We start from the raw sequence: 72,089 nt of genomic DNA, 5'->3' as shown, positions 1-72,089 counted from the left end.
TACCGCATACTAACACAGTAATCCCCGAAGGCCTGTTTTTGGCGGCGTGGTGTGGCTACCGCACCGCACTGCCAATCTGACTGCAGTGTGAAGCCAACCTAAACCTTTGCAAATTAGTGAAATTTCTTTTGCCCTAACATTCGTTAATCGATCATTAGGAGAAGAGCATTCGAAACGAGTGCTGCGCAGACATGCTGCTTGGCCACAGGCAAGCAATGTTTGCTGTGCTGTGGAGGTGGGGCATTGGGTGGAGAATAAGTTAGCGTTTTTTTATGCTGTGGGGTACAAAAGAGGACAATGCTACTCATACCTTGTGTGCCATATAGCAATCCTCCACAATGAATCACTAGACAATGTTGGACAGTGGTAGTCATTGTACATTCTCTACCCAGATGATGCATGGCATGGATTAGTGTGGCTCTATGCAGGGCCGGCGCTACCATTAAGGCAAAGGAGGCAGCTGCCCCAGGGCCCCAGAGCTTGTAGGGGCCCCCAGTGGCTACAAGAGGAAAACAAAAATTTTCAAATCGGCCTTATAGTTTTTGAGAAAATCGATTTTAAAGTTTCAAAGGAAAAAAAATACACATTTAAAAACCTGCCGACTTTAATGGTTAATAGCAAATCTACCTTAAATGCTAGAAACCCTAAATTTGCAGGATATGTTAAGGAGATCATTAGGAATAAGAGGAAAAAACAATTTTTCACAAAGACCTTATAGCTTTTGAGAAAATCGATTTTAAAGTTTAGAAGGAAAAAAGTATACTTTTAAATGCGGTAAATGTCACTTTTAGTAGCAAACCTAACGGTAGTGTAATTTTACATGCATCAAACGAAAGCGCAATAAATTTCCTGACGGGGTTTCCAGGGGGTCTACACGCAGCCGCAGCGCTTAGGCCAGGGATCGCTATACAGCCGCAATATGGCTGTATGAAGATCCCTGGCATTTTTTCCTATTTTCCCAATTTTTTTTTATGTTTAGAGTGTGGGAATTTAAAAAAAAAAAAAATTATGTGGGGTCCCCCCTCCTGAAACTTTTTAACCCCTTGTCCCCCATGCAGGCTGGGATAGCCAGAATGTGGAGCTCCGACCGATTGAGACTTCACACCCTGACTATACCAGCTGCAAAAAAGGTCCCCTAATGCCGATTTTTGTTCCGGGGTATATGTTGGGGGGGCCCCCCAGGTTTATTTTGCCCTGGGGCCCCATTGCTGCTTAAACCGGCCCTGGCTCTATGTGATATGACTTGAAATACCCGAGTTACAGACTGCCCAGCAAGCTCATGGTGAACCAGAACTTCTAGGAGTGTGTAAGGGGCTAAAAAGGACCAAAAAGCCCCCTTACTAAAATACTATGCAAAACAGAACATACCGTATGTGATGATGTAATCGATTTATTCCCAAATAGTAATGACTCCAAGTGCACAACCTTACTACCAGTTTTCCTCATTAGTTCTGTACACACAGCAAATGTAAATGTGTAGAAACGTCACTGAACATTTTCATAACCCTACATTTGTTATCGTCTTTCTGTAGGTCAAGGACACGCAGTATTTGCACTTTGTGGTTTGTTTTGCTTACAGAGTCCATGTAGCTTTTTACTGTGTGATTGGTAGTCTTGCTTATTAAAGGCACAGTATTGTAGGCACTCAATTTTGGTATTAAAGGACCACTATTGCGATAAAAGTAGGCAGTTCAAATCTGACAGAACCAACAGGTTTTGGGCCAGTCCATCTCCTCATGGGGGATTCTCAGGGTTTTCTTTGTTTTCAACAGCAACTCCTGAACAGCAGTTTAAGTGCCAAAATAGTAATATAGCAGCCAGCCTCCCTACTCACTTGCACACTATTTTGTCAGTTAGATTTTGTAACTGCTGTTCAGGAAATGCTGTTGAAAACAAGGAAAACCCAAAACCTGTTGGTTCTGTCAGGTTTTAACTGCCTACTTTTTTCATTTAATTACATACTAATTCATGTAAATAATTATTTATTGGTTGGATTTATATAGCGCCAACATATTACGCAGCGCTGTACAATACATAGGATTACAGACAATGGTAACAGGGGTGACCAACAGCACAATACAGGTAATAGACAATAGATACAACAATACAGGTAATAACAAAAGCAATAAGATACACAACACAATACAGGTAGTAAGACAATACCAGATCATACACTGGAGTGGTAGTGCTGATAATACAAGTTCACATATTCTGAGTAGAGTGTACTATCAAGTATGATACACAAGGGGAGAGGGCCCTGCCAAAGGCTTACAATCTAGAGGGAGGGGTGGTGACACGAAAGGAGGGGAGTGCATAAATAAGTTCTCGGCAGAGAGAGCTAGGGCAGCATCAAGGTGAGGTAGGCCTCCTTGAAGAAGTGAGTTTTGACTGATTTTTGGAAGTTGTTGAAGGAGGGGCCAAGCCTGATGGGCAGTGGGAGAGAGTTCCACAGGATGGGGGCAGCTCTAGTGAAGTCTTGTAGTCATGCATGGGAGTGCGAGATGCGTGGGGTAGTTAGGAGGAGGTTGTTGAAGGAGCGAAGTGGGCGGCCAGGTGTGTATCTGCTGAGCAGATCAGAGATGTAGGTCGGGCAGGACTTGTGTATAGATTTGTATGCCAAACATAGGCTCTTGAAGCTGATTCTGAAGCGAATTGGAAGCCAGTGAATGGATTTGCAAAGGGGGTAGTGGAAAAAAAACCTCTGCTAGCTTCCTCCAATCAGAAGCTAAGTCACAGCCCAGGAGTACTTCCTGGGTCGCGGCTTAGCTTCCTATTGGAGGAAGCTAGCAGAGGCGGGGAGCGGCGGGGAGAGCGTCATAAAATGGGAAAGGCGGAGGAGGACACTGATTTGACATTTGCAGGTAAACAGAAGGCTAGCAACAAGCAGATTGTCGCTAGCCTTGTGCTATTTATCAGGGAGGACAGCAGAGCCTAGGAGGGACAGGCGGCAGCAGCAGCAGGATACAGAGGCATGTTATTGTGCACAGAACATGCCTCTGTGTCCTATTAAGATTCAAAAAACCCACCTCGGATTCTCTTTAATATTGAGGGTACTTCTGGCTACCTAATACTAAGGAGCACCTGTAGCTACCTATGATGGGCAAGGGAAGTAAGGAAGAAGTAACAGCGTTGCCAGCCAGCACACTTGTGGTGCAGTTTGGTGGGGTTGTAGGTTCATGGAGGGAGAAGTCTAAGGTGCCAGGACACCTGTGCCTATAGGCTCCTTGTCACAAGCCTCCTAGTGGCCAGACCGCACAATGCCTTCCAATCGGTTTCAGCACACAGACCATGCAATCTGTGGTCGCAAACGGTGCAGACCGACTAGAAGGGAGCCTGTGAGTTATGGTAATACAAATTACACACTATTTCAGGGTATAACTGCCACCATCTTTGTTAACATGGGACACAGGAATCCACTGACTGGCTGACTCTAGACCTGCAAATAGAAAACGGTTAAACACACTCTATTTTATCTAGCTATCAACAATAGTAGCGACTCTTCAGAAGCCAGGGCTCAGTTTTGTGTTGCTGAATAATAGGTGTAGCCGAACAAATAAATGACGTTCGCGTCCTTTATTAAAAATGCAATATAAATAATTAATATATACAGAAAATCATTAACATCAACAATTATAGAGACATTAGTTGCGCAATAAAAAAATGAAAAGGGAGAAAATACATAAGTTCGTGGAAATATGTCCTTTCTGGGAAAACTCGTAAAGTTCCTTTGTTTTAGTTCGGGAGCAAAGTTCAGACAAAATGGTCGCTAACCACATGGTCCTCTGGCTATGCTCTCGTGAAGATGGGATTTGGTGGACTGCCCCTCCCTGTATGCACCCTGGTTTTATGGAAGCTAGTTTTGGGGTTGGAACAAAGCTAGCCCCCTCTGGTTCACAAACCAATTATTATTATTATTATTATTATTATTATTATTATTATTTAGTATTTATATAGCGCCGACATATTACGCAGCGCTGTACAATGTATATATATATATCTTGTCACTAACTGTCCCTCAAAGGAGCTCACAATCTAATCCCTACCATTGCCATATGTCTATATTATGTAGTGTACGTACTGTAGTCTAGGGCCAATTTTTAGGGGGAGCCAATTAACTTATCCGTATGTTTTTGGAATGTGGGAGGAAACCAGAGTGCCCGGAGGAAACCCACGCAGACTCGGAGAGAACATACAAACTCTTTGCAGATAGTGCCCTGGCTGGGATTCGAACCAGGGACCCAGCGCTGCAAGGCGAGAGAGCTAACCACTACGCCACCGTGCTGCCCACGTTCACCGTTCATTCCCTTCGAGAGAGATTTAGGTTTAACCTCCTTGGCGGTAACCCCGTGTGTGACACGGGGTAAGCCGCCGGAGGGTGCCGCTCAGGCCCTGCTGGGCCGATTTACTTCATTTTTTTTTTTGCTGGACGCAGCTAGCACTTTGCTAGCTGCGCCAGCACCCCGATCGCCGCCGCCGCGCGCCCGATCGCCGCTATCCGGTGTGGCGCGCGGCCCCCCCCCCCAGACCCCGAGCGCTGCCTGGCCAATCAGTGCCAGGCAGCGCCGAGGGGTGGATCGGGTCTCCCAATGACGTCCCGACGTCGGTGACGTCATTCCGCCCCGTCGCCATGGCGACGGGGGAAGCCCTCCAGGAAATCCCGTTCTTTGAACGGGATTTCCTGATCGCCTATCGCCGGAGGCGATCGGCGGGGCTGAGGGGATGCCGCTGAGCAGCGGCTATCATGTAGCGAGCCCTCGGCTCGCTACATGATTTAAAAAAATAATAATTAAAAAAAAACTGCTGCGCTGCCCCCTGGCGGTATTTTTCATACCGCCAAGGGGGTTAAACTTATAAAACGCTGTAATTCAAAACTAATGAATGCCACATTTGCGCTGATAACAGATTAATATTCCTCAGGTTATGCCAATTCCTATGACATCAGACTTGATTAGGGTAGAGGGTCCAGTTCCTGAGAAGTTTAATAACTTGGTTGTAGCGTACCCCTTGCCCCTTAAGACTGGTATCAAAAGGTTCAGCAAGACACTACAAACCTAATGATACAACTCTCATAACTATCCTAGATACGGTATTCCATAAATAGGCAAAAAATCATATACAGTATTCATTTTCTCTCTGCTTCTGATGGAGTCAGGCAGTCTGGTCTCATGCTGAGTTTATCCTGTCTCTTCAAAAGGCAGTAACAATTGTCATTTGCTTACTGCTGGAGAGCTTTCACACCTCGGTGTCACTGGCCCGGAAAGGGACTCTTTTGATCCAGTTAATTAACCACACATGCCTTATCAGAGAGCATACTTGGCTCTCATGAAAATAACTATGCTAACACCTATGAAGACAACAGAGACCCCCAAGCTTGACTGCCTGGTATCCATAGACATACAATCTAGATCTGGCAACACAACGACAATTGGTGCAGCAAACCGATTGCGATTGCGTTCTCTTTTCTCACGGCTCTTCCGTGAAACTACTGGGTTGTAAATCCAGGCCTGCTTGAAGGGCAACAAAGGGGAGGCATGGGAAGGGTGTGAACATTGAGGGCCCAATTAAAGTTTTACTGGGGGGGGGGCATGATTTGCAGTTACTCCACTAAAGCTGCCCCATGATACAAAGTAGCAAAAACCCATCATGCCGTCTCTTAGCTCAGTAATATACTCTTTGCTAAATATGAATTCCAAGAAACCACTTTCCTTCCCCATAAGCATGTTGTGCTCTAAGATGCCTGTGTTACCTGCAATTAGGCTCCATTCATGTTCTGCGAACAATCCATTATAAACGTACAAAGCCGAACTGAGCTCTCACAGCGTAAACAGACCCACACAAATGAGCTGAAGCTATATTCTACCAGCATATTAGAGAAAAAGATGTCTTCACCGAGTAAGAAATAGACTTGTGCCTTGATCATGTTTACAAGTGCAATCCGGCAAGCATGAGCTAAAACATGGACAATTAGACAATTACGCCTTTATGGCAGCCACAGGTATTCTGCGCTCTGTAGGAGTTGACGCGATGCCAAGTTCTGGGCCTGCATAAAGGCAGGCGTAGGGATGAGCTCTGTGGCAGAGAATGGCTGGTGTGTAGAGAGGGCACATAGCGTCCTCGGAGAAGTTCCGAAGTCTCTTCATTACTTGTGTTACCGTTACTAAGGCAAAGTCAAAACAAACATGTTTCCTGTGAGTGTTGATGGCCTTCAGCTGAATCATCTGACAACCTGCATAATAAAGCATGGAGCTACAGGAATCACAGATATTTATACACTTCTCACTTTGTCTTCGGAGTGCCAGAGAAGCCTTTTGTGAGTGACCGTTTTATCAAAGCTTGCTCGACAAATAGGAAGAGGGACACGGTCAACAAAGAACCAGCTAAGGTTTTAGCAGGATAATAAGCTAAAAAGGCTAATGGATTTGCTAGTTTAAATAGCAGTGAACGCTTTATTTTTAACCACCTGGAATGGAAAAAAAATAGAAATGAAAAAGTATTCCTGCATTACTTGGTGCTATTTGTGGTTTCAGGAGTGCAATAACCTCATTAAACGGAAGCAGATGCCTGCGTGCTAATGGATCTGGAATGTATTAGACACAGGCACACCTTAAGGTTGCCATTAAACAGCTCAGAATTATTGTAATTATTATTAATGGTTTGTATAGCGCCTACTGTTCATCTATTAAAGCACATCTAACTAAGAGAGAGACTCTGAAAGCTGCCATTGCTGATCATGTTTTATACATTATTAGTTGCCTGGTTGTCATCGTTATATTTTGACTCCAATAATGTCTCATGCAAATCCCTGCTACAATTTACCAAAAGGGGATCTCCATGTTTGCCAGAAGTAATACTGACCTGGGCAAGTGACTAAGACCTGCTGGGTATCCAAAGGCCTGATTTCCACCTATTCTGACCTCCCTCACCATGTCTCCTCACCAATAAGGCCATACCAAAATCAGGAGGAACCAAAGCCGTTACCCTGCCTACAGCGTCATTTTGCCTTAATCTGTCACTAGTCTCAAGTCATTTAACATCAAAGGCAGCTTATCAACACACCACAGGATGTGGGCCCACAAGATGGTTCTTTGTAGTATGAGGGTCTAACTAAAGAATTCCAACAAAGTACAATTAGTCTATATTAACTGCACATGGGAAGCTTAAACCAAAAAGTGGAGCTAACTTTGCTTCAGGGTGGTGCTAGGGGGGTAACACGAGTAAATAAGGCATGGCCACATGTAGCAAAGGTATTGTAAACAGTAACTACCGTGTTTCCCCAAAAATAAGACACTGTCTTATACTAATTTTTGCTCCAAAAGATGTGCTAGGGCTTATTTTCAGAGGATGTCTTATTTTTTTTGGGGGGAGGGGGGAACACTGGTAGTTTTCCTATACAAAATGTATATACTGCATGCCATGCTGAAACACAAGCAGCATGCACAGAGCTTGTGGTTTGCAGATATTGGCTCTCACTTACAAGAAATTGATTCTGCTGATCATGTGGGTTAGAGTTGATTTCTTGCAGGCAGAGAACTCTGTCAGGCTCCCCAGAGCTATGATAGCGTAAGCTGTGTGTCCTTAGAAAAGGTGAAGAGGTGAAGTAGTGCTGCTGATGTTTATCACGACAGATCAGGAGGGCTGGCTCCAACACAAATCGCCTGACACACATATACAGGACTGTAGAACTCACATTATACTGCTGCTCTCCTTTATCCAGACTTTGTATTGAGCGTGACTTGCTGGTGTCATGTGGGCTGCTACTAGGGCTTACATTTGGGGGATGTCTTATATTTCAAGCATGCTAGGAATTCCTGCTAGGGCCTATTCTCAGGGGATGTCTTACTTTAGGGCAGGGGTCTCCAAACCTTTACGGTCAAGGGCCGGAACATGCATAAAATGATGTTGAAAAACATTACATTGAATCTAGGTATTGATTCCTTCATGCCCGGAGGAGAACTCCCAGCAGCAGCCAGTCATGCGGTGCCCGAAGAACGTCTTTGTGCACCAGACAGTGAAGCATGCCCAGGTGACAATCTGCGGTCCAGTTGGACAGCAGTGTCACCTAATGCAGAATTGGATTGGAAGCCAGCAAATGGCTGCTCGTTGGCTTCGACAATATGTGGATGCCAGCACTGCTATTCTCTATGCGGGCTGCTGGTATTTAAAGGTGCAGTGGACCACATCTATAAGTTACACATTTTGTGTTTGGAGGCCAGTGAAGAAGCCTCAGGGGGCCGCATTCGGCCCGCGGGCCTTAGTTTGAGGACCACTGCTTTAGGGGAAACACGGTATATAAAAAGTCAGGGCCATTCTACCTAATACTTACATTTTATTGGGTTGTTTGAATCACAAAGTTGCTATTACAACACATACACCACAAAAGGTCTCAATATCCTAAAACCTTCCCATAAAAATCATATACAACATGTAAGGAACACTCCTGTATTGTGATGGATCAACACGTTCAGCAGCAAACCGCTCCCGGAAAAAATGTTGTACACCATTTGCGGTTCCCGACTGCCTGCAAACGTTACGTGGCTCCATTCTTTACCATGGAGCCATTTTTTGATCTTTCACCCCTTAAGTCAGGTAGGACAGGACAGCCAATCAGACATTTTACCACCCTGGCCACCCCCTATAAAGGAAATGATTCTGGTAGCCATTTTAAAGTCTGCCTGAGTCAGTGTAGGGAGATATGTGCTACTGTTGACTGAGGGAGAAAGAGATACGTTGCTCTGTGTGTTATCCAGTGCTGTCTAGCTGCCCTATAGGCCAGGGTTGCTCGAATGTATCAAAATTCGATTCGGGTACATTCGAATTCGGGCCCGTGGAAAATTCGGATTCGGATGCGATCGCCAAATTCGGTTCGGATTCAAATTCGGTTCAGGTTGCATAAAAAAATTCGGGAAAAATTCGTGTTTGCGAATTCGGATGGGTTTTTCTTTTTTTTTTTTTAAAGGGAAATCACATGTAAATAGGTCTAATATAAAAAAAAGAAAAAAAAAAAAAAGAAAAATGTGATGGAAAACTTTTTTTTTCAGCATTTTCTTGTTTATTCATCGTCACCGTCTTTTTTTTCTCTCCATCTTTTTCTTCACCATCTTCTTTTTCTGTTTTACCCTCTTTTTGTTTCTCATCATCAATCATTCATTACTATCATCTTCATCATCTTCTTCTTCACTGGCATCTGGTTCTTTAAGTTCTTCTTCTTCTTCACCTGGTTCATCTTCAATTGTTTTTTTAATCTTCTTCTTCACCTGGTTCTTCTTCGTCTTCTTATTCTCCTTCTTCATCATCATCATCTGGTTCTTCTTCACCTGGTTCTTCTCTTCTTCTTCTTCACCTGATTCTTCTCTTCTTTTTCTTCACCTGGTTCTTCTCTTCTTCATCTTCACCTGGTTCTTCTCTTCTTCATCTTCACCTGGTTCTTCTCTTCTTCTTCTTCACCTGGTTCTTCTCTTCTTCTTCTTCACCTGGTTCTTCTCTTCTTCTTCTTCACCTGGTTCTTCTCTTCTTCTTCTTCCTCACCTGGTTCTTCTCTTCTTCTTCTTCTTCACCTGGTTCTTCTCTTCTTCTTCTTCACCTGGTTCTTCTCTTCTTCATCTTCACCGGGTTCTTCTCTTCTTCATCTTCACCTGGTTCTTCTCTTCTTCACCTGGTTCTTCTCTTCTTCACCTGGTTCTTCTCTTCTTCTTGTTCACCTGGTTCTTCTTCATCTTCTTATTCTTCGTCAACATCATCTGGTTCTTCTTCACCTGTTTTTTTTCTTCTTCACCTGGTTCTTTTCTTCGTCACCTTATTCTTCTTCTTCACCTGGTTCTTCTTCCTCTTCTTCTTCTTCTTCTTCTTCTTCACATGGTTATTCTTCTTCTTTACCGTCCACCACCAACATTCTTTGTTTTTTTCCCTTACAGAACTGTACTGTTGTAAAATGTTATCTTTAACACCAGCATAGCTTTTGTAGTAGCGTAATAGCTAGTGGCGCATGGCAGCAGCGCATAATTCTGTGGACCCTGGTGGTGGGAACACAGACAGGCAGGAGGATAACTATAGCAGCAGCAGCAGGAGGAGGAGGAGTAGTGACGTATGGCAGCAGGCAATGTCACAGGCCAATGGTACCTAGCGTTGGTACCATGGCTGAAAATAAACAGCAAAGAGCAGGAGGAGGTTCCGGACAGCAGTCGTGCATCCCACATTGTGCCCAATGCACAACTGGGACAGCACAGTTTTCAACCCAGAAACCTCAGAATTTTTTTTTATACAACAGTATAGCTATTGTAGTGGCGTAATAGCTAGTGGTGGCGCATGGCAGCAGCGCATAATTCTGTGGACCCTGTCGGTGGGAACACAGACAGGCAGGAGGATAACTATAGCAGCAGCAGGAGGAGGAGTGGCGAATGGCAGCAGGCAATGTATTCTGTGGACCCTGGCGGTGGGAGCACAGACAGCAGAATAACTACAGCAGCAGGAAGAGGAGTGACGTGTGGCAGCAGCAGGCATGCATTGTGTGGTGAACAGCAGGAGGATGAAAATCAGCGCTTCGTAATATGTTGGCGCTGTATAAATACAATAAATAAATAAATACACAAATAAATAAATTCATAAATCAGTAAATTCATAAATATATAAATACATCAGCAACAGCAGCAGGAAGAGGAGTGACGTGTGGCAGCAGCAGGCATGTCACGGGCCATGGTAGCTAGCGTTACTACCACAGCAAGTAAAGAAACACCAGACCAAATTATCAGGACCCCGGGAATGAAGGTTTATGTTGTCAAAGAATGATTCCCAGGCACCTCATGTTCTCCTCTCGCCGACAGTAGGTGCCAGGAACGTGCCTTCAATCCAGGCCTGGTTGATCTTCTAAAATGTCAGTCTGTCCACTCCCTCTTTGGACAGACGAGAGCGCTTCTCCGTGACCGCGCCACCGGCCGCACTGAAGCACCTCTCGGACAGCACGCTGGAAGGGGGGCAAGACAGGACTTCCAAGGCGTACTGCGCCAGCTCACTCCAGATGTGCAACCGCTCCACCCAGTACTCCATGGGGTCCACGCTGCCGGTGTCAAGCCCACTGAAGAACCCCATGTACTCAGCCACCATCTGGGTCATGCGCTGGCTGTGGCTTTCAGGGGAGGTGGCTGCTGCACGCACCTCCTCTCTCGGCTGCTCTGCCGTCATGTAGAGCGCCTTTGTCAATGACAGCAGGTCTCCTGGGCGCCTGACGCTGCTGCTGCTGGCCGCAGGCACCGGCTGCTGTGCTGGCTGGACAGGGACAGAGGGGGTGGAAGCCTGGGGGGAAGGCTTCATCCAGTCGCCGAACAAGGAGCTGCTGCAACTCGCTTTTGCGCTGCTCACGTCCTCTAGCAGGCAGAAACTGAGCCCACTTCCCCCTCAGCCGTGGATCCAGGATCATGCTGATGCAGGCGTCCTCCCTCGCTTGCATCTGCTTCACCCTGGGGTCTGTGCGCAGGCAAAGCAGCATGTGCGCTGCCATGGGGAACAGGGTGGTCCATGATACAGAGACATCAGGGTCAGTGTTCTCCTCTGGCTCCTGAGCCTCTTTCTCCTCTCTCCACCCTTGCACCACTGCTGCAGCACTCCGCTGTTCCCCCTCAGCAGCGACGTCCAGCACCTCCAACTCATCCTCCTCCAGGGATTAAAATTCCTGCACAGCAATGGACTGCGCAGGCGGCTGCTGTTCCAGCTGGTTCCGGGCCTCCTCCCCCAAATCCACCAAATTGCCAAGTGCCCTGTCCAGCAGACAAACAAAGGGCACCCACTGGCAGAGGGATGCCCGCTCCTGGCTCACCAGGTTGGTTCCCTGCAGGAAGGGAGCCAACACCAAGCAGACCTGCTGCATCTGCCCCCACTGTGCGTTGGTGAGGAGCTGGAGTTTGGGGTTGCCTTCCAGAGTGGCCTCCACGATGTACTGGTTGACTGCCCTCCTGTGCTCAACCAGCCGCTCCAACATCGCCAGGGTGGAGTTCCATCGATGACAAGGCGGTGTGGTGGCAGGCCCTCGCGCTGCTGGATCTCTGCCAGCTTTGATGCAGCAGCAGCTGAGTGGCGGAAAGTGCGCACAATTTTCCGTCCCGCTTCCAACAGCTCCTCCGTCCCCTGGTAGGTGCGCAGGAACTTCTGCACCACCAGGTTCAGGACATGGGCCAAGCAGGGGTTGTGGGATAAGTGTCCCCTGCTGATGGCAGACAGCAGGGGACACTTATCCCACACCACCAATCCGACTCGGAGCGTGATCGAGTGCGCGGCCCACGTTCGCCATGGCAAACCGGTGCAGTGCTGGAATCGCCGTGCGGGAGAAGTAGTGAAGGCTGGGGACTTGCCACTCCGGGATCCCAAAATGCAGCAGCGCTCTCATGTCACTCCCCTCCTGCACAAAGGAATATGGCAGGAGCTGGGAGCACATGGTCCGGGCAAGCAACCCATTCAGCACCCGGATGTGCCTGTGAGCGGGAGGCAACACCTTGGTCACACTGGGAAAGGACTCGCTGAGCAGGGTGTGGCGGCGTTTGCCTGCGCGGGAGGATGAGGAGGCCACTGTGGAGGGAGCTGATGAGGCCACTGTGGAGGGAGCTGATGAGGCAACTGAGGACTGGCTGCCCGGGGGGAGGAGTGAGTTGCTGCTGCTGTGCTCCTGCTGCTGGGTGGGATGCTGCAGCTGCTGCTGCTGCTGAAATCTGTGCAGTGGCTCTCTGGCTCTGACCACTGCCTGCGCCACTTTGCATCAGCTTCTCATACTCACAAAAGTCCTCAAAACGCCTGGTCTGTAAGTGGGTCGACAGGCACGAGGTACTCAGCTTGAGGGGATTGCGACCTCTGCTGAGACTGACCTTGCAACTGTTGCAAATTGCAGGGTTCGGGTGCTCTGTGCACTTAGTGAAGAACCGCCAGACTGGGCACTTCAACCTGCCCTTTGAGCTTGAGGGCTGGGGTTTTTTGGTGCCCTTGGAGGCTTGTGCCTTTTTTGGTTTGGTTGGAGGTTTGCTGCGGGTGGTGGTAGCGGCTGAAGCAGCAGGCTGTGGCTCCTGCCTTCCACGACCTGTGCTTGCCGCCTTGCTGCTGCCATGCCTCTGCACCAGAGACACCTCCTCCTCCGATGACGAGCTGCCTTCAAGCAAGTGTGGTGGTGGTACTGGTGGTGGCACATAGGAAGGATCCAGCACATCATCATCATTCCCAAACATGTCCTCTGAGCACGCATCAACCACATCCAGTAGCCCAAAATCCCTTGCATCACGCCCCTCCTCATCAGCGCCAACAATAAACTGCTCCAACTCCTCCTCCTCCTCCTTGCATGATGATGTCCCCATTATCTCCTGTTCAAAATTCTCCACAACATCCCTGTACACAACTGCAGTCACTGGGGTGAAGACTGAGCTCAGTGAGGGCAGGCTGGTCAATGGGGTCACCATGACCTCAAGCGGTGGTGGAGGCCTGCTGCGGACCGGAGTGCTGGTGGTGGTGGCACTGGTCTAGTTGGTGCTGGAGGCCTGGCTGGAAATGGTGGCTTCCTGCTCCGCCATCATTTCCACCACAGCCTGCGCTTGACTCTCCATAATGGGCCGGGGGCGACAACCCATCTCAAAGATGGGCGCAACGCGCTGCTGTTGCACCTCTGCTCCCTCCTCCACAACTCTGCGGTCAGTGGCTGGCGGCGGACCAGTCACAGACCTGCTGCTGCTGCTGCTGGCAGTGGCTGCTGCAATGGCGCTGCCTCTCCTGGTGGTGCCTCGTCCTCTACCTCTGCCAGTCATTTTGCACTTATATACGAATACAGTAAAAAAATCCAAATGTGTAGAAAACGGGGGGAAAGGGTGTAAACTTTAATAAAGTCTGGTGGTGGTGGTGACTGACTGGTGGGAAGTGTCAACAAAAAATGAATTTTTTTTTAAGTAGTAGTAGAAGTAGTAGTAGTAGTAGTAGTAGTAGTAGTAATAGTAGTAGTAGTAGTAGTAGTATTAACAGTGAGTCTCTACAGTACTAACTCGTGTGACAGTGGGTGACAATTACGGTCAGACGCAATCAATAGGGTGCGCCGGCAAATGACAGTCACAGCAGGTGACAACAAGGGATGCTGGCCTGCGAATGTAACAATTTACTACAGAAAGGTAATAAATCACACAGTAACAAATGGAAAAAATTAAATGAAGGGGTGGGTGGTGGTAGTAGTGGAAGACTACCACCTACCTAGTAGTAGTACGGTTGTACGCGCAGGTAGTAACTATGAAACGCCTGCTGTACTAAACAGTAAACAATATAACTAACTGCCAGACAGTGGGTGATCAATTACAGTCGGTCAGTCACACACGGTCAGACGCAATCAATAGGGTGCGGCGGCAAATGACAGTCACACAGCAGGTGACAACAAGGGATGCTGGCCTGTACACAGTCAATCAGTAACTAACTAGTATTAACTAACAGTACTGAAGCTATAAACTAACAGACTACAGCAAACAGCAGCAGCACAATTTAACTAAACTACTATAGTACACAACTAACTAGAATCCCTAACATACCTAAGCTAGTAGGCTAAGGCTGCCCTAGGCTAGCAGGCCTAGCCTGCACACAGACTAACACTAGCCTAGCACAGTATACAGTACACAGCCTGCACACAGACTAACACTAGCCTAGCACAGTATACAGTACACAGCCTGCACACAGACTAACACTAGCCTAGCACAGTATACAGTACACAGCCTGCACACAGACTAACACTAGCCTAGGACAGTATACAGTACACACTAGCTGACTACAAACAATCAAATTACTATCTATCTACGTATAGAACAGTACAATGAATGTGTTTAGGAGGTGTTTAGGAAGCAAAACGCTAGGTTTAGCACAGAATACACTTGATCAGACACGCAGCACAGCATTGGAGATGCTCTCAGTACCAGCTCAGTCACACAAGTGCGTAGCTCCGCAAAATGGCCGTGGCCTTATATAGAGGAGAGGAGGGCCAGGCTCCCCTCCTCTGATTGGTTGCTACCATTGCCAGGGACTCGGCAGGAGGAATTCTGATTGGCCTGCGTCACTCCCGAATCCCGAAGCCGAACCCAACGCGTCATCCGGCCGAATTCAAATGCGCACATTTGCCCGCCTTCGGCTTAGGGTCCGGCGCATTCGGCTTCGGGAACGCTGAAATTTACCCGAATAATTCGGGTAAATTCGCATTTGGGAGTCCTGGAGAGCAACCGTGCTTATAGGTGTTCAGCTCCTTGCAGTTCACCAGATAGGGATGCCAAAAGTCCTTATTAAGACTGATCATGACCCCAATAGACCTTGTGAGGACTGATCGTGACCCCAGTAGTCCTTTCAGGACTGATCCTATTCCTATATGTATTGTTACTGCTGCAGTGTCTTATTTATATTACTATTTGGTGTTAGGCCCACGTAAGTATCCCACTTGTTTTGTGACAGTGACTGTTGATCCTCCACATATGTCACTCTGTGTGGCTGGCTTATTATTTCAGGCCTCTCATACAGTGGCTGGAGCCAAAAAATTTTAGGCAGGTAAATGCCAAACTTTCAAGCCTCTGCTCAAGTGGCTGCAACTAACAATTTATTAGGCAGGTAAATATTTTTCATTTTTCAGTCATCACACACAGTGGCTAAACATAACAATTTTTAGGCAGCCATTCTAAAGACCTTAATTAGAAAAATCGAGAAACTATTTGCAATTTTTTCGTATTTAAAAATGGAAAAAAGCATCTGTGTAAAGTACATATTTTTTGAACAATATTTTGCTATTGATCACCTATACCAAGCCACTGTCTTTGTTTCTGGACAATTTGTATACCTTTTTTGAAGATATTGTGGCTGCAGAGATGCTCTGAAGGTTTTTGCGGAAATGTTTGTGAACGGTCCAGAAATGTTTGTTCAGGATGTTCGTCCACGGATCAGTGAATAATGGCGCACAGCGCCTATGCATAAAAATGGCGCCGCATTAAAAAGATACGCTTACCTCTATTTACCGTTAGTACTGCACAAGGACAAAAGAAGGAAAACGGCACACAGTAACGTTATTTATCAATAGTGCCGTTCATATGCCAAACAGCAGACGTTATTGTGCACAGTATGGCTGAAAGAACTGACAGACTCCGGCACTCCTCATAGAATCTTCTTTTATTGAAGCCACAAAGCACAGGTACAAACGAAAGCCCCTATGTCTACAGCTGTTTCACGTGTAACCACGCCTCTTCAGGACACGTGGGGCCTGACACCTTCACTTCCTACCCCACCTATATCCAGGTATCCCCTCCCACCACCCACCTCTCTCTCACAAAGGGGGCGGGGGGGAGACAACCATGAACATATTACAGGTTAAGGTGACAGTGTAGTATAACTTGAAATCCTACCTAGAGCTTTTACTTAAAGAGGAGCTGTTAGGTATAGGGTCTCAGAGAAAATAAACACATATATCAGTAGCTAAAGATTGGCTGTACTTACATTACATATGCATTTCACTGTCCACGTTTGGATTTCACAGAATTTGTATATAGTATATGCAGAGATAGATGCTCCTGACAGCTCATGGCAGGCTCCATGTTTTTCTGTCAAATGTGTCGTCATGTCCTGCCTGCTTCCTGATCACAGATAAGCTTGTACTAAATAACACAGTGTGCAGTGAATATTAATGAGCCATGTGGCTAGGAACAATAGCTGACTCCTGCAGTGTACTCTGCCCGAGATTTATCAGTGCTACGCGATTACAAGCTGCTGTAACGTCTCATTAGCAGCCGAGGGGAGAGCCCCAGAATGCTTTGCAGTATGGTATGCGGCTTGCGTCTTCTTAAGAATAACAGACTTGCTGATAAGCACACATCAAAGGTAACTGAGATTTTTATCTTCACTAATTGCTTTTGGGCTTCCTTCTAAACTGTTTAACACAGGAGAATAGAGGTTTAAATTAGCTTCTGCAGCCTGACAGTTACTCTTTAAAAATGCATTAACCTCATCCCTCTCATTAAAACCCAGATTCCCCAGAGCCTCAGTATGTGAAATCATCCAGGCCTCCCTTTTAGAGAGTTGATCATCTCTCAAACCTCCCCTGCCGTCGCCTTGTACAATTTCCAAGCCTGCAAAGGAGAGACACTCCGCATTGCCACCATGGCTCTCATTTACATGCTCTATCAAACGGGTAGCACCTACCCCGTTTTTGATAGATCTTTTATGCTGGAGGAAACGTTCCTTTAGAGGCTGGACTGTTTTCCCGATGTAATAACGACCGCAGGGGCACCAAACACAGTACACAACATATTTTGTCCGACAATTGATGAATTCTCTAATTCTCCAGGTGACTGGTCCAATCTGGACTACCTTACCCTTTCTAACAGAGCGACACGCACTACAGTGTCCACATCCATAATTGCCTTCCCATTTTTTCTTTGACAACCAGGTAACCAGACGTTATTGTGCACAGTAACGTTATTTATCAATAGTGCCATTCATATGCCAAACAGCAGACGTTATTGTGCACAGTAACATTATTTATCAATAGCGCCCTACATAAGCCAAACTGCAGAAGAAATTTAACTGCAAAACAGTGAATGGATTTAATGTAGCACTGTCAAGGTTAGGGTTAGGCATCACCAGGGGAGATTTAGGGTTAGGCACCACCAGGGAGGTCTTAGGGTTAGGCACCACCAGGAGGGTGTTTAGGGTTAGGCACCACCAGGGAGGTGGTTAGGGTTAGGCACCACCAGGGCTTACATCTGAAAATGGCGCCTGCGAATAATGGCGCACGGTGTTGCCGCTAATCCGTTTGCCGCTTACCGCTATTTAACGTTAAAGCCTTATTGATATTTAGCGTTAACACACAGAACCCTCTCTGTACCTACCCCTAACCCCCCCCCCTGGTGGTGCCTAACCCTAACCACCCCCCCGGTGGTGCCTAACCCTAACCACCGCCTGGTGGTGCCTAACCCTAACCACCCCCCTTGGTGGTGCTTAACCCTAACTACCCCCCTGGTGGTGCCTAACCCTAACCACCCCCCTGGTGGTGTATATTGTACTGTAACTATACCTAACCCTACTCTCACACAGAACCCTCCCTTTACCTATCCCTAACCCTAAGACCCCCCTGGTGGTGCCTAACCCTAAGACCCCCCTGGTGGTGCCTAACCCTAAGACCCCCCTGGTGGTGTCTAACCCTAACCACCCCCCTGATGGTGCCTAACCCTAAGACCCCCCCCGCCCGGTGGTGCCTAACCCTAACCTTGACAGTGTTACATTAAATCCATTCACCGTTTTGCAGTTAAATAACGTCTGCAGTTTGGCTTATGTAGGGCGCTATTGATAAATAACGTTAGTGTGTGCCACTATTGATAAATAACGTTAGTGTGTGCCACTATTGATAAATAACGTTAGTGTGTGCCACTATTGATAAATAACGTTAGTGTGTGCCGTTTTTCTTGTTTTTTCCCTGTGCGCCATTATTATGCAGTACTAACGATAAATAGCGATAAGCGTATCTTTTTAATGTGGCGCCATTTTTATGCATAGGCGCTGTGCGCCATTATTCACTTATCCGCCATCGCGGGGGTGGTTAGGGTTAGGCACCACCAGGGCAGTGGTTAGGGTTAGGCACCACCAGGGGGGGTCTTAGGGTTAGGGAAAGGTACAGAGAGGGTTCTGTGTGTTAACGCTAAATAACAATAAGGCTTTAACGTTAAATAGTGATAAGGCCTTAACGTTAAATAGCGATAAGCGTCAAACGGATCAGCGGGAACACCGTGCGCCATTATTCGCAGGCGCCATTTTCAGATGGACCCGTTCGTCATCACTACTCCTGTCGTACTGATATGACAACCATGCAGTACTCATAATCACCTATCACTAATCCATCTGCATATCTGAACATCATCTGCAGATTTGAAGATACATCCTGGTGGATCTGATCTGCAGATGACTGTCTGTTAAACAAGGTGAGTATGAGAATCTGCAGATTTCATAGACTATGGGCTGGTGCACACCAAAACCCGCTAGCAGATCCGCAAAACGCTAGCAGATTTTTAAACGCTTTTTTTTATTTTTATGAGGCGTTTTGCTAGCGTTTTGCGGATTGCTGCTGCGGTTTTCAGTATAGTAGATTTCATATATTGTTACAGTAAAGCTGTTACTGAACAGCTTCTGTAACAAAAACGCCTGCAAAACCGCTCTGAAGTGCCGTTTTTCAGAGCGGTTTGCGTTTTTCCTATACTTAACATTGAGGCAGAAACGCATCCGCAATCCAAAAAATGCCTCACCCAGGCATTTTTCGTTTCTGCAAAACGCCTGCCGCTCTGGTGTGCACCACCCCATTGAGATACATTGACCAAGCAGATCCGCAGCCGCAAGCGGATCTGAAAACGCCCAAAAAGCCGCTCGGTGTGCACCAGCCCTATGAAGGCATTTTGCAGGAATGGATCTTTTGAATGTGTACAGCATCTTTGTGTGCAGAATCCTGCAAAGATTTCTGTCTGATGGGGAGTTCAGCTCCATAGAATAGGCGGTGTAGGTATGGCTCTCATACTACATGGAAGGGGGTAAGATTGGTCTGATATCTTTCATTAATCTTACAAGTGTGTACACACCATTAGATGAAGTCATTTTATTTATGACCAATTTGTGCAGAAATCCATATAATTCCAATGGGTTCACATACTTTTTATTGCTACTGTATATATGTATATGTATATATATATATATATATATATATATATATATATATATATATATATATATATATATATATATATATATATATATATATATATACTGTATATTTTCCCCAAAGTAAAATGCACTATAAATTACCATTTTACCTATGTTGCTGTCACTAACAGTAGTCATTAAAAATCGAATAGATCTGACAGGTTTTGGCATAGTCCAACTTTTCTTGGGAGATTCTCTCAGTATTACCTTTATTTTTTTTACAAAGGTAATCTCTGGAAAGGATCTATCCAAAGATGTCAGTCAGCCTCTTTACTCGTTTTCACACTATTTTGGCAGTCGGTTTGAACAACTGCTATTCAGTAAGTGCTTTTACACATAAATACCTGAGAATCTCCCATGATGAGATGGACTAGTCCAAAATATGTCAAATCTGTCAGATTTTTACCACCTACTGTAAGTGACGGCAACAGAGAAAAAAATGAATTCATAGTGCATGTTACGCTTGAATAAATGCACATTTTACTGTATATGTATACATCTCACTAATATCATAAATGCGAAAGTTTGGATGTTTGTTACTCAATCACGCAACAATGGCTGAACGGATTTGAATGACATTTGGCGCACACACAGTACATTACCTGGAATAACACATATAATACGTTTTATCCCCATAACCAAAAATTGGGCGGAGACAAATACAAATTTCACTGAGAAAATGCAAAATGCAGCCATTCTTACACTGTTAATGGCAGGGTTCTCAAACTTTGCACAGTTGGTCACTGGGTCACTGGGATTAATATTCAGAAAAGTGGGTGGAGCCTACAGAAGCCAATCAAAATTCACCTATTGATTTTCAAGGGGATTATTTCATTGCTGCCATTCCTGCACTGTTGATGGCACAAGCCTTAAACCTGGTACCTGGTCATTGGGTGACTGGGGCTCAAATTCAGAAAAGCGGGTGGAGCCACAGCCAATCAGATTTATTTCATTTCAATGCAAATTATTGATGCCAAAGACCGCAAAGCTCACAAACTATGTCATTGAGTAATTGAGTGTTTTATGGTTATAAAAAGTGGGCAGAGTCAACACTAGCCAAATACATACCCGGGCAATGCTGGGCCATCAGCTAGTTGTAAAGAACAATCAGATGACTTTTATGATAAAGTCACAGTATTTGTTGCTCCATCTAGCAGACATGACCAAGACTTTATCAACAATTGATTAAATGATTGCAAGGGGAAAAAACTGCCTCTCTGTTGTAATCAGGGTAGACTCCAGATGCACATGAAGTTGGAAACTAACAGAGGGAAAATGTGTGAATGTGAAATTATTAGTGTCTACATTTTAGGTGCAGTGTGACTCATAGGTGCTAATGATTCATGTTGAAGAAATTTTATGTTTATAAAAGCTGGTTATTAAAAATAGATAAGACTCTAGGATTTGTGTCAGTGTTAGATGCCAAGGTGGAGAAATTCAAGATTTTCATGGAAATCAGCTTCTTAGTGTGTGGAATTTTCATGAGCATTTTACATAAATAATCTCTTAAGACTTGTAGCTACCTGTATGATCACCAAAAAGAAGATGCCCTTTCCGATCTCAGCATCTGTACTTGGATGGAATAGCTTCTTTAGAGGCCTTAATTCATATCAACTAGTGCATAGCACTACCAGGGGTATAATTGGGGCACCAGTGGTCAGCTAGTAAAATGGGCACCACATAGACTGGAATGTTTATTGCAGCTATGGCAGTGCCTACCTGGTAATTTGGGCACCGGTGTTCAGCTGTTGCAGCCAAACTGCAGTGGGATAGCGGCGGTGACAGCAGCTATGGTTATGGCCTACAAAGTAATTTGGGCGCCAGAGTTCAATCAGCTGTTATAGCCAAATTCCGGCAGGATTGTGGCGGTAACAGTGACTATGGTTAGTTGCGGGTGGGATTTCAGCAATAGGCGCTGGAGTTCGGTTACATTAGCTGTGGGGCTTAGTGTTAGGCATAGATAGGGAGGAGGTTAGTGTTAGGAGTAGGTGGTGGTATATTAGTGTAAGGGGTAGATAGGGGGATGGTAAGTGTGAGTATAGGGGTACAGTGAGGGATAGTATAATATGTGTAACCTTACCAATATTCTACTACTGGGAATCAGGTTATAGTAGAATAACAGGAAAATTAATGATACTCTACTATTGGGATTTACTCGTTGCCATCAATAAAGAGACAAACAAACTCCTTAAAGGACAACTGAAGTGAGAGGGATATGGAGGCTGCCATATTTATTTCCATCTAAGCAATGCCAATTGCCAGGCCCTCCTGCTGATCCTCTGCCTCTAATACTATTAGCCATAGCCCCTGAACAGGCATGCAGCAGATCAGGTGTTTCTGACATTAATGTCAGATCTGACAAGACTAGCTGCATGCTTGTTTCTGGTGTTATTCAGATACTACTGCAGAAAAATAGACCAGCTGGGATGCCCGGCAACTAGTATTGATTAAAAGGAAATAAATATGTCAGCCTCCGTATACCTCTTACTTCAGTTCCCCTTTAAATGTACATAGCTCCACCTCTAACAATGTGACTGGGCACAAATGTAGGGCCCACTACCACTGGCTGTATTGCCGGTGTGCGGTGCGATCACCACACCGCATACACCCGCATGTACTTCCGGTCCCTATGGGACCCGCATGTGAACTGCAGAAAACCTCAGCATGCTATCCATAAATTTAGCTGCACCGCAAATTATTGCAACCAGAAATTTGTGTCAATGGAAACGCCCCATTGACTAAGACTGACTGCAGTTTGCATGCTGTGTGGTGTGGCGATCCCACAACACCACGGGTAGTGGAAACGGGCCATTAAAGGATACCCGAAGTGACATGCGACATGATGAGATAGACATGTCTATGTACAGTGCCTAGCACACAAATAACTATGCTGTGTTCCTTTTTTTTCTTTCTCTGTCTGAAAGAGTTAAATATCAGGTATGTAAGTGGCTGACTCAGCCCTGACTCAGACAGGAAGTGATTACAGTGTGACCCTCACTGATAAGAAATTCCCCCCTACCCGGAATTATTTTTGGCACATACAGGGTCGGTGATGGTACAGCAAAACGCACTATACATACACATGTCTATCTCATCGTGTCACATGTCACTTCGGGTATCCTTTAAAGAGAAAAGCAGTAAACGACAATATAAAATTTTACTCTTAGTACATGCAGTGAGAAAGCACAAGAAGCCCCATATTGCAAAAGATAAGAAATACATAAAAGGAGTGTAATACGAAAAATTGTATTGCGCATACCAGGCAAACACAGGTTTTGAGCTGCAAGTTTCCTTATCACAATTGTATAATTACAGTAAAGTAATGTACTGTAGATATACAATACAATAATTATTATTACAATATTACATTTGTAAAGCGCTTTTCTCCCATAGGACTCAAAGTGCATGTACACACACACACACATACAGTATATATATATATATATATATATATATATATATATATATATATATATATATATGTATGTATGTATGTATGTATGTATGTATGTATGTATGTATGTATGTATGTATGTATGTATAGGGTAGCATGGTGGCATAGTGGTTAGTGCTCTTGCCTTGCAGTGCTGGGTTCCAGGTTCAAATCCCAGCCAGGTCAACATCTGCACAGTTTGTATGTTCTGCCCGTGTGTGCGTGGGTTTCCTCCGGGCACTCTGATTTCCTTCAACATCCCAAAAACATACAGATAAGTTAACTGGCTTCCGCCTAAATTGCCCTAGACTACAATACATACACTACATGATACATACATAGACATATGACTATGGTAAGGATTAGATTGTGAACCCCTCTGAGGGAAAGTTAAGTGACAAGACTATATACTCTGTACAGCACTGTGGAAGATGATGGCGCTATATAAATACTAAATAATAATAATTGTGAGTATTGCAATGATCATGTTGGACAGTCAGTGCAAGTGGCAGGGATGTCTCCTAGGCTTCCCATACAGCTCTCAAAGTGACATTGCATGTAATGTGACGCAGAGCTGCAGGAGAAGCTTAGGTATATTTCCGTTCCCTGCTGTGGAATGAGATTTATGTGTGTGCTCTAACATTCAGATAGCATTAACAGGTATGTGAAGGTCACTACTAACCTCAAATAGTTATACTACAGATACTACTTGGATTAGTCTGCAGGATATCTGATGTCTGGTGTACCTGCTGACACGGCAATACCTGTTAAGGGGCCCATACACCTAACGATTTTCCCGCCGATATACAGCCTATCCGATCACAGTGATCGAATCGGCTGTGAAATCGCCACGCACACCGCTGACAGAACGATCGATTTCCGTCGGGAGTGCGTCGATAGCGGCATTCGAATGCCCGACGACCGACGCAATACAGCGGGTATACATTACCTGTTCCGGCCGGCGCGAATCCCCTGGTCTCTGCTGTCTTCTCCGCTCTGGTCTGGTCTGGTCTCCGGCATGCTTCACTTCTTCCTGCCCGGCAGGAAGTTTAAACAGTAAAGGGTGGCAGCAGCGGCAGCTCCACAGATTGTGATCGGTTTCAGGCTTAAATCGATTCACAATCTGTTTGCAGTAAGGTGGCCATACGATCCCTCTCTGATCAGAGAGGGATCTATCTGTTGGTCGAATCTGATGGCAAATCGACCAGTGTATGGCCACCTTAAGTGGGAAAAGCAGACATCACATTGGAAAGCAGTTTTATTATGCTGTCCTAATAAGCAGGAAACCCCAAAAGCTTGCGTTTCTCATAATATAGGACTGCCTGGCCCACCAGGAAGCAGGAAAGGAACAGGAAAGGTGAGTGCCCGTGGCTAATAGACAATTTGGGTGCACCATAGATGCTAATGCATAGGTGCTAGTGTTAATGCCGATAAATAGCGGGTGCCAGCCAATCTAATCGAAATTTGAAAAATTGGAATAGTTTTTCAAATTTTTTTTGTCTTTTTGTATTTATTCATTCTTTGTTTTTGAAAACTATCATTTTGGAATGTATCATTTTGAAATCTATGAGGTTAGAAAGGTGGTTTTAGAGTTAGGCATCAGGAAGCAGGGTTTTAGGCTAGGCTTCAGGAAGGAAGGGGGGTAGGGAATGGGATAGGCATCTGGAATGGGGGTTTTAGGGTAAGGTGTCAAGAAGGGATGCTTTAGGGTTAGACATCTGGAAAGGGGGGGGGGGGGGTAGGTTAAGCATCAGGAAGGGGGTTTAGGGTTAGGTGCGAGGAAAGGGGGGGGGGTTAGGGTTAGGCTACAGGAAGGGGGGAGGGGTTAGAGTTAGGCCTCAGGAAGGGGATTTAGGGTTAGGCTACAGAATTGGGGGTTTAAGGTTAGGCATCAGAGGGGGAGGGGTTATGTTTAGTACCAGAGCCGGGACAAGGTCCTCCAGCACCCAAGGCTGAGACACCAAAGTGCGCCCCTCCATCCCTGCCACCCCAGCCGTCACACACTGATTGCTATTAGACTAAGAGGCGCCACAGGGCCCACAACCTCCCCAACACTTTAATCTCTAGTTATCTGGCTTGCAGTCACTGCCATGTATCCCCTTTTCTTATTTCTTTCTGCTTCAAACACGATTAGGAATGACAACTGAATGAATTCTGCGCCCGCTCCTACACTGCGCCCTGAGGCTGGAGCCTCTCCAGCCTATGCCTCGGCCCAGCCCTGTTTAGTAGTAAAATATCACTAACATTTACCAATGTTTTACTATCGTCATTACCATTGTATGTATTTTTTTTGTTTTCATTTGGTGCCCAATTCACAATGGTATTTATTGTGTAGACTTATATCAGCTTCACCCCGCACCAATTTTTCCTTGCGCCTCCATTTCATGCATGCGGTTCACCAATATAGGCAGTGGCACCTTAGCTTGTGTACATTATTCTACCGTATTCAATAATTCCCGCTACTGGTTTCATGGGCCAAAATAATTATTACTCACTTCCACCATATTCATAGTATTTCCATTTGTAATCTTAAAATGACTACGGTAATTTCATGATGAAATCTATTGGAAATTGCTGCGCAGGCCGGCAATAGATCCCTCTCTGATCAGATTCTATCAGTGCGGGAACTATCTAATGGGCAATCTGGCCATACATTAAATGATGTGTTGCTACCTCAAAGAGACTCTGAAGCGAGTCTTAAAGTATGTCATTACTGTAAAGCACTATAGATAGTGCTAAACCGCCGCATCCCTGCGGCAAAACGAGGGGTTTATACCCACCAAATCCGCTCTGCAAACTTGGGGAGCGCTTCCTGATGAGGCAGAGCTTAGCGCTGTAGCTCTGCCTCTTTGTGTGTCAATCCCCGCCTCTCCCCGCCCCTCTCAATTTGCCTTCACAGAGAGGGGCTAGGGAGAGGCGGAGATCCGTGGGCAGATTGACGAGCATGGAGGCAGAGCTGCAGCTCAGAGCTCTGCCTCCATGAGCAGCAAAATCCACGACCAAGAAAGTCGTGGATTTTGCAGAGGGGATTTGGGGGGTATAAACCCGTCGTTTTGCCACGGGGATGCGGTGGATTAGCACTATCTATAGTGCTTTACAGTAATAACATGATTTAAGACTCGCTTCAGAGTCTCTTTAAAGTGTACCCGAGGCGACATGTGACATGATGAGATAAACATGTCTGTACAGTGCAAAACATACTAATAACCAGGCTGTTTTACTTGTTTTATTTTGCTGCCTGAAAGTATTATTTTTTAGGCATGGAAGTGACAGCTTCTGTCTTGTGAGTAACTTGTCAAGAATATTAGTGTAATGAATAGTGATAGGTCAGCTGCGGTGAATGGCGTTACCACCGCAGCTGCTTCTGGTTCTCTGCCTGCCAGTCTCCTCGCACCCCGGGCATCTAGCACGCCGAGGACGGGTGTCTCTGTTCACAGGGTTTCATTAGCGTGTGCGCACGCTCACTGTCAGGATCTTTTTGCCAGGAGGGGGCGCGTCAGCTGACCGGCTGGTCGGCTGCCGTCAGAGGGCACGCTCGCCGCTTCTTATTGGTTGAGTGTGGTGGGCGTGTCTCGGGGGTCTCCTCCGCTTCTTAAGCACGGCAGATTCAGTAGCAACTTGTCTGCTGTTGCGAATTGCGATCACTTCGTGTTAGCGCTCAGACCTTAGTTAGTTCTGGTGTGCTTTGATCCGGGAGGAAACCGGGAATTTCACACAGTGATAGGATTGTGCATTGTACTGTTTATTATTTGTGTATGACTCTGGCTCGCTTCTGACTCTCAGTGATTCTGTACCTTTGCCCATCTGATCTTGTTGCCAACCCTGCCTGTATACCGTCCTGTCTCTGTCTCCTGATTCTGTACCTTTGCCCATCTGATCTTGTTGCCAACTCTGCCTGGATATCTTTCTGCCTACGCCTTCTGTATTTGTTCCTGATCTGCCTGTCTGTTGCCGAATCGATTAGTCTGACCACTCTACTCTCACCAGGGAGCACTTGTCTCTGGTGAGGAGCTCTGTACTGTTAGTACACACCAGCTCCTCTGGTGAGGTGTTGTTAAACCTATCAGTACTTACTGTTTGCACCAACCACTACACTCTGTACAATAAAGTGTGACTAAGGACACAGTCTTCCTTAGTGTTGCTATATTTGTATTTTTGGTGATTCTGCAGATCACCATATAATCAGATATAATATCTGCATTATTTGGTTATACTGCAGATCACCAAAAATCAGATCTTTGTACTTGCTGACACTTATTGTGACAATTAGTAACTATCACTGATAAGGAAACTACAGCCATAAAAGTTTTCCTGGCAGGATACAACTTCTGACAGCAAAAGGAGAGTAAAAAAGGTGAATTTTCATTAAGAGACACTTAACCACTTCCCGACCGCCTAACGCACAGAGGCGGCTGGAAAGTGCACCCCGCATAGACCAGCTCATGCCCAAAGGCGGCGGTCCTTGTAGGGGCATGGGCGGAGCGTTCGCGTCATCCGTGACGCGATCCTCCGCCGGCGCCTGTCACAGCTCGCCCCCAGCAACATCCCGCCGGCTATACGGAAGCGCCGGCAGGATGTTAACCCCGCGATCGCCGCATACAAAGTGTATTATACACTTTGTAATGTTTACAAAGTGTATTATACAGGCTGCCTCCTGCCCTGGTGGTCCCAGTGTCCGAGGGACCACCAGGGCAGGCTGCAGCCACCCTAGTCTGCACCAAGCACACTGATTTCCCCCCCCCTGCCCCAGATCGCCCACAGCACCCCTCAGACCCCCCCCCTGCCCACCCCTTAGACCCCTGTTTGCACCCAATCACCCCCCTAATCAGCCATCAATCACTTCCTGTCACTATCTGTCAACGCTATTTTTTTTATCTCCCCCCCTGCCCACTGCCCCCTCCTGATCACCCCCCCACCCCTCAGATTCTCCCCAGACCCCCCCCCACCCCCCTGTGTACTGTATGCATCTATCCCCCCTGATCACCTGTCAATCACCTGTCAATCACCTGTCAATCACCCATCAATCACCCCCTGTCACTGCCACCCATCAATCAGCCCCTAACCTGCCCCTTGCGGGCAATCTGATCACCCACCCACACCAATAGATCGCCCGCAGATCCGACATCAGATCACCACCCAAACGCAGTGTTTACATCTATTCTCTCCTCTAAACACCCACTAATTACCCATCAATCACCCATCAATCACCCCCTATCACCACCTGTCACTGTTACCCATCAGATCAGACCCTAATCTGCCCCTTGCGGGCACCCAATCACCCGCCTACACGCTCAGATTGCCCTCAGACCCCCCCTTATCAATTCGCCAGTGCAATATTTACATCTGTTCTTCCCTGTAATAACCCACTGATCACCTGTCAATCACCTGTCAATCACCCATCAATCACCCCCTGTCACTGCCACCCATCAATAACCCCCTGGCACTGCCACCCATCAATCACCCCCTGTCACTGCCACTCATCAATCAGCCCCTAACCTGCCCCTTGCGGGCAATCTGATCACCCACCCACACCAATAGTTCGCCCGCAGATCCGACGTCAGATCACCTCCCAAGGGCAGTGTTTATATCTGTTCTCTACCCTAAACACCCACTAATTACCCATCAATCACCCCCTGTCACTGCTACCTATCAGATTAGACCCCTATCTGCCCCTAGGGCACTCAATCACCCGCCCACACCCTCAGAATGCCCTCAGGCCCCAGCCCTGATCACCTCGCCAGTGCATTGCTTGCATCTATTCCCCCCTCTAATCACACCTTGAGACACCCATCAATCACCTCCTGTCATCCCCTAGCACACCTACCCATCAGATCAGGCCCTAATTTGCCCCGTGTGGGCTCCTGATCACTCGGCCAAACCCTCAGATCCCTCTTAGACCCCCTTCCGATCACCTCCCCAGTGCATTGATTGCATCTATTTTCCCCTCTAACCACCCCCTGAGACACCCATCAATCACCTCCTGTCACCCCCCTAGCACTCCTATCCATCAGATCAGGCCCAATACAACCTGTCATCTAAAAGGCCACCCTGCATATGACCGGTTCCACAAAATTTGCCCCCTCATAGACCACCTGTCATCAAAATTTGCAGATGCCTATACCCCTGAACAGTCATTTTGAGACATTTGGTTTCCAGACTACTCACGGTTTTGAGCCCGTAAAATGCCAGGGCGGTATAGGAACCCCACAAGTGACCCCATTTTAGAAAAAAGACACCCCAAGGTATTCTGTTAGGTGTATGACTAGTTCATAGAAGATTTTATTTTTTGTCAAAATTTGGCGGAAATTGATTTTTGTTTTTTTTTCACAAAGTGTCATTTTTCACTAACTTGTGACAAAAAATAAAATCTTCTATGAACTCGCCATACACCTAACGGAATACCTTGGGGTGTCTTCTTTCTAAAATGGGGTCACTTGTGGGGTTCCTATACTGCCCTGGCATTTTAGGGGCCCTAAACCGTGAGGAGTAGTCTAGAAAACAAATGCCTCAAAATGACCTGTGATTAGGACGTTGGGCCCCTTAGCGCACCTAGGCTGCAAAAAAGTGTCACACATGTGGTATCGCCGTACTCAGGAGAAGTAGTATAATGTGTTTTGGGGTGTATTTTTACACATACCCATGCTGGGTGGGAGAAATCTCTCTGTAAATGGACAATTGTGTGTAAAAAAAAATCAAACAATTGTCATTTACAGAGGTATTTCTCCCACCCAGCATGGGTATGTGTAAAAATACACCCCAAAACACATTATACTACATCTCCCGAGTACGGCGATACCACATGATTGGCACTTTTTTGCAGCCTAACTGCGCTAAGGGGGCCAAAGTCCAATGAGTACCTTTAGGATTTCACAGGTCATTTTTGTTTCAAGACTACTCCTCACGGTTTAGGGCCCCTAAAATGCCAGGGCAGTATAGGAACCCCACAAATGACCCCATTCTAGAAAGAAGACACCCAAACGTTTTCCGTTAGGAGTATGGTGAGTTCATAGAAGATTTTTTTTATGTCACAAGTTAGCGGAAATTGACACTTTGTGAAAAAAACAATTAAAATCAATTTCCGCTAACTTGTGACAAAAAAATAAAAACTTTTATGAACTCACCATACTCCTAACGGAATACCTTGGGGTGTCTTCTTTCTAAAATGGGGTCATTAGTGGGGTTCCTATACTGCCCTGGCATTTTAGGGGCCCTAAACCGTGAGGAGTAGTCTTGAAACAAAAATGACCTGTGAAATCCTAAAGGTACTCATTGGACTTTGGGCCCCTTAGCGCAGTTAGGGTGCAAAAAAAGTGCCACACATGTGGTATCGCCGTACTCGGGAGAAGTAGTACAATGTGTTTTGGGGTGTATTTTTACACATACCCATGCTGGGTGGGAGAAATACCGCTGTAAATGGACAATTGTGTGTAAAAAATTCAAAAGATTGTCATTTACAGAGGTGTTTCTCCCACCCAGCATGGGTATGTGTAAAAATACACCCCAAAACACATTGTACTACTTCTCCCGAGTACGGCGATACCACATGTGGTACTTTTTTGCACCCTAACTGCGCTAAAGGGCCCAAAGTCCAATGAGTACCTTTAGGATTTCACAGGTCATTTTGAGAAATTTCGTTTCAAGACTACTCCTCACGGTTTAGGGCCCCTAAAATGCCAGGGCAGTATGGGAACCCCACAAATGACCCCATTTTAGAAAGAAGACACCCCAAGGTATTCCGTTAGTAGTATGGCGAGTTCATAGAAGATTTTATTTTTTGTCACAAGTTAGCGGAAATTGATTTTAATTGTGTTTTTTCACAAAGTGTAATTTTCCGCTAACTTGTGACAAAAAATAAAATCTTCTATGAACTCACCATACTCCTAACGGAATACCTTGGGGTGTCTTCTTTCTAAAATGGGATCATTTGTGGGGTTCCTATACTGCCCTGGCATTTTAGGGGCCCTAAACCGTGAGGAGTAGTCTTGAAACGAAATTTCTCAAAATGACCTGTGAAATCCTAAAGGTACTCATTGAACTTTGGGCCCTTTAGCGCAGTTAGGGTGCAAAAAAGTGCCACACATGTGGTATCGCCGTACTCAGGAGAAGTAGTATAATGTGTTTTGGGGTGTATTTTTACACATACCCATGCTGAGTGGGAGAAAGATCTCTGTAAATGGACAATTGTGTGTAAAAATTTTTTACAAATTGTCATTTACAGAGATATTTCTCCCACCCAGCATGGGTATGTGTAAAAATACACCCCAAAACACATTATACTACTTCTCCTGAGTACGGCAATACCACATGTGTGGCACTTTTTTGCAGCCTAACTGCGCTAAGGGGTCCAAAGTCCAATGAGCACCTTTAGGCTTTACAGGGGTGCTTACAATTTAGCACCCCCCAAAATGTCAGGACAGTAAACACACCCCACAAATGACCCCATTTTGGAAAGTAGACCCTTCAAGGTATTCAGAGAGGGGCATGGTGAGTCCGTGGCAGATTTCATTTTTTTTTTGTCGCAAGTTAGAAGAAATGGAAACTTTTTTTTTTTTTTAGTCACAAAGGCTATCATTCATAAAGCATTCCCGCATGCGGAAATGCGTAATACCGCTGACTTTACCGAGCACTGAGCAAGTTGTGCATTCATAAAGCCTCTTTCCGCATGCGGAGCTGACATTCCCATGCAGAGTGATAACTTACCGCCTTGTGCAGTGTGGATACGCAGGTATCCAGAAAAAGTAGCAAAATGTTCATTCATAAACATTTCCGCATAGCGGTATGCGGAAGGGGATTACCGATCCCCTGGATGTAGCGGGAAGCTTGCGGAGTACATGTAAGTGAATGGGACGGACCTCCCGCACATCAGCAGAGAGAGCACCGCATGGAGGGACTCGGCCAGCTTTTCTGTTTCCGCATGCCTACCGCCCGCCTGCCGACACCATTCTCCAGAAAACCTCCGCACTGCTACCGCCCCAGGCACAAACTTTATGAATGACCACCCAGAAGGATAAACTACCGACGGCGGTATTCTCCCGCACGGGTTCCCCTTACCGACAGCCTGTTCATGAATGATAGCCAAAGTGTCATTTTCCGCTTACTTGTGACAAAAAATAATATCTTCTATGAACTCACTATGCCTCTCAGTGAATACTTTGGGATGTCTTCTTTCCAAAATGGGGTCATTTGGGGGGTATTTATACTATCCTGGAATTCTAGCCCCTCATGAAACATGACAGGGGGGTCAGAAAAGTCATAGATGCTTGAAAATGGGAAAATTCACTTTTTGCACCATAGTTTGTAAACGCTATAACTTTTACCCAAACCAATAAATATACACTGAATGGGTTTTTTTTTTTATCAAAAACATGTTTGTCCACATTTTTCACGCTGCATGTATACAGAAATTTTACTTTATTTGAAAAATGTCAGCACAGAAAGTTAAAAAAATCATTTTTTTGCCAAAATTCATGTCTTTTTTGATGAATATAATAAAAAGTAAAAATCGCAGGAGCAATCAAATAGCACCAAAAGAAAGCTTTATTCGTGACAAGAAAAGGAGCTAAAATTCATTTAGGTGGTAGGTTGTATGAGCGAGCAATAAACCGTGAAAGCTGCAGTGGTCTGAATGGAAAAAAAGTGGCCGGTCCTTAAGGGGTAGAAAGCCCTAGGTCCTCAAGTGGTTAATAGGTTGCCACTGAGCAGAGACAACTAAACATTCATTCGACTTTGTAATGTTTAAATATAAAATAAAACCATGGGATATCTAAAAAAGTAATTTTTAGGAGTAGGAGGATAAAAAACAGTTGTTTTGTAACGATTGTGGGATTCTCTCCGTGATCAGCGCACAAGACGCGCGCTGACACTGCGGAAATCCTCCACAAGCATATAATTTGCGGGAACCCAGCAAAAGGTGCAATGCACCTGTAGAGGGAAATTCCTGTCGGCAGATGGAGCTGTGGAGTGCAGAGGAACAGCTCCTCTGCCCTGCCACACACGCCAGACAGGAATTGCACGAAGGGAAGAAACGCAGGGCAAGATAGCCCTGAAGGAGAGAGAGCAAAGCGACAGATTGTATGTGTGTGCACCAAACTAGTCGCCAACCCACGACGGTGCATACACAACAGCAGATATGAAGTAGGAACGCAATCGCGGGAGAAACGATTGCCAGAGGTGACACAAGGCTACAGCAAGGCAGAGCACGAGAGTAGCAAAGGCACAGCAAAACATACAATGAGGAGATAAGGAAAATAACAAACGCTAGCTAAACGCGAACACCGCACTCATTCGCAACAGTGCACGCGTTTGTGCGCGGACCCCGCGTGATAAGCACAACAGGGACAAGCTCGCCTAACTAACCACCGACAGACAAACATAAAACAGAGGACGCGAGCGCTTGTTTAACAGTTACCTCACCGAGCCTCCAGCAAGCGTTCGTAGCAGACAAAACAGATACACGGAAACAGGAATACGTAAGAGATACGATCCACTGCTCTTACCGTCAGAGCGAGTGCGATCCAAGTAAGGCAACAACAGAACAGAGGGGCCTACCAGTAACAACCGCTGCTCTGGTTAGCACCCCACCGACAGACAGAACAGGCAATACAAATAATGCAATCCTAACTGCACTAGGGAAACTGCCTAGTGCAGTTCCAGGAATTACTCTAGGCTAATCTTCAACAAAGAGCAAGGCTGACACTCCAGGCGAGTGTTACACAGGAACTAACTCTTATGACCAGCAACTTACTGTGGGAAACATAGCTCTTTATAGAGCAAGCCCACAAGGGATGTGGCTAGGCAATCTGCATGACAAACATATGCAAATTCCTCAGCAGCAGCAAGCTGCACAACTGACAAAAGGTCTCTCTTCCAGAGACCTGCAGAATGCAGACCTGAACAGTGGTCAAAAGGCTGCCTGCCTGCGCAGGCAGCCACGCGGATCCTCACATGTTTATTTCATCTGTTTATTTTCACTTGGGGTTCACTTTTTTATCTACGGTTTTTGGCTGGTATTGAAAAATTATTACAGGGCAATCCCACAGGGACATAAAATGTGCACCAGTGAAAAAGGGGCATTGCGATTACCATGTTAATTGTGGTGCCATTGCGATCGGCAAAACACGAAGGTTCCAGTTATGAAATAGAAACACAGCCAGTGGAAAAGAGCCCTTAGTTTGCCACACACTTATCTATTTTGCAGTTCGATTCTGTTCTGCAACATGCCTGATCAAAGATGCTAAAATCTCTGTGCAGTGCGTGGAAGGAATAAGAATAAAGAGGGGGTTGATCAATTTATCCCATCAATTTGATCAATTTGCCACATCGTGTGGAAATGCACTAGTATGTGGCTAGCTTAAAGCCCTGTACACACCAGGGGATTTCTGTCACCCATCAGGAATCAATACACTATGCTTTGGACGACAGTGCACCTCAACGCTGTACAGATGCGTCACAAATCCCCAACCTAGCGACGTGTCTGTTGCTGTGGAGAGGGTGAAGGGAGAAGGGGTGGGTCAGGTGTGCTGCAGTAGCAGTGGTATATTTGTGGTCAATCTATGAACTTTGGCATTAACCCTCCTGGCGGTATGAACAATTCCGCCAGGAGGCAGCGCAGCAGTTTTTTTTTTTTTTTTTTTTTTTTAAATCATGTAGCGAGCCCAGGGCCTTGGGCGATCTCCGATCAGGAAATCCCGTTCAAAGAACGGGATTTCCTGGAGGGCTTCCCCCGTCGCCATGGCAATGGGGCGGGATGACGTCACCGACGTCATTAGGAGTCCCGATCCACCCCTCGGCGCTGCCTGGCACTGAATGGCCAGGCAGCGCACGGGGTCTGGGGGGGGCCCGCGCGCTGCGACGGATAGCGGCGATCGGGCGCGGGGCGGCGGCGATCAGTGTGCTGGCGCAGCTAGCAAAGTTCTAGCTGCGTCCAGCAAGAAAAAAAGTAAGCAAATCGGCCGAGCAGGGCCGGAGAAAACCTCCTGCGCGGCTTACCCCGGAAGGTTAACAGCAGAGGACAACTTAAAAAATTGTTCCACTAATTTAAGCTTAAACCACTTAACGACCGCCTAACTCCGATAGGCGTCGGCAGGTCGTTAGTGGTTTCGTTCGAGCGGCCTTTCCATGTCAATTCACGGAGGGTGTCTCCGTGACCTGCCTGCGAGCCTCCGATCGCGGCTCGCAGGCTAATTGTAAACACGCGGGCAAGAAATCCCCGCTGTTTACATCATACGGCATACAGCAGCGGCATAAAGGAGAGCAGCGATCCCTGGCCTCTGATTGGCCAGGGATCGCCGCAGTCTGATAGGCTGAAGCCTATCCTAGGCGGCGCAGGACGGATATCCGGCCTGCGCTGCCCATAGCGAGAGGGAGAGGGAGGGAAGGGCAGAGAGGGCGGAAATCGCTGCGGAGGAGGGCTTTGAGGAGCACCCCCCTCGGCCACACAGAGCGGCAGCGATCGGGTCAGCAGGTCATCCCCCTAGTGGGGAAAAAAAGGGGGAAGTCTGGTCGCCCTGCGTGGTTCCCGATCTGTGCTGTGGGCTGGAGAGCCCACGCAGCACAGAATGCTCCAAAATAGCCCGGTCCTTAAAGAGAACCCGAGGTGGGATTTCATTATGTTAGTGGGGCACAGAGGCTGGTTGTGCACACTAACACCAGCCTCTGTTGCCCCATGGTGTGCCTCCAGGACCCCCCTGCGCGCTGCTATTCCCCCCGCAGTGCTAGCGTCACACAGCGTGTCGCCAGCACAATGTTTACCTTCTCCTGTCTGTTAGCGCCGCTCCCCCGCCTCCTCTGTATCGGCGCTACCCGCCCGCGTCCCTTCCCTCCCGCTGATTGGAGGGAAGGGACGCGGGCGGGTAGCACCGATACGGGGGAGGGGAGGTTGGATGCGCATGCTCACAAGTTTGCCTCCGGCACCAAAAAGTCTAGAATCGCCCCGAGTATAGGTCTGAAGAATAAGTCATGATTTACATCAGACTTACATTACTGGTGCTTGTACTGCTGCTTTCTCAGCTTACCACAGTTCATTCATTGACATGTGACCTGATGGAAGCCTTCATCTCTCACTCAGGATCATTGCCCAATGCCCAGCATTTGATCTGTTAAACACAGAAACGTATGAGATATCATAACTCTTGTTTGGGATAGATATCATATCCCTAGCCCTGGTGCTTCCATGTAGGGAAACTGGGCAATTGTCCAAGGGCCCCAGGGCCGCCTTCAGGGCATCACAAAGGGGGCTACTGTATGGGGCCTGAGTGAATCTGGGGCCCAGCAAACAGTGCCACATATGGGCTGCCCACTAATGTGATGAGTGGTGCTGGGAGACTCATCCAGGAGTTACCTTACTCAGTTAGTGATTAAAGTAAACCTGAGATGAATGGGGGAAAAGGACTTTGACATACCTGGGGCTCCTTCCAGCCCCCTGTAGTCTGTCACCTCTCTTAACCTGCTGAGCGGTCTGGACGAGCTCAGCTCGTCCAACACCGCCAGAGGCTGCCGCTCAGGCCCTGCTGGGCCGATTTTAATGAAATAAAAAGCAGCACACGCAGCCGGCACTTTGCCAGCCGCGTGTGCTGCCTGATCGCCGCTGCAGCGCGGCGATCCGCCACGTGCAGCGGCGAAAGAGGGTCCCCCCAGCCGCCCGAGCCCAGCGTAGCCGGAACAAACAGTTCCGGCCAGCGCTAAGGGCTGGATCGGAGGCGGCTGACGTCAGGACGTCGGCTGACGTCCATGACGTCACTCCGCTCGTCGCCATGGCGACGAGGTAAGCGAAACACGGAAGGCCGCTTATTGCGGCCTTCCGTGTTACTTCTGGCCGCCGGAGGCGATCGGAAGAACGCCTCCGGAGCGCCCTCTAGTGGGCTTTCATGCAGCCAACTTTCAGTTGGCTGCATGAAATAGTTTTTTTTTTTATTTAAAAAAAACCCTCCCGCAGCCACCCTGGCGATTTAATCAGAACGCCAGGGTGGTTAATACCCTTCCGGTCTGATCCGTTGTGCTTCTGTGAAGTCTACACAATTCAGCTGGGTTGCGGGGCACTGCGCATGCACTGTTCTGGGCCGCGTGCCTTCTCCAACGTACTCCTATAGCTGGGAGCTTTCTGTGCAAGTGCAGTTACAGTCCTAATGCACTGAGCATACTCAGAACGCTCTCAGGCATGAGAGATTGTTAAAAGTGGACACACAAACATTAGTGTGTTCAGGCCTTCAAAGATTGTGATTTGCCATGTGGGGGCAGAGGGGAGTAAGGGGAACCCAGTAGGTTTGCCCAGTATGGGGCCCAATAATGTCTGATGGTGGCCCTGATGGGCCCCAAGATCCTTAGGGCCCTTACAAGTCAAGGACTGTATAAGTTGCTGTCAGTGCAGTATGACAATTAAAAATAACCCTGAGACGAGGGAAAACAAAAATTTTATCCATGCTTGGGGATTTCTCCAGCCCCCTCCGTGCAGATCGCTCCCACGCCTCCATAAGCTCCCAGTAGCCGCTCTGTTCTCCGCGGTCAGCCGGACGTCTGCTCACAGCCGCCATTGCTGGGAGCGTTATGTGCCTGCGCAGTACTACTGTGCAGAATGCTTCCAGCCATGGGAGTGAGATGCAGCGAGACAGGGGAACGCGCTCGGCTGCACTGCATCTGCACCGACTGACCACGACTGGCCGCATGGACTGCTATTGGAGGTTTTGGACCGCGGTGTGGGAGCAATCTGCGGGAGGGGGCTGGAGGAAGTCCCAAGTATGTATAATACCTTTATTTCCTCTTGTCTCAGGTACACTTCAAGGGGCCCCATGTTCATTTTTGTCGAGGGACCCATTTACCTAAAATTATCCCTGCATAACCCTTTGAGATGCTTGTAGGAAAAAGTAATCCAAGCATAAATAAGAAGGTAACTATTTTCCACATTTCACTCTGCACAGCAGTGTTCTGATGGCCTCGAGTTAACTTGCCTGTAAACTCAGCCGTGTGCCCTTTGCACAGTTTACTTTTGTGGAAGTTTATTGGTTCTTGGACATCGCTGGGAGACTTTATCCAGCAGTTTGATCTAAGAGCAGTAACATTTTCACAACCAGGCTGATAATGATTTACTCCGTCTTTAATTATTTGTGTGCAGTGTAATGGAAATACATTTTACTAGCTTATGCTCATGAACAGCTTTATATTACTGTAGTTGGAGTGTGACTAATAAACTGTGAATACTTCACACTGGTTTTCAGTACATACAGGAGATTAAAGTGTACCCGAGACTACATGTGACATGATGAGATAAACATATGTATGTACAATACAAAGTATATTAATAACCAGGCTCTTTTACTTGCTGTATTTTGCTGCCTGAAAGAGTTCATTTTGAGGCATGGAAATGACAACTTCTGTCTTGTCGGTACCGAGTTGGCAATATAATAAACATCACTGATAAGGAAATTACAGCCATACAAGTTTTCCTGGCAGAATACAACTTCTGAGAGCAGAAGGAGATAAAAAAAAAGGCCAATAGTTCATGCATTTTAACTCTGGGACACTTAATAGACTGACACTGAGCAGAGACAACAAAACATTCAATCTACTTTGTAAATGTTTAAATATCAAATAAAAGCTTGGGATATCTAAAAACAAAATCATTTTTAGGAGTAAGAAGATAAATACAATTGTTTATCTGTTTATTTCACCTCGGGTTCACTTTAAAAAAATGAACACTCATCTCTATTCAAAATGGCCCCATACGAATTTCATCTGGTGTGAGTGGATATTTGGGGGCGCCATATTAGAGCGGTTTAAAACCCTGACATAATATTCAATAAAAATATGTTTTGCTACTTTTTATATGCCATACGGTTATCATATTTGCATTTGTGCAAAGGTGTTATTATTCATTTAGAAGTCATCGGTTCCCAAAAGTACAGTTTTTTGCTTTGTGAGCCGACTTTGCATTTTATTAAAGAGACTCGGAAGTGAGAATAAATCTCACTTCAGAGCTCATAGATAGCAGGGGCAGGTGTGCCCCTGCTAAAACGCCGCTATCGCGCGGCTAAACGGGGGTCCCTTACCTTGAAAATCCCCTCCGTACAGCGGGGGAGCGCTTCCGCATTGGGGCAGGGCTAACCGCCGCAGCCCTGCCCCACGCGCGTCTGTCAGCGCGTATCTCCGCCTCTCCCCTGCCCCTCTCAGTCTTCCTTCACTGAGAGGGGCGGGGGAGAGGCGGCGATGCGCCGCTGATAGATGCGCTGTGAGGTAGGGCTGCAGCCGTTAGCCCTGCCTCCAGCAGCAGCAAAATCTACGACCAATTTGGTCATTGATTTTGCGGGGGGGGGGTGTTTGGGGGTGAAGGGACCCCCGTTTAGCCGCGGGATAGCGGCGTTTTAGCAGGGGCACACATGCCCCTGCTGAATATAAGCACTGAAGCGAGATTTATTCTCGCTTCAGTGTCTCTTTAATAACTGGTTTTATTCATTGCTGTATTGCAGACAGATATGCTTTCAGTGTCTCTCTGTCTCCAGCAGCTTCTCTGCAGTCAGAGAATGTGTCACATTCCAAACTTGATACATTTAAGTAAACACAAGATAACATAATCTACAACTTCTGATGCGTCCACATTTCACTGCACTGAACTTTAAAGCTCTGTGTGTAACCCTTCGAATGCTGGTCTAGTAAAATAAAAAATGCAGGTTGCATATAATATGTTGTAAATAATGTTTTAGAGCAAAGCTGAAATGCTGGGTTATATTCCGCTTTAAAGGGGGCTTGAAAATTATATCATAAGTCAGCCCACAAGACTTAGCCTCACATGTGTGGGATAACTGCCCCACCTTTTCAGGGGTACACAAAGGTGGGATGAGCCGTTGTACTAATATTGTACAACAGAGTTGTACTAAAAGGAGGGGATTCATCACCCCAACTTTTTAAGCTATCCCCTAATGCATTAAAGAGACTCTGTAACAAAATTTTGAGCCTTATTTCTTCTATGCTATAAGCTCCTATTACTGTTCTAATGTGGTCTGTCTTACTGCAGCCTTTCCTACTTGCACTGTCTCTGTAATAAATCTTATCTCCTTCCCTCTGTCGTGTCTGTCGGGCTGAGGCTGGAATGTGTGGAATGTGCAGCACTGCTTGTCATTGGCAGAAGCTTTACACACCCCCTACAAGCTCTGCATGAGTCACACAGTAAGCTAGTTCTCAGCCTATGATACTCTGGTTAGAAGCCAGTCTTTTGTTTGTAAACACTGCCTAAAACTGTTAATTACAAACCAGGATTGCAGCAGGGAGTGGCAGAAACAGCACAGAGGGGCCCAGGAGAACATAAGGAATAAAATGGTATGATTTTTATTCTAAGAATTTTAGAGTACAGATTCTCTTTAAGAGATGCAGACGTTGGAACCACATCAGAGCCCCTAGACCAGAGGGACCCACCTTCAACTGCTGTATTAGCTCTTCATCAGTGGCGTAGCAATAGGGGGTGCAGAGGTAGCGACCGCATTGGGGCCCTTGGGCTAGAGGGGCCCAAGTGGCCCACCCCTCGAACACAGTATTAGCTCTTTATTGGTCCTGTGCTGATAATAATAACTTCTATTGTTGATTTGAATAGTAGTGATCATTAACACACAGTTTCACATGCCCTTCTTGCACCTCTGACACTGTGGTTGTCCTTGATTGGTTTTAGTGTGTTGTATCAATTGTTATCTATAGCATGCTTGGGGGGGGGGGGGGGGGGCCCAATGCTGAACTTGCATCGGGGCCCACGGCTTCTTAGCTACGCCACTGCTCTTCATGGAGCTATGCTGGTGATGATCCCCTGTACATGTTCAAGTAATTTATGGCTCATTTTACTCTGGAAGAAACATACCGTATATTCCGGCGTATAAGACGACCCCCCAACTGTTCCAGTTACAATATAGAGTTTGGGATATACTCGCTGTATAAGACTACCCCTCTTCCAACGCACAACAAATAAAAATTAAAAAAACCTCATATACTGGTGCTATGTATGAACAGATACTGGTGCTGTACTGTATGTGGTACCCAGTTTATAGGCGATTGACTGGTTGGATTGTTGAACTCTCCCTCTCCCTAAGTGAATTGGTCAGCTCTCCTGGTATGGAAGAATAGATTGCGATGTGCCCATAAAACACGCCTCTATCACCCTTCTGGCCCACCCTTGTATCCTATTTACCTCCTTCTCTGCCTCTCAGATCTCACACATGTGCGCCTGCGCCGCTTCACTACAGTCCTCAGCAGCGAGGTCTGAGAGGCGGTAACAGGATAGGGCGTATCACCCAGCATCAATGACACCCGGTGTATAAGACGACCCCTGACTTTTCAGAAGATTTTCAAGGGTTAAAAAGTAGTCTTATACGCCAGAATATAAGTACTTTGTAAAAATCGCATAGTGGGTATGGCCCTTTACGCCATCAGGAGATAAATCTATCAGATCTTTAAAACTGATGGTGTTATTTGCAACATTTTTTTTTCTTATCATTCATGCCTGTAGAAACAGATCTGGGAAATAGGTCTGCGGGGTCATTTCCTGTTTAATTGAATCAGGTGACTGCACGTTTGTCTATGTTAAGCTAGTGCTATCCCTTACCGCTATAGGTAGTTATAATTGAATGAAAGCCAAGGCTTATTTTTCCGAGCAAAGGACACAGAGAGAGCACACAGACCTCTGATAGAAATATCAGTTTATAAGCTCCCTTCTCCATAGTGTTGTCATACAATACAGGGAACATTACTTGCCCTGCTGACATGTAAGAATTCTGAGATGTCGGAAGGTTACAGAATATAACCTGCAAGAGTATTTACACATTTTACTTCATGTTTTGCCCCTGCAGGTGATTCTGTATGGGAAAGACCATGTATTTGCAGTAAGACTGTATATGCAGCAACATTTGCGATATCTCAACCTGCTCAGAATCTTTCACATTTTGTGATCTGCAGTGGACCTACAGTAGTTAAAATCTGTGGCGAAATGGACCTCAAACAACTTTTGCTGCAGGCAGGTTAAAACTAATGGGAAAAATGAGTGGGGTGCCCTATTAGGGTATATCTAATTTTGGTTTGGAGTTAGGAATCCTCTCATTTTTCCCTGAGGCTAGGTATACAGTGGGAGTTGCATTGCATTTCCTGTAACAGCAAGAATGCAGCGCAATGGAACGGGAAAGCGGCGCCCCACCTTATCTCCTTGTTGTTGTATACAGTGAAGTACAGTGAAGCATGCAGTCCATAACAATTATGTTTTATAGTCACTGTTAACATGCATGTTTTGCGGTAGCGCACTGCCTGCGTTATATTGCACAGCAGCTGCCGCACTGTGAATGTCACATAGGTGGGTGCATTGCAGCGTGGCAAGCCGCTTATGAATGTGACCTTACGCAGTACGCGCACCGCAACTCACCACTGTGAACGTAGCTTTAAAGAGAACTTGAGACAAAGGATGTAAAAGAATTCTCACTTGGGCTCTTCTGCCCATGCACCAGTCGTGTACACATCGGCGGGGGCATTCTGTGTCTGTGAGCGGGACGGTCACACGTGGCCGGGCCGCAGAACAGCCCCACTGTTATTACTGAAACAAGATTACCAGGGCCGATAGCGGATGAACTGGGCGACCATGCAGTATGGTGAAGGAGGCAACAGTGGTCATGAGGCTGGAGGAAGCCCCAGGTAAGTATCAAATCTTTTATCGGTTTTCTTTAAGGTAAGGAGAGGGAGGTCCTCCCACTTGTGTGATTTTCAGTGGAGTTATGGCCTTGTGTTATGTATCCCTTTTGTAAGGCTTGACAGGTTTTTTCCACAATCAGTCCCTATGCCCCAATCTAGTGCCGTGGCTCTGAGCCCGGCCCACAGTCTTCACCTATAGACAAGCCCCCGCGTGAACAGGACACTTTATGTATCTCCTGACTACGGTTACCCCCAGGTCTTTAACGTGCAAGGCATACAGACTGAAGTAGAGTGGACAATAACCCGCCAGAACCCCACTGAGGCTAGTATAGCACAGTTCAACAATTCATAAGTATCACACAGGACAAGTACCTTTAATTTAGGAGAATGAGGCCCTCAGCGACGACTGCCAGCAAGGACAGATAGTTCAGGGAACAGGCAATGGTTAATCTAGGCAGCAAGCAAGAGAGTTCAAGCAAGGTCAGCATGCGAGAGTATCCAAGTAACAAACAATAATTGGTCCAGGTAGCATGCAAGAGTATCCAGGTAACAAGTAAGGGTCGATCTAGGCAGCAAGCAAGAATGTCCAGGTAACAAGCAAGGGTCGGTCCATGCAGCAGGCAAGAATAATCAGGTAACAAGCAAGGGTTGGTCCAGGCAGCAGGCAAGAATATCCAGGTAACAGGCAAGGTCGGTCCAGGCAGCAGGCAAGAGTATCTAGGTAACAAGCAGAGGTCGGTCCAGGCAGCAGACAAGAGTATCCAGGTAACAAGCAAGAGTTAGTAAACAGCAGACAAAAATGGTCACATACAAGCCAAAGTCAGTTCCAGATAATTCAGACAGTATGAGTGCGCAACTAGCCACAGCTATGCTTATCACAGGCAATGACTGGGAGCACTCTGCTCGTTTAAATATACCTTTCATCCAACCAGTGGCTGGCCACACTCCGCACATCCAATCACAGCAGACGCACCTGCCTAAATGTCAGCCGCACAATCAGCTGATGCTTGTGCTGTGTCAGCTGACTATTGTTTACCTTTGCGCAGGGTGTACTGAGAACGCGCCCTCCGCCTATCAGGAAGTGTAGCCTATGTCCCAGCCTGCACGTCATCATTGGGGAACAAGCAATGAGACCCGGAAGAGGCGGATTCCGCACGGTTCTCGGCACAAACATCAGTATTCACAGGCAAGTTCCTTATACCTGTACTTTAATGAAATGCAATAGCTGCGTGACACAGCTGTCAGCAAAGGCTGTTTCTGATTGTTGCTTGCTTTATGGACTGCTTGTCCTTCTGAATACAATTTCAGCATCAGTTTAGTGAGGGGAGCTTTATCTGCATTAGCTTCATTCTGGGGCAGTGCACTGGGCCATGTGTGGGACATTGCTTGCTCGGGCAAATCTGTCTACAGCTGTGACAGCCCCTTTTCCTCCTGCGGAGGTGAGAAGTGAGTACAATTCTAACTATGGTGGATTCACAGGGCTTATCCTGTTCTGAGCTTTTCTACTTCTAGCGACTCAGTGGGCAGAGCATACATCAGTTCAATACTCCTGGGCCCAGGGGCGTTGCTAGGATTCTAAGAGATCCGGGGCATTCCAGATGGAAAATGGGTGCGGCCAAGTACCAGAATGTGGGTGTGGTCATGGGTGGAGCCAAATTTACATGAACTTAACAGCGGTCTAAGTAAGCCTGCCCAGCAAAATGTTGGATTCTCCATTAATTAAAAAAAAAACATTTCACTAAAAAAAACATTTCACTAAAAAACAAAAAAAAAAAATTCTGCATATCACATGAGTAGACAGTGTTAATTAAAAATAACTAGTCTCCTGTGCTGGCTGGTCTGGCTTTCAGCTGGGCAGACTGGCCTGCTGTCAGGTTGTCTGGTAGTCATATCCCATAGCATTCCCTGACCTTCTAGTGGATCCCCTCCTATGCTCCCATGGGCCTCCAATTGAGGCACCACAACTCTCAGCATGCCCCCATAGGAGAACCACATCTTCCTGCATGCCCCCATAAAGGCACCACAGCACCTAGCATGGCACCACATAACCCAGCATACCCCTGATTGATGCACCACAGCTCCCAGCATGCCACAGCTGACTGCCTGGGGGACATCTGGGGCACTCCAGAATAGATCCAGGGCACGTGCCACTGATATTTGGGGCTAGCAACTCCTCTGCCTGGGCCCCTCTTCAATTAAAGGAGAACTAAAACTAAAATCTGATGATTGCACAATAATTAACATTACATTTTAGCTCCTTGGATTGGATATAGGCCCTGGTGGCTACATTTAAGGTGCCCATACACTCGTCAGATTGGCAGCAGATAGATAAGAAATGCATCTGATGATCTATCTGATGCATTTTTAGAACATTTTTTACCAGGATAGAATTCCAATAGATTTCAGTTTGAAATCTATTGAAATTCGATCTGATGGCATTTTTTTCCCATCAGATTTCCATTAAGGCCAATGCAAACTGATAAGCAATCTCATCAGATCGACCTAAATTTTCCACCCTGCCAGTTCGATGGAAATCCATCGAAATCGGCCCTCGATCGGTCGATTGGCCAACCGATTTGCAATCGATCTATCGATCGATCGGGATCGATCGGTCGGCCAGAAAATCGGCTGAGTGTATGGGCCCCTATACAGTATGCACATATCCATTTGTGCATACATCCAGCACCTAGTCCTATAGTCCTAATGGAATAGTGTAATGATATAACTTTAAAAAAAAAGTTATTTTGAAGTGTCTAGAGAACAATTATATACATAAAGACTATAGCAACATTTTAAAACACAGCTTACCTTTCTGTTGCTGTCTCTGTGCCTTGCCTGGTTACACAGGTAACTCAGAGAAGAAATGATAACTAGTTGTCATGCTTTGCCAAGGATTTGAATTGCATTCTTTGGGTCATTGGTAGTAATTGAAGAGGAGGAGAGATGAATGAGGTGAGCAGCTCACTTCAGAACGAACTGTCTACAGAAAAGGATGTTGCAGAAGTCAAGATGGAATATGCCCGAGGTGACCATAAGCAGTGGCGTAGCAGAGGTCTCGACCGCCCTTGGGTCCTTAGGTCAAAGGGCCCTCCCTCAATTGCAGAATTAGCACTTTATTGGTCCTAATTAGCACTTTATTGGTCCTGTGCTTCTAATGATCACTTCTACAAATGTTTTTAATGATAATAATCATTAACAATCTGTCCCCATCCCCTTCTTGCACCTCTGACACTGTGGTTGACCTTGGCAGGCTTTGGTGCGCCGTATCAATTGCTATGTATAGAGTGCTTGGGGGGCCCCATGTAAAACTTGCACCGGGGCCCATAGCTCCTTAGCTACGCCACTGGCTATTAGCTTGTTAGTAGCATCATGTGCAGGGGTGTAACTACAATGGGACTTGCGAAATGAACAGAAAGTGAAGAGGACCTGTATCGCCACCAGGACCAGGTAATGTAAAAGCTCAGCTGCCAACTTCCCCACCCAGTTCCTGCACTTGCCCTGCCCACGGGCACCCTCGGAGGTCACAGGGGCTATTATTATGCCCCTGATCATATGTAAGAAAGGGAATTTTCCAAACATCAGATTGGGCAAAAAAAAATAAAAAATTATATATATTCAGCCCACTACTGCCATTGGCCAATCCCAAGCCCAAAATGTATCCCTTTCTCGATCGGAAGCATATTGGTCATGCTGGGAGAATATAGACATTTTGCTCCATCATGTGTGGGGGCTGGTGCCGACCTAGAGCGCTTTTTAAAACGCTAGCACTTTGAGAAGCGCTTGGCTAATGTTTTCCTGTGGGTTGGATCACACAAGAGAAACGCAAACGCAGGTCCTGCAGCATTTTTTAGGCGATTCAGCCTCAAAGTGAAGTATAGAAAAATTGGAAAATTGCTCTAAAAAGCACTTAACAGAGGGATATGCCAAGCGCTTTTTTGGTACAGTTGGTAAGTGTAAAATTGTAAAAAAATAAAGAAATCGCTACACCAAAATGCTCCCAAAATTGCTAGGCATACCTAGAAAATCGCTAGGCACGTGCCTGAAATCACAAAAAACGCTTCAGAAAACACCCAGCGTTTGTGAATACGCTAGCGCTTTTAGGTGTGTACCCAGAGTCGGGACAAGATTCTTCAGCACCCAAGGCTGACGCACCAAAGTGCGCCCCTCCATCCCTCTCACCCCAGCCGTCTCACACACACATACACACACACAAACGCGCTACATGCAGCAGTTTGGGGGCGATTGCGTTGTGATTCTCTGATCACACAGGCGACCACTAAAATGGCAAGTGGGGAGAATTATCACGTGACCCCACTCAGGTTTAAAAAGTCGCTCTCTATAGACAGGAAAAAAATTGGGGATACACCCCTCCACCAAGGGTGGACTAAGTATATAAGTAAACAAGAATAATAGAGGCGCCAAAATAGGATAAAAATATTAAAATCCGTCTAAAAGGAGGGACATGGGTGGATTCACCTCCCTCAAGTACATAAATGACCAGGCCAAATTCAGCCGTTAATTTACAACTGTATTTATTTCAAAAGCAATCTCCAAAATATGATGCAACGCGTTTCATATAGCTATAGAGGCGCTCTGGCTTTACATTGATCTACAATTGTGTTCTCCTTTCTCGATTGCCTGATGAAGTGGGATGTTGGCCGGTGAAACGCGTTGCATCATATTTTGGAGATTGCTTTTGAAATAAATACAGTTGTAAATTAACGGCTGAATTTGGCCTGGTCATTTATGTACTTGAGGGAGGTGAATCCACCCATGTCCCTCCTTTTAGACGGATTTTAATATTTTTATCCTATTTTGGCGCCTCTATTATTCTTGTTTACTTATAATTTTAACTTTGGTCTGTTTTGGGAATGCTTATCTGGCTGGAAACTGAAATTAAATGCAAAAAAAAAAATATAAATAATTCAATAACATTACATTAGAAACAGTATTACAGTTTGGAGCAAATCTCAGTAAAGGTAGAGTATCCCTTAAAGGGCCTTGTTCATAGCAGGTCCTGGATTTCCTCAATGTCATTTCCGAGTGCTTGATTTAGAATTATAGTGCCTGTTATTGTGCCATCAGGAGATGGTTTCTGCAATTAAAACAGCGAAATCATATTTCACAATGGCCGTAAGCTTTGTGCAAATGCTGCTGCGACTCTTCTGCCATTTTCTTAGATGGTATTTGGTGTCTTGTTAATTCCTTTAGTTCTAGATAATCATAGATGCACTAAATGCACTTATGGCAAAATCCATCATCAGAGGGACTTCCTATGATACATTCATGTTTCAATGGAAGGGATTAAGTATATTTATTGTGCGTGTTCATCCCAAAGACAGCTATTATTGAGGAGAAGATTAGCAAAGGTCAAGCTGCCTGCTGCCAATGGAATAAGATGGGCTCCAAACAAAGCTGTGCTGCTAGCTTAATTAACAAACGGAGCAAAATCAACAAAAGAACAGAACAGCAATACAACCTGTGTATTTACATAATTAAGTCTTGATCACCAGCCATCTCATTTTATAAAAAAAAAAAAAAAACAACAACTGTCCTACAAAAGCTACGCGTAATAATTTTGTTTTCATATACAAAGGTTAACTAGTTCACCACCAAACGGTTTTCCCCTTATGGACCAGAACAATTTTCACCTTACAGAACTCCTCCGATTCATTCACCAATAATTATATCACTACTTATCACACCTAAATGGTCTTTACATTGTTAAGTTCGCCACAAATTGAAATTTCTTTGGGTGGAACTTTTTGCTAAGAATTATTTTATTTTATATGCATTTTAAAGGGAATAAGAAGAAAACAGAGGAAACAATTATTATTTCTCCATTTTCAACCATTATAGTTTTAAAATATCTGCTACTGTAAATGAAACCCACACATTTTATTTGCTCATTTGCCATAGTAAAATACAATATGTAAAATATGACCCTAGTACAATGTATGGTGACAATATCTTATTTGGAAATAAAGGTGTATTTTTTCCATTTCATGGTTTTAGTTTTCTTATTGTACTCTATAAATAATTATAAGCCCTAATTTGCAAAAATGACAATAATATACTCTCATCGTATACATATACAGTATATAATAGGTTAAGTCTCTAATGTAGTAATTTGTGCATTTTCTTTAAAATGCTGTCACTTTGGCTGTATTTATTTTACAGGTTTTAGAGTTTGGTAACTGTGGGGTTAATAGGATTGAGAAAGGGGATCATGGGAATTGTATTAATGTTTAGTTTTTGTTTTAGTGTACTATTGAATTTTGGCCACTAGTTGGCATATTCCTGCAAATATAGCTTTAATCACACCAGGTATAGAAAGATGCAGACGAATATCTATGCACCTGAGACTTTAGATGAAGTCCTTTGGGGCGTAGATATATTGCCCCCTAAGCAACAAGTAGTTAATGTTGTGGTCAAAAGGTGGTCATACATCAGGCGACTTGGCAGACCATCGACCATCCAATTCGATCATTATCCACTTCGCATCCAGACCTTGTTTTCAACTTATTGACCAGAGCAGTTTTGACAGTTTAGCTATGTCCCTATTTAATCAGAAATAACGTTATCCCTACTTATGACACAGAAATGAAATATATATTGTTTTTTTCAAGACAAACTAGGCTTTCATTGTATGCCATTTTTTCCCTCAAACAATTTTGTTTTCTATGAATTTTAATGGGAAAACAAAGAAAAAAATAGAAAAAACATGTATTTCTCAGTTTTACCAATTCCACTTTAAAAATAAAAAGTGCTACTGTCGATAAAAAACACACATTTTGTTTGGCTATTCTTACCGCTTATCACAAAACTTAGATTATGTTCCTGTCACAATTTATGGTGAAGATATTTGATTCTGAAATAGTGCTACAAAGTGTGTTTTTCACTATAAAATGAGAAAATACAAGTATTTTTAATAGTAAAAATCAATCTCATTAGCTCAGGAAACTTATATTCCCATTCACCAATTAGTCCTGCATCAAATAGTGCCAAAAATATGCACAGGAGCAAGACCAATCCTGCACAACACTGCTTCTGCTACAAGACGTATATCTACTGACCTGTGGCTTAGATGAAGTCCCAGAGGACGTATATCTACTGACCTGTGGACAAAGTGGTTATAATCGCATCGGATGAAAATCGGTGCCGCCAAGAGCGTGCCCGATTGACGATGCAACCTATTTCTGACCAGAAAGATGACTGTTTTTAACACTACAAAAGATGTCAAAAGATCAGTTTCTCTCACTGGAAAATACTTATTGCTTTCAGTAGAAAGTAGCAAGAATGCTATTTTCAGAAGTATTTCAGAACATAATATACATAGAGGAAAAACCCAATTTAAGAATGTATCGTGATAACTGATATAACAGGTTAATTTTACTATCATACAAAAGAGTTCTCCATAAATAGAACATACGGCCATGATCCTTAGAAGTAAGGACGGTCACTGTGGAGGATCCATGGTAGCCTGTGTGACAAAGACGAGACCAGGAGCCAAATGGTGCAGTATGGTTGGATAAAATTAGCTCAATATTACAAGAGTAGTTATACTCACAAAGATGGGTTGCAGAACCTGCAACCGCTGTATATATTGGTACTCCAGAACCTGCCGGAACCAGGTGGTCACTCTCCTGGGGTCCTTACTAGCTGTGGATGGCACCACATCAGTGGGAAGGACACCTCCAAAGGAGGTGCAGGCCCACTACACCTCCTAGGCCTAGCAAAGCTGAAGGGAGAATATTTTGGGCGTCCAGACTGCAAACTGAATTCCCTAAGGCACTTTATTGAGGTGGGGAAGCGGGCAGAGAACCAAGAAACGCGTTGTCTTTTTAAATTGTGCTCGAATAAAACTTACCTGATCTAAACTCTTGTTTTTCTGGTTTGGTTCATCTAGAGAGGTAAGATACCTCATGTGTTTATTTATGTCTTAATAATGTATACTCTGAGAGGTATTGATTTTTATGCGCCTCCACCCTTTCTCATAGCTATGATACTTATTTTTCAAAGTATTCTGCAGTAAAAAAGAGTGACCTCGCTGAATAACTGAGATTAAAGTACCCCTGACCCGGTCCCCCCACCCTTAAACTTTTAATAGTGTTTTATTATTGGTGATGTGACTAAGTCACAGCACCATCCTCTCCCCTCCAGTGCCCCCTGTTCTGCTCAGTTGGGTAGGGAGGAAGTGGCAGTTCTTCCTCCTCTCTGTGCGTCCATAATTCTGCCCCCTCCACCTGACTCTTTAGTTCCGCTTCATGATTCAATGCACACAGCGCGCAGAGGAGTTACACTGTGTGCGGGCTTGTGATAATTGCGGTCAGATATCCTTCCAACCTCAATTAAGACAAGCCCCCACACAGCGCAGCTACCCTTCGTGCTGTTTGTAGTGAATCGTATACGGACCTAACGCTGTGTGCAGAGGGGGCAGAGTTAAAGAGAACCCGAGGTGTGTTTAAAGAATGTTATCTGCATACAGAGGCTGGATCTGCCTATACAGCCCAGCCTCTGTTGCTATCCCAAACCCCCCTAAGGTCCCCCTGCACTCTGCAATCCCTCATAAATCACAGCCATGCTGTGAGGCTGTGTTTACATCTGTAGTGTCAGTCTCAGCTGCTCCCCCGCCTCCTGCATAGCTCCGGTCCCTGCCCCCGTCCCTTCCCTCCAATCAGCAGGGAGGGAAGAGATGCAGGCGGGGACTGGAGTTCTGCAGGAGGCGGGGAGAGCAGCAGACTGACACTATAGAGATAAACACAGCCAGCTCTGACAAGCTGTTTGTCAGCAGCGTGGCTGTGATTTATGAGGGATTGCAGACTGCAGGGGAACCTTAGGGGGGTTTGGGATAGCAACAGAGGCTGGGCTGTATAGGCAGTCCCAGCCTCTGTATGCAGATAATATTCTTCAAACCCACCTCGGGTTCGCTTTAAAGAGAACCTGTACTGAGTAAAATTATTTAAAATAAACACTCGAGGTAACTTCAAATGAACATTACATAGTTACCTTGCCATCAGTTCCTCTCAGAAGCTCACCATTTTCTTCTGACAATAATCCCTTCCAGTTCTGACAACATTTTGTCAAAACTGAAATATATCAGTTGCTCTCAGTTATATATCAGTTGCTGTCAGTTACAGCTGAGAGGAGAACTGATGTGTCCATGTTTCCCTATGGCTCAAGTGGGCGATGTTACAGTTTAACTGTGTGCTGACCAGGAAGCTGTTATGGGGTAATGGCTATTTTCAAAATGGAGGACAGAGAATTCCCTTGATCACAGTGGCCAAACAGGACGCAGGAGAGGAGAAAGAGATTGATGAGTAGACTACACAGGAGGTAAGTATGATGTGTGTATGTTTATTTAGACTTTTATTTTCAGTTCAGGTTTTCTTTAAGGACATGCAGAGGGGAGAATAACTGCCACTGCCTACCTGCTCATAATTGACACCAGAACGGGGCCACAGACTGTGCTAGAGGGGGGAGGATGGTGTGGGGCTGTCTGCTGTGACTTTGTCACAGCACCAGTAATAAAACCATTTTTTAAGTATCTGGGACCAGGTCAGGAGTACTTTAAGCCTTGTTCACATGTAGGAAGGTTCTGGGCCGTTTGTGCTGCCTCTGCTGAGATGTAGCCTGTGTACAGAGGCTCCATTGGTGAGAGATCTGGATTGCCAATACATCTTGTCCAAGCACTGGCCGAGACCATTGTTCTCATCCTTACCCACCTGCTCTGCTGCGCAGTGCTGTTGTCCCTCCGCCGCCCTCCATATAGCAACAGAACACTTCTGTACACAACTCAATCCCAGTGGGCGACAGCAGTTGTGTGTTTGGTTTTCTTTGCTGGGAGAGAGGAGTGAAGGTAGCTCCACCGGCGTACCTACCGGGGATGCGACCCCATCAGCCGCAGGGGAGCCGCTCTAGGGCCCGCTCACTGTGCGCGGGGGAGCGCCGCCGCCGCCCGCCCGATTCTGGACCCCACACAAGGTGCTCAACTGGCCGCAGCCAGTTCATTCCACGCAGCCCCGCTCCAGCAGCCTGCATATTCCTCCTGGCAGGCAGAGCAGGGCTACGGCAAGATGGCTGCCGAAGAAGCCCTGCACTGGAGACTATTTGTGTCTCCAGTACAGGGCTTCGGCAGCCATCTTGCCGTAGCCCTGCACTCTGTCTGTCAGCGCGGGAGATGTGCTGCAGTGCACAGGAGGATCATCGGGGAGCTGCACACCAGAGGCCAGGAGAGACTCCTGACAGGTAAGTGAATTGTTTTTCTTTTTACAGGGGCATTTTTTTTTCTGGTGCCTGCTGCCCACATTACAATTTTCTAGTGCCTGCTGCCCACATTACGATTTTCTAGTGCCTGCTGCCCACATTACGATTTTCTAGTGCCTGCTGCCCACATTACGATTTTCTGGTGACTGCTGCCCACATTGCGATTTTCTGGTGTCTGCTGCCCACATTGCGATTTTCTGGTGACTGCTGCTAGAGTGACCAGATTTTTGTGGGTCCAACCTGGGACGGGGAGGGGGGAGCGGGGCGGGGGGGGGGGGGGCGAAAAGTGGGTAGGACTGAGGAGCGTGCGGCGACGAAGACCGGGGGAAAAATGGGCATGGCCATGACATTGTATGGGCGGAGCTAACGTAATGATGTAACAGAGAGGCATAAGAAAGTAGTGTTTACGCCATGATGTGGACAGGGATGCTCGGATGTGCCTCATCCACGAATTCGGCAATCCGCGTGGTTGCAAAAAAAATCCGCATTCGGCCCCGCCGCATGCGGATTTTCGTCCGCGTCCACGCAACCACGCGGATTTTTTCCCGTGAATGGCGTAATGACGCGTGGATTCACGCCCGGAGGCGGATTTTCTTTTAACGTTAATAACAAAGCCCCCATACATGCTACAGTCCCCCAAATGGCATGGATTATCGAGGTGATAAGGGGCAACATAACTTCAACATAAAAAATTCCCCAAATTTTTTTTTTTCTAGAGAAAATGGATTTTAAAGCGAAATCAACACTTTAAATGGGGCTATTAATTGGTAATAAGTGGTTTTAAAAAGGGATATACGCGTTAAGCAGTCAAAGAGGTGAAGGCGAGTTCCAGTGGCACTTGGCGGCGAAGGTACCGCTGGAGGAGGATGAGTGGCTGACGGCAAAAAGGCTCCAGAGAGGTTTTTGTAATTTTTTTTTTTTGTTTTTTTTGCAGCAATTAGCAATGACATCGCAGCAGAGTTGTCAGTGGACACGGGCAGTGTGAACGCAGAGTGCAGTGGTGGTAGCGACTGAGTCAGCAGAAGGACTATGCGGGCGGTCAGTTCAGCAGCACAGAAGGACCACGGCAACATACTGGTGGTAGTAGTAGCAGCACAGCGTCATAGTGCTGGCCAAAAAATTAAATGCACCCGGTGACCCGGGCAGTGTGAACGCAGAGTGTAGTAGCGACTGAGTCAGGAGGACAAAGCGGGCGGTCAGTTCAGCAGCAGCAGCACAGTAGTAGTAGCACAGTGTCATAGTGCTGGCCAAAAAATTAAATGCACCCGGTAACCCGGGCAGTGTGAACGCAGAGTGTAGTAGCGACTGAGTCAGGAGGACAAAGCGGGCGGTCAGTTCAGCAGCAGCAGCACAGTAGTAGTAGCACAGCGTCATAGTGCTGGCCAAAAAATTAAATGCACCCGGCGACCCGGGCAGTGTGAACGCAGAGTGTAGTAGCGACTGAGTCAGGAGGACAAAGTGGGCGGTCAGTTCAGCAGCAGCAGCACAGTAGTAGTAGCACAGCGTCATAGTGCTGGCCAAAAAATTAAATGCACCCGGCGACCCGGGCAGTGTGAACGCAGAGTGTAGTAGCGACTGAGTCAGGAGGACAAAGCGGGCGGTCAGTTCAGCAGCAGCAGCACAGTAGTAGTAGCACAGCGTCATAGTGCTGGCCAAAAAATTAAATGCACCCGGCGACCCGGGCAGTGTGAACGCAGAGTGTAGTAGCGACTGAGTCAGGAGGACAAAGTGGGCGGTCAGTTCAGCAGCAGCAGCACAGTAGTAGTAGCACAGCGTCATAGTGCTGGCCAAAAAATTAAATGCACCCGGCGACCCGGGCAGTGTGAACGCAGAGTGTAGTAGCGACTGAGTCAGGAGGACAAAGCGGGCGGTCAGTTCAGCAGCTCAGAAGGAGGACCATGGCAACTTACTGGTAGTAGTACCATAACACCAAGGTAGGCACTAGGCAGGTAGTAAATGTCTTTAAAAAGGCAGGCATAGTTAACAACAGCACATGCAGCAGCCACTTCATGTCCCCCTGTGTCCGACAATAGGGGCCAGGAACTCACCTTCCACCCAAGCCTGGTTGATTTTCAGGAAGGTGAGTTTGTCCACAGAGGCGTGGGAGAGCCGAGAGCGCTTCTCTGTGACCACGCCACCGGCCGCACTAAAGCATCTCTCTGAGAGGACACTGGAAGGAGGGCAGGATAGGAGTTCCAGGGCGTACTGGGAAAGCTCACTCCAGATGTCCAGTCTCTTGACCCAGTACTCCAAGGGGTCCACGGGGCTGTCGGTGTCATTGAGCCCGCTGGATGACCCCATATAGTCAGACACCATGGTGGTCAGTCGTTGCTTGTGCTGGTTGGTGGTGGATGCTGTGGCGGGCACCTCTGTTCTGGGCTGCTGCACTGCATACAGGCTCTTGCTTAGGCTCTTCAGGTCTCCGGGGCGCCAGTTGCTGTTGCTGCTGCTGGTGGTTGTTGTTGTGCTGCTAGTGGCAATGGCAGGCACCTCTTGCTGGCTTGGCAGAGCAGTTACAGTGGGGGTGGAAGGCTGGGGGAATGCTTCCAGTAGTCTGCCTCCTTCAACTCCCTCCTTCAACTCCCTTGTGCGTTGCTCGGTGGTGGATGGCGTCATTAAGTCTCCCAGCTTCCCCTTCAGACGGGGATCAAGCATCAAGGTAATCCAGATGTCCTCCCTTGAACACATCTGGATCACCCGGGGGTCCCTGCGAAGGCAGCGCAACATGTGCACAGCCATGGGAAACAAGTGGGCCCTGCCAGCAAGATCTTCCTCGTCCTCCCCATTGTCCCATAACGCATGCCTGTCCTCTTCCTGTGCCATGTTGTTGTCCTCCTCAAACTGCCATCCACGTACAACGCCTGCTGCACTCTGCTCCTCCTCCTCCTCATTCAGGTTAGGGACCTCCAACTCTTCCACTACCTGCTGTGAGCCCTCCTCTGAGCTGGACTGTGCTGCCATCTGCTCCTGTTCTTCCAACTGCCTCAGGGCTTCATCCCCACGCTCAATTAAATTGTCCATTGCCTGCTCCAGTAGACAAACCAAGGGCACCCACTGGCACACAGAGGCCCGCTCCTCACTGACCATCTTGGTTGCCTCCAGGAAGGGACTCAGCACCAGGCATACTTGCTGCATCAGTGTCCACTGAGTGGCAGTAATCATGGGGACTTGCTGGTTGCTGGGGACACTTGGGTCTAGCATGTAGGCCCTAAGAGCCAGCCTGTGCTGACACAGCCGCTCCAACATGGCCAGAGTCGAATTCCAGCGAACTGGCATGTCGATGATCATCCGGTGTTGTGGCCTTCCATACTGCTGCTGTAAGGTGGACAAGAGTGCAGAGGCAGTGGCTGACAGGCGGAAAAAGCGTACCACCGCCCGGGCATCCTGCAGCAGCTCGCTCATCCCCTGGTAGGTGTGCAAGAAGCGCTGCACCACAAGATTGAGCACGTGGGCCAAGCAGGGGATGTGCTGGAGGTTTCCCTGCTGCACTGCTGCCACCAGGTTGGCCCCGTTATCGGCTGCCACATACCCCACTTCCAGGCCTCTGAAGGTCAGCCACCTCCGCTCCTGCTTCCTGAGGGCGGCCAGGACGTTGGTGGCCGTAAGCCTCTCCTTCCCCAGGGTCACCAATTTTAAAAGGGCTTGGCAGTGCCGAGGCTTGGCGCTGCTGCTGCCGAGGCGGGCTTGCTTTCCGGGTGCTGAGGGAGTGTCGTGACAGGACCCTTCTGCATCCCCCCTGATCCCGTGTGGTGGCACCACTAGCTGGGCTGATGCGCTCGTCCTCCCTCCCTTCCATCAGTGTCACCCAGTGGGCCGTAAAGGACAGGTAGCGACCTGTCCCAAATCTGCTACTCCATGAGTCCATGGTCACGTGGACCCGCTTGCCCACAGAGTAGTCCAGGGAACGGGCCACGTTTTCCACCGCAAACTTGTGGAGTGCTGGGATCGCGCTCCTGCTGAAATAGTGGCGACTGGGGACTTGCCACTCGGGGATGCCAAATTGGAGCAGCGTCCGCATGGCGCTCCCCTCCTGCACCAGGGAGTAGGGAAGCAGCTGTGATGCCATGGCCCGGGCCAGCAAGCCATTTAGTTTGCGGATCCGCCTGTGGCTTGGAGGCAGAGGCTTGGTCAGACCCTGAAAGGTGTCGCTCAGCAGGGTCTGACGACGCTGGGATCCAGGGGAGACAGAGGAGAGAGACGAACACTGGCTGCCAGCCTCAGTGTCTGTGTCCTGAGTAGCCGAGGTGGAAGAGCGCTTGCGTGCTACTACTGCTGCTGCTGTGGGGGATTCACGACCCTGAGGGAGGGATGATGCTGCTGCGCTGGTGGGCCTTCTGCTCTCAGGAACCCCTGCCAGCAGTGCCTGCTTCCTCTTAAACTCCGCATACTCGCGGCAGTGGTGGCTTCTCAGGTGGCCCTGGAGGGATGAGGTACCCATCTTGCTCAGACTTTTCCCACGGCTCAATCTTTTGCTGCATAACCTGCACACAGCATACCTTTTGTCATCAGTACATTCCTTAAAGCAATCCCACACTGGTGACTTTAATTTACTGCGGCCCCCACTAGCAGAGGGTGCAGCGGAACAATGTGTGGTAGTAGTTGCCGGGGGTTGCATGGTGGTGGTGCCGGCTGAAGCAGTGTCCTGTCTACTTCCTCCACGCCCACTGCTGCCGATGCCCCTGCCCCTGCCTGACATATGGCGATATCCTTGCCTAGGCCGAGGTGACTCGTCATCCTGCTCTGCCTCTGACCATTCTTCCACGGACTCAGCAGGCTGCACATAGTTTGGGTCCACAACGTCGTCATCATCAGCAGCATCATCATAATCCAGCTCTTCCTCTGACTCCCCCGCCTCCTCTTCTGTCCCTACATCCCCAGACACAGACCCCTCTTCTTCATCACCAGAACTCAACAACGCTTGTGATTGTGGCCCGATCTCAATCTCTGCCACATCAGTCCCCAGTAAGTCCTGAGCTTCTTGCATCAGCAGGTTCCCAGAAGCCGGACTGAGGGACAGAACGCTGTCATCCTGGGAGGGCTGCTGACCAGTGGGTGCTGGGGTGGATGTCACAACAAGCGTGGGACGTTGGCTGCTGCTGCTGCTTGGAGTGGTGCTCACAGTAGAGGTCTGGGAGGAAGTCATGATGTCCATGAGTACGTCAGGTTCCATTTGCTCAACCACCACACGGGGACCAGAAACTTTAAAATATTTGGACAATGGCGTCCGCTGACTCGGCCCAGGCTTTGCTGCCCCCCTTTCTGCTGCATCACGACCACGTACAGCTGGGCGTCCTCTCCCTGGACGTGGAGCAGTCCCAGAAGTGGCTGAGGCAATTGAACTCCCTTTCCTCTCACCCCGCGAAACCCTGCCAGACATGTTGCCAGTAATGAATCACTGGATGCAGTGGGCACAGTACAAGGTCACTGAAGGATGCAGTGGGCACAGCAGTGGGCACTGGATATACAACTAGGTCACTGAAGGATGCAGTGGGCACAGTACAAGGTCACTGAAGGATGCAGTGGGCACAGCAGTGGGCACTGGATATACAACTAGGTCACTGAAGGATGCAGTGGGCACAGTACAAGGTCACTGAAGGATGCAGTAGGCACAGTACAAGGTCACTGAAGGATGCAGTGGGCACAGCAGTGGCCACTGGATATACAACTAGGTCACTGAAGGATGCAGTGGCCACAGTACAAGGTCACTGAAGGATGCAGTGGGCACAGCAGTGGGCACTGGATATACAACTAGGTCACTGAAGAATGCAGTGGGCACAGTACAAGGTCACTGAAGGATGCAGTAGGCACAGTACAAGGTCACTGAAGGATGCAGTGGGCACAGCAGTGGCCACTGGATATACAACTAGGTCACTGAAGGATGCAGTGGGCACAGTACAAGGTCACTGAAGGATGCAGTGGGCACAGCAGTGGGCACTGGATATACAACTAGGTCACTGAAGGATGCAGTGGGCACAGTACAAGGTCAATGAAGGATGCAGTAGGCACAGTACAAGGTCACTGAAGGATGCAGTGGGCACAGCAGTGGCCACTGGATATACAACTAGGTCACTGAAGGATGCAGTGGGCACAGTACAAGGTCACTGAAGGATGCAGTGGGCACAGCAGTGGGCACTGGATATACAACTAGGTCACTGAAGGATGCAGTGGGCACAGTACAAGGTCACTGAAGGATGCAGTAGGCACAGTACAAGGTCACTGAAGGATGCAGTGGGCATAGCAGTGGCCACTGGATATACAACTAGGTCACTGAAGGATGCAGTGGCCACAGTACAAGGTCACTGAAGGATGCACTGGGCACAGCAGTGGGCACTGAATGTACAACTAGGTCACTGAAGGATGCAGTGGCCACAGTACAAGGTCACTGAAGGATGCAGTGGGCACAGTACAAGGTCACTGAAGGATGCAGTGGGCACAGCAGTGGCCACTTGATATACAACTAGGTCACTGAAGGATGCAGTGGGCACACAAGGATGTCACACTGTGTAATGAGATGCTCATATGCCAGCGAGCGAGCGAGCAGTGGGCACGGCACAAGGTCACTGACAGAATGAATGAACAGCGCTGGCAGAGAGTGGCGGCGCCGGCGGTGTGACTGGCTGCCTGCAAATAGTACAAGTGTATAAACTGTCACTGGAATATACAAGTGAACACTGCAGCTGCACTAACCTGCCTGCCTGCACTCTACACACAGATAATCCCCACTCCCACTACACTGCAGCACTGAACCTGCCTGCACAGCACTACACACAGTTAAATAATCACTAGACTCCCACACTCCCACTACACTAGCTACAATTAACTACAGCAATCACTCACTGACTAGCTAACTGTGTACAGTATAAGAGCAGTGTTAGCAAAAAAAACGCTTTGTTTTTAACACAATAAATGCACTTGCTCAAACAACAATGGCCTGGAGATAATCCTCTCAGCACCACAGTCTAGCAAGGACAGAGCTTTTCCATCATGGCCGCCGCTTTATATTCAGGAGGGGAGGGCATAGCTCCCCTCCTGTGATTGGTTGCTAGGGCCTGGCTGGGGCACTCTGATTGGCCTGCAATGTGTCACTTCCGCATAGTTTGACGCATTTCCGCAAACCACAACTTCAGCGCCGGGTTTCACGAGCGTGAATGCGGATTTCTGTCCGCATTCATGCGTAGCCGAAGCAGATTTTCGTGGTTGAAAATCTATTCACGGCTTAGCGTGTCCGAGGCGGAATGCGTCAAAATGGTCGTGAATCCACGCGTAAGCGTGATCACGACCTGGCGGTGAGCACCACTGGATGTGGACAAACGAGATTTTGCATCATGGGTGTGCAGAAACTGTGTGATGCTAATAGTATACCGTAACCACAAAGCAGCAAACATAGCCATCTATGACCATTAAATAATAAATGCAGTAACAGTTACCCCGGACACCAGAAAATAAACGCAATAGGCAACATGTCAGCACAAAATAACCGCAATGTGGGCAACATGTCAGTATAAAATAAATGCAATGCGGGCAAACATGTCAGTATAAAATAAATGCAATGCGGGCAAACATGTCAGTACAAAATAACCGCAATGCGGGCAACATGTCCGTACAAAATAAACGCAATGCGGGCAAACATTTCACCAGAAAAGAAACACAATGCGGGCAAACATTTCACCAGAAAAGAAACGCAATGCAGGCAAACATTTCATCAGAAAAGAAACGCAATGTGGGCAAACATATCACCAGAAAAGAAACGCAATGCAGGCAAACATTTCACCAGAAAAGAAACGCACTGCGGGCAAACATTTCACCAGAAAAGAAACGCAATGCGGGCAAACATTTCACCAGAAAAGAAAAGCAATGCAGGCAGACATTTCACCAGAAAAGAAACGCAATGCGGGCAAACATTTCACCAGAAAAGAAGCGCACTGCGGGCAAACATTTCACCAGAAAAGAAACCTAATGTGGGCAAACATTTCACCAGACAAGAAACAATGCGGGCAAAGTTCACCTGGAAAAAAAGCATTTACTCACCTGGCAGAAGTCTCCGACCTCTGGCGCGCTGCTCCCGGGACCACCTTCCCCCTGCATATCTCCCGCGCTGACAGGGCTACGGCAAGATGGCGCCCGAAGCCCTGTACTGGAGACACAAATAGTCTCCAGTACAGGGCTTCGGCAGCCATCTTGCCGTAGCCCTGCTCGCCTGCTGGTGTCGGAACAGACACCGGAAGAGGAGGCTGGAGCGGGGCTGCTGCAGGCAATGAACTGGCACGGCGTCTATAGACACCGCTGCCAGTTCATGAGGAGAGAGTGGCCAGAGTCCAGAGGCCGGGATGTCCCGCTGCTGAAAGCGGGACGTTTCCCGGGACCTCATTAAGCCTGGGACAGCAGACCCCGAATCTGGGACGCGTCCCGGGCAATCCGGGACGTCTGGTCACTCTACTGCTGCCCACATTGCTATTTTCTGGTGACTGCTGCCCACATTAGGATTTTCTGGTGACTGCTGCCCACATTGCGATTTTCTGGTTTCTGCTGCCTACATTGCGATTTTCTGGTAACTGCTGCTCACATTAGGATTTTCTGGTGACTGCTGCCCACATTGCGATTTTTCTGGTGACTGCTGCCCACATTGCGATTTTCTGGTGACTGCTGCCCACATTGCGATTTTCTGGTGACTGCTGCCCACATTAGGATTTTCTGGTGACTGCTGCCCACATTAGGATTTTCTGGTGACTGCTGCCCACATTGCGATTTTCTGGTGAACTCTGCCCACATTTCGATTTTCTGGCCCACATTACGATTTTCTGGTGAACACTGCCCACGTTACGATTGTCTGGTGAATGCTGTCCACGTTACGATTGTCTGGTGAACTCTGCCCACATTACGATTTTCTGGTGAACTCTGCCCACATTACAATTTTCTGGCCCACATTACAATATTCTGGTGAACGCTGCCCACATTACAATTGTCTGGTGAATGCTGTCCACGTTACAATTTTCTGGTGACTGCTGCCCACGTTACAATTTTCTGGTGACTGCTGCCCATGTTACAATTCTCTGGTGACTGCTGCCCACGTTACAATTTTCTGGTAACTGCTGCCCACATTATGATTTTCTGGTGATTTTCGCCTTCCTCTGGATCAACAGGGATATGTGAGGGAGCAGGCTGGAGTTGTACTTTGTACTGGTTGAAATCGATGGACGTATGTCTTTTTTCAACCAAAATAACTATGTAACTATGTAACTCTGCCCACATTATGATTTTCTGGCCCACATTACGATTTTCTGGTGAACTCTGCCCACATTACGATTTTCTGGCCCACATTACGATTGTCTGGTGAAATGCTGCCCACTTTACAATTAATTTACAGTGAAACGCTGCCCCATTATGATTATTTGGCACCTATAGGGGGGGGGCCCATCCAAATATTCGCAGGGGGGCCCAGTGATTTCTAGTTACGCCCCTGGGTAGCTCCTTGCAATGAAAACACCCTTGAGTGTGTGTGCAGAGTATTTACTTGGGCCTTACTGCAAAGACTGAATATAAATTATTCATATGTAATGTTTTGTATTTATCTAAGTCAAAGTTAACGCTTTGCACACTCACATGCAAATGTTCATTCGCTTTCACAGAAATCAGTCATCCAGGAACCACTGCTATCCCTACAGCTAAGTTAAAGCACCGAACTAATTTCACAAGGGAGGTACACAATACATCCATGCAGGGCCGGATTTGTACTTTTTACCGCCCAAGGCCAACTATACCGTCTGTATGGTTGTTGTCTCTGTGTGCCCCAATGAGAATTCTACTTACTTTCCATCATTGGATGTCACAGATAATAACTATTTTAGTAATTTGTGTCTAGATTATTAGTTATGTTTTCCTTAAGAACTTTTATGTTATGTTTGCCATCTCGTTAATGATGAACCCATTGTGTCACCATGAGAGTTAGGCTGATGTGTACCTGCAGGATAGAGCTTACAGGTCTTGCAGGGACGACACAAGTACAGGACAGATAGTTCAAAGGATAAAGCTGTCTTTGTAGATAGGGATGGCTGCATAAAACAGCTTTACTGCCCCTCACTGAGCCGCCCCTACATTTCTGGTGCCCTAGGCCATGGCCTATGTGGCCTTGCCAGAAATCCGGCCCTGCATCCATGTACACCATGCACATACTAACATAAGCTGTGTACATACTGACAATGGTCACAGACAGAGGAAGGAGGGAGTGCACCGGATTAAACCCTGGCCACAAGGGAAACTTTCATAAAAAACATAGATCCAGGTATATGTTTTATTTACAGTATATGTCTAGGAAAAAAAGTGAATTTATTTTAATTTGTGAACCTAATAAATATTTAATAAAATAAAAGGCACACATTTCCTCTAGGACTATTCCAACTTGTTTTTCAGAGCTTGTCTAATGCCGGTTCACACTGGCGTTAAAAAACTGGTCCGTTCCCCTTTCAGAAGGGAACGGATCTTAACGGATGCAAATGGATCCAATGTTAACCTATGGATCTGTTCACATCTGCCAGTTCAAACGGATCCGTTCCGCATGATCCGCTGAATGGACCGCAAGTTTCCAGCAGCACTCGTTTTTCCGGACCCCTGAGCCCAGCGGAACGGAAACGGAAGCTGAAGCGCATTGGGGGCAATGAGAAAACGGAACGTTTCTGAACACTAGTGAAGAAATTGACTGTTGTAAGGGGCAAAATACACTTTGGGGGTTGGAGTCAGGGGGGGGGGGGGGGAGAATATGTGGAGAAAAGGAATGGAAGCAGCGTAAGGGAAACGGAGTGGCAACGGAGAGAAATGGATCCGATCGACCGGTGATCAGATCTGTTTTCACAGATCTGTTTGCCACTCCAACGCAAATGTGAACAGGGCCTAAATGTACAGCTTTAAATCTATTATGCTGAGACTGTCAGCAAGTGCTTTATCTTGCTTAGATGACTGTACAATTATTCTACTTATGTTGCTAAAATAAAAATCAGCGCTAGTTTTCAAGAAAAACAAACACTGCAAAAGGTAAGTAATGTAACACTCAGTGACTGGACACAAACAGGTTCCGCAACTTCAGCACTGACCTCTTGGTAATACGTTACAAGGCATGTTGGGCCCTGTCTTCTCATCTTCCCACCTTTGAACTTGTCTATTTTTTTCGGCATTTAACCAAGGATAGCTAATGGCAAAGTCAGCCCAAGGTTTCTAAAAAAAAAATAGTACTAATGATCGGTGTTGCGTGTTACGCTTTACTGCTATCAGACACATACATACAAACACGGCCGGTTCTAGACTTTTCTCTGCCTGAGGCAAACTTGTGAGGATGCGCCTGCCCCCCCCCCCCCCCTTCCCATATGGAATGCTTGCACAGCATCCAACATTTTACTCTGGCTGGCTGCCTGTGAGTCTGTGACAAACAAACTTCTCACCCTCAGCCACTCCATTCCTCCTCAGTCAGGACAGCACGGCCACCTCCTCCCTTCTGCTGTCCAAGTCAAATGAATCACTACTGCTCTCCTGCCTCCTTCCTCCTCATCCACTGCCAGACTCCTTACACAGCACAACAAGCTGCTTTTCCCCAATTGAGACCTCTTCACCTCACTCTTCTCTTGCTTCTCCTCCTACTCTGACTGCATGCTGTAAGTGCAAGTACACAGTACAGACATGCTGCCCCTGTAATCTCTGCACTTGATGCAAATGTTTCACCTTGCTTCATGAGATAAACCGGCCATGCATATAAACACACATGCAGGCTATCTAATACTGCTATCGGATATACACACAAGCGCTACCTAATACTGCTATGGATGGTGGTTGCAAAGACTATCTAAAACTGATTTTATTATTAAACGTAAAATTAAAAAGTGGTAAAATATTATACATGGCTATACAATAGATAGGGGAGACATTACAATATGAAACAATGTTACACAGGGATGTTATAGTGTTGAACAATGGTACACAAAATAGTGATGTAACAATATAGCAGACAAGTCACTGAGTCCATATGTTGAGTAAAAGAGCACATAAGGGGAGAAGGGCCTTGACAAATAGACTTACAATCCACGGGGGTGGGGAAGAAGGGGGAGATTCGCCCCTTAATGAGAACCTGTACTGAGTAAAAATATTTAAAAATAAACACATGAGGTAACTTTAAATGAACATTACATAGTTACCTTGCCATCAGTTCCTCTCAGAAGCTCACCATTTTCTTCTGACAATAATCCCTTCCCAGTTCTGACAATATTTTGTCAGATCTGAACTATATCAGTTGCTGTCAGTAAAATATCAGTTGCTGTCAGTTATAGCTGAGAGGAAAACTGATGTACCAGGTAATGTCCATGTTTCCCTATGGCTCAAGTGGGCGATGTTACAGTTTAACTGCGTGCTGACCAGAAAGCTGTTATGGGGTAATGGCCATTTTCAAAATGGAGGACGGAAAATTCCCTTGATCACCGTGAACAAACAGGACGCGGGACAGGAGAAAGACACTGAGGACAACTGTAATGAAAGGTATATGGAGGCTGCCATATTTATTTTCTTTAAATAATACCAGTTGCCTGGTTGTCCTGCTGATCCTCTGCCTCTAATACTTTTAGCCATAGACCCTGAACAAGCATGCAGCAGATCAGGTGTTTCTGATATTATTGTCAGATCTGACAACATTAGCTGCATGCTTGTTTCAGGTGTGATTCAGACACCATTGCAACCAAATACACCAGAAAGCTGCCAGGCAACTGGTATTGTTTAAAAAGGAAATAAATATGGCGGCCTCCATATCCCTCTCACTACAGTTGTCCTTTAATAAAATGCACTATAAAACTGATATCTGGAGAGGGAGAGCACAAGGGTAACCTAACACTGCTATGGGAGGCACAACAGATTTGTCATTTTTAAGTATATTATAATAGTCATTACAAAAACATTAGTTTTGTTTGGTCTGGTAAAGGAAGAGATCTGCGGGGCTGGGTGACACCATGAGTTTTTCGCAAAAGTCGACATCAACCCTATCAACACTTCTGGTAGTCAGTCAGTAGTGAAGGCTTGTACACACTATCCAATATTCACTCTGGTGCAGAGACGGGACAAGGGCCTCGATTCATCAAGACTTATCGAATTGGGTAACGACAGTTCAGTAAAATACCGAATTCGTTAAGTTGATTTCAGGATTCATCAAATTTATCTCAGCTGTTAGCGAGCATTCGGTAATAATTCGTTAGTGATGCGTTAAAACGGAAGGAAAGTGCAATTCATGAAAATGAAAGTGGGTGTGGTTTAGCGTTACATTTAGGATTAGTTATCTCCTTCACTGCTCTGTCGTTATTCCTGTCAGATCATTGCTGACAGAGAAGATGGAGCCATTTGAAGTGGTTATGTATCAGCTGAGAGTGATTCAAAGGTGCAGAAGGGCAAGAATAAGGTATAGAAACATATCAATTTGCAAGAGAATGGATTTATTTGCTATACCAGGACATCGGCATTTCTCTTGAATCATCTTGTAAGAGAACACAGGCAGTGCCAGGGTTGACTAAATTGCTAGCTGCACTACATTTTTCAGAAAAGGCTCCTATCAAGCCGTAGCTGGCGAAATTGTGGGATTGTCCCAAGCCACTTCCAGAATCCTGGTCCAGGTGTTAAGCCCTATTCAGAATGTTGCTACGTGGTGTTCAAAGGACTGCCTTTTACCCACAATTCCATGGGAATCTTATGGCCTTGTGTTAAATTACCGCTGTAAAATGGAAATATCGTCACGTTACCGAATGGTTACCGAATTGTTATCGAATTCACACCGAATGTGGAAAAACCTTGATGAATACAACTAGAAATCGATAAACTTCGAATTCGGTAATTTAACAAACTGGAAAAAGTTATCTCAAAGACAATGATGAATTGAGGCCCAAGGTCCTGCAGCACCCAAGGCTGAGACACCAAAGTGCGCCCCCCGTCCCACCCACCCCAGCCGTCACACACTGATTGCTATTAGACTAAGAGACGCCCTAGGGCCCCCAACCCCCTAAACACTTCATCTCTAGTTATCTGGCTTGCAGTCACTGCCATGTATCTCGTTTTCTTATTTCTACATACTTCAAACACAATAGGGGAATGATAGCTCTGAGTGAGTTGTGCTCCCCCTCCTACACTGCGCCCTGAGGCTGGAGCCTCTCTCACCTGTGTTTCGGCCCAGCCCTGCTCTGGTGAGCAATCTGACTGAATGTTATGATTGTCCCCTATCAGAAATAAATTCTTCCACCAATTGATCGGAAACAACCAAGAAATGTTTCAACGTTTTAATGTGTCTGCCAATATTGACTGCTCCTTCACATATCTCTATCTTTGTTTATAAACGACCTACTGATACAGCTGAAACCTGATGGAATTTGCTGGGAACAAAAGGTTTAAAGCACAACTGATTGCCTGATTGGCGGCACAGCAGCGATCTTACTAGGTTCTCCTCACTATTGCATCCCCCATTCATCATTCTCAGGTCCTATGCCAAAACTGAAAACACAATATAAACAATACACTTTCCATTCCACTTGAAGAAAATTTCTTGAAAAAACAAAGTCAAATAAATACCATAAATTGCTTGTAAACCTTTTGTCACATTGTGTACGTGGACTTTCTTTTGCCTTTCATCTGCATTTCTGAAACCTTGAAAGAATCTTTAGGTGGAACTACTTTACGTTCCATAAATGTTTTTTTTTTATTGTGGATACAGAAAAATTATACATAACTGGAGCTTTCTCCAGCCCTCTTCTGGTTGATCGCTCCCTCGACTCCCGGATCCTCTGCTATTCGGCCCAGTTACTCCTCTAGTCGGGGCGTACTGCACATGTGTGGCCTGGCCACGTGTGCCTTCATCATGCTCCCGGTGACGGGAGCACGATGAGGATGAGCATGCAGCAGCACTGCACATGCTCTAACTGGCCCTGACTGAAGGAATTACTGGGCCGAGTAGCGGAGGATCCAGGCAGTGCAGAAAGAAGGCGAGGAAGCAATCAGCCTGAAGGGGCCTGGAGGAAGCCCCAGGTATATGTATATCATTTTTTTGTATCCTGTCTCAAGTACACTTTAACCACTTCCCTACTAGAGATGGCCCGAATGGTTCACCGGCGAACTTCCAGGGCTTCGCGATCGCGGAGAACCGCAAACTTTTCCGGAAGTTCGGTTCGCCCCCATAGTGCACCATTAGGGTCAAGTTTGACCCTCTACATCACAGTCAGCAGGCACATTGTAGCCAATCAGGCTACACTCCCTCCTGGAGCCACTCCCCCCTTTATAAAAGGCAGGCATCGCCGGCCATTTTACTCACTCGTGTGCCTGCAGTAAATAGAGAAGGGACAGCTGATGCCGCTGCTGTTGCAGACTCTCATAGGGAAAGATTAGTTAGGCTCTTGTAGGCTTGTTAGCTTGCTCCTTGCTGATTCTTATAGCTAAAATAGCACCCCACAACAGCTCTTTTGAGAGCTAATCTTGTTCTTGTGATCTATTTTTTTTCTGTGTGTCCCACTGACACTTGTGTTGCATAGACAGCCTTGAAAATTCATACTGTGTGTGTGCCACTGCCAGGCCCAGCACATTCAGTGACTACCTGTGTGTGTGCCAGGTGCACATTGTAATACCCGCTGCATATACCTACCTGTTCACAGTGCACCCACATACCTACGTGCCTGTCTGCTACCTGTCTGTGTGTGACAGGTGCACATTGTAATACCCATCACTGCATATACCTATTACCTGTTGTTCACCTCAGTGCACCCACCCACCAACGTAAGCGCACGCAGTGTCACTGTGCCTGTCCACTACCTGTCTGTGTGTGACAGGTGCACATTGTAATACCCATTACTGCATATACCTACCTACCTGTTCAGTGCACACACCTACCTACATGAGTTGAGCGCATGCAGTGTCACTGTGCCTGTCCGCTACCTTTCTGTGTGTGACAGGTGCACATTGTATTATCCATTACTGCATATGTCTACCTACCTGTTATTCACAGTGCACCCACCTACCTACATGAGTTGAGCGCATGCAGTGTCACTGTGCCTGTCCGCTACCTGTCTGTGTGTGACAGGTGCACATTGTAATAATCATCACTGCATATACCTACCTGTTGTGTTCAGTGCACCCACCTCATCACTGCATATACCTACCTGTTGTGTTCAGTGCACCCACCTACCAATGTGAGTGCACACAGTGTGATATAGCTTTCTGTGCATACCTGTTAACTGCACCTGTATGACTGCACATTGTATTAGTAAAGTCAGTGCATACCTTTCACTTCATTGCCCCCGATATGGACACAACAGACAGAACAGGTAGAGGCAGAGGTAGAGGCAGACCCAGAGGAAGTCCACCCGGCAGGTCTGTGCGAGGTCGTGTTGATGTGATTTCGTGCGGCCCTGGCCCAAAGTACAGTGCTCAGAAGAAGGCACGTCCCATCAACGCCCAAGATTGTCAGGACGTGGTTGACTATTTAACACAGAACACCTAATCTTCCGCATCCACCAGCACTACTACAAGCACCACATCCACTGCATTTGACACTTCGCAGGAGTTGATTGGTGGGGAATTAACTGATTCACAGCCATTATTGTTACAACCAGATGAAGGCGCTAAGCAAGTTACACCACCTCATATGTCTGAGTTAGGAGCAACACTATGGATGTAACGTGTGAGGAGGAGGATGATGAAGTACTTGCTGTTGGTGCATTTTTGGAGGTGTCTGAGGCAAGTGAAACTGGGCAGGATGATTTTGATGATACAGACCCCACATGGGTTCCTAAGAGACAAGATGACCAAGGGGACAGTTCAGAGGGGGAGCCAGAGAGGAGTAGGAGGAGACGAGTTCCTAAAAGAAGCAGGGGGAGCTCGTCCTCAGAAACAGCAGTGCCCAGCGCCATGTATCGCCACCTATGTACAGCCAGCCAACATGCCATTCAACGTCAGCTGCTGATGCTACCATAGTGCCATCACCCCACGGGGGCTCAGCGGTTTGGACATTTTTTAATGTGTCTGCCTCAAATCGGAGAAATGCCATCTGCTCTCTCTGCCTCCAAAAATTGAGCCATGGAAAGGCCAACACTCACGTAGGGACAAGTGCCTTACGAATGCACATGGAGAAAAGGCACAAACTGCAATGGGAAGAGCAGCGATGAGCAGAAACTATGCCAGTGCGAATATTTATGCACCGTAGTTCGCATCTACGCATCGTAGTTGGTAGGTGAAGTTTCAAAACTACGCTTATGAATTGACGCGTAGCCAAGTGCCGCTGCGCCCACTATGCATAGTTAACAAGTATTGCGTAGTGAACTACGAATGTAATACTTGCGCCTAAGTTTCCGCATGCAATTGTATGCTTACAAATTTACGCATTGGAAAGGGGAAGGTACGCATAGAAGAGTTCCTGATATAAGCAATTAAAGAAGAATTAATGCGTAACATTTTCTGCATACGGGCAGAAGCATCCGCATATACTACGCCTCGCACTACGCGTAATTGCGTATTTTAATGTGTAGTCTGCAAAATGCATACAAAACAAATATTTGATTTCGAAGCAGTAGTTTGGCAAAGCGTAATTGCGTAAAACTACGCGTAGTTCCAGCGTAGCGAAGTTAGCTGACTACAACCATCCCTCGGTAAGAGCACCTGAGCAAAAGAAAAGCCACCCTCCTTCTCCTCTTCCTCCTTCAGGCGCAGCATCTTCAGCCGCTTTCTCCCTTGCACCTTCACAGCCACTCTCCTCCACTCCGCCTCTGCCCTTGAGCGGTTCCTGCTCCTCTGCCCACAGCAGCCAGGTGGCAAGCAGGGAGTACATGGCTGTGCAGCGGACCAACTTGTGACAGCTCCACGGCTTGCAGGCAGGCCTCCTACCACCTCCTCTCCTTCCTGCTACATCCTCTTTGCTGTCATCCTCCTCTTGCTCCTTGGCTAAGTGGCAGTTCAACTCTACTGGTGCTGCAATCTCCTCTCCAGCTACACAGTCCCATCTCCCCAGGGCCTATGCTGCATGCCAGATACGACGGTGTCACGCCATATTAGACATGTCTTGCCTCAAAGCGGAGAGTCACACTGGACCAGTTCTGGCTGGTTCAGGATGTTCTGGCCCAACAATTGGACACTGATGCAAAATGCATGCAGGCTCACTTGATCCCGTACACTCACTTCCTGGAGCGTGCCGTGCATAGAGTGGTGGATCAAGCTGTGGAGGAGCGTGAACAGGAACAGTTACAGCAGGGACAGTTGTGGGAGCAATTTTCATCAGAATCAGATGTTTCCTCAACACCTGCGGCAGCACTGAGGGGGGAGGAGAAGGAAGAGTCGTGTGGGGAAGAGGAGCAAGACTCGGGTGATGAGGAAGGTGTTTTTTCTTTGGAGGAGGAGGAGGCGGCAGAAGAACAACCCCAGCAGGCGTCGCAGGGGGCTTGTGCTGCTCGAAGTTCCCATGGTATTGTTCGTGGCTGGGGGAGGAGGAGGACTTACCTGACATCACTGAGGAAGAGCAAGAGTAGATGGATAGTACGTCTGGATCCAACTTTGTGCAGATGGCATCTTTCATGCTGTCCAGCCTGTTGAGGGACCCCCGTATAAAAAAACCTCAAGGGGAATGAGCTGTACTGGGTGGCCACGCTACTAGACCCTCGGTATAGGCACAAAGTGGTGGACATGTTACCAACTCACCAGAAGGCAGAAAGGATGCAGCACATGCAGAACAAGCTGGTAACTATGCTTTACAATGCGTTTAAGGGTGATGTCACAGCACAATGCAATAAAGGTACCACTGCCAGTAATCCTTCTCCCATATCCACGCAGGCAAGGACAGGACGCTCCAGCGATCGCCGATCTCATGGTGATGTCGGACATGCGGACATTTTTTAGTCGCCTTAGCGCTTCCGGATCCACCCTCCACCAACGCCTGGACCGGCAGGTAGCCGACTAACTGGCCTTAAGTGTGGATATAGACACTGTGAGCAGCGATGAACCCTTGGACTACTGGGTGTGCAGGCTTGACCTGTGGCCAGAGCTGTCCCAATTT

The sequence above is a fragment of the Hyperolius riggenbachi genome, chromosome 6, assembly GCF_040937935.1.
Source record: "Hyperolius riggenbachi isolate aHypRig1 chromosome 6, aHypRig1.pri, whole genome shotgun sequence".
NCBI lineage: Eukaryota > Metazoa > Chordata > Amphibia > Anura > Hyperoliidae > Hyperolius > Hyperolius riggenbachi.
The sequence above is the reverse complement of the archived record's forward strand: the minus strand, read 5'-3'. Positions refer to the sequence as shown.